Raw genomic sequence first — 72,089 nt, forward strand, 5'->3', positions numbered from 1 at the left:
CTGCTACTTCTTCAAAATCAAAAGTATCTCATATCATTAGGGTTGCAATCACTCTGGGTGGAGGAATCGTTTTGACCCTCAAATTCTTGGGTCGACTTGCTAGGCGTTGTGGGCTGCACGTGTCGATTCACCACCCTTGAATCAAATCCTTAAAGATCAAGTCACCAACTGGAAGAAGAGCCCATCAATCTTGAAGATCATACCGTTGACCAAACTGCTCAGGTGTGAATTAGAAGGATTGAACAAAGCAACAAGTCGTCACCTTCACCTCGTACCTGCTTACCATATGTTCGAGTCAACCTTCAAGAATCAAGCCTCAACGGCCCTTGAAGAAGCTTCCAGCCAAATTCAAGATCAAGCCTCGACGGCCCTTGAGGAAATCACAAGTCCGATTCAAGATCAAGTGTCTACCACCTTTGAATCAAATCCGGTTCAATAATAAGCTGTGGAAAGTCAACAATTGGAGGAAACCAGAAAATCCTCCAACCTAGTTCAAGAATAAGCCTATGGAAAGTCAACAATTGGAGGAATCCAGAAAATCCTCCAACCCAGTTCAAGATCAAAGCTGTGGAAAGTCAACAAGCGCAACAAAATAGGTGTCGATTCATCCACTACCAAAGACAAAGATCATCTACCACATGAAGCTCCTTGTGGTCCAATTTCAACCTTCAAGATCAAGCCTCAATAGCCCTTAAAGAAATTTCAAACAAAGTTCAAGAACAAGCCTCAATGGCCCTTGAAGAAACTTTCAGCCCAATTCAAGATCAAGCCTCAACGGCCCTTGAAGAAATCTCCAGCCTAATTCAAGATCAAGCCTCGATGACCCTTGGATCGACATCTACAGTAAGGGACTTCAAAACACATCTCCTACACGTGACAAGCACATGTATACGACGCGCCTTGAAGTGGGGGCATTTGTAGACATCGAAATTTCGGTAAATAAATGTTGATTGATAAATCAAAGTTTCAACGCTCGTGTATTACATAAATTTTACACGTAGTGTATGTCTAAACAAAAAATCAAAATAAGTTGGAAAAGTCATCAAACAAGACACATGTCAACACCTGGCAGAAACGACTTATTTCATCTGGAATATTATATTCAAAATTAGGCCGTGGAAAATTCTATAAATAGAAGCCAATTTCATTTATTTGAAGGAACCAAAATCATTAGGCAAAATTCTTGAAGCTCTGAAGCTTTGAAACTCCGAAGCTCTCAAGCATTCAGGTTCCCGAAGAATCAAGAAAGCTCTCTTCGTTCTTCGTTCTTCGTTCATCATTCATCCTAAGATCAAGCCCAAACGGGCCTTTGGATCAACAATCATCCACTAATTTAAGATCAAGCTCCGACGGCCCTTGAAGAAAGTGTTCTTCGTTCTTCGTTCATCGTTCTTCCAAGATCAAGCCCCAACGGCCCTTTGGATCAACAATCATCCACCAAGTCAAGATCAAGCCCCAACGACCCTTGAAGAAAGCGTTCTTCGTTCTTCGTTCTTCGTTCATCGTTCTTCCAAGATCAAGCCCCGACGACCCTTGGATCAACAAGCCACCGTTCTTCAAGATTAAGCCCAAAAGCCCTTGAAGATCCGTTCATCACTGTTCTTCAAGATCAAGCCCAAGGGAGTCCTTGAAGATCCGTTCATCACTGTTCTTCAAGATCAAGCCCAAAAGCCCTTAAAGATCCGCTCATCACCGTTATTCAAGATCAAGCCTCAATGGCCCTTGAAGAAACACTAATCCTCAAGATCAAGCCCCAACGGCTCCTTGAAGATCCGCTCAAATCCACCTTCAAAGATCAAGACCACGGCCCTTAAAGAACATTCATCCAAGATCAAGCCTCGACGGCCCTTGGATCAATCACACATCCACAAATACACACCTTATGGAGATCGAATCAGATGATCAAATTTGAGAGAGATTGTAACCCAAAATCATCAAATACAAATATTTATTTTGTGCACGTTGTTCTTGTCTCTTTCCTTTCAGGAAATTTTCGTGTTCACAATAATCATATACATAAATATATATGAAATCATATCAATTCAATTCATGCTTCACGTAATCATATTTATATATATGCCATGCCAAGATATAATAGAGTAAGCAATTCAGGTAAGAATAATTTCATAGAAATATAACATGTGAGCCGAAACCCCTATGGTAATCTGTACGACTGAATTCATAGCTCCAAAAGTCACTCAAGTCGGAGTCACTACCATGACCTATATGGCAATATACTGCACAAGAGTCGGAACCAAACAAAAAGGTCTATACGACAACAATGGGTGTAATACAATCATGCTCAATACTACTCTCACATAATAGTTGGGCGATAAATCGCTAGTCACCTATGAGTCGGAACCATAAATAAGGTATGTACGACAAGACTATGCACCTAAATTGGATCAAATATGAGCATATGATGCGGGAGGTGACATAATAAACAAGCTTGTGCCATATCTATGGTTAAATCACAATCACCCTAAGTGCAGTTTTATGAGCTCAACATTATTCAATCACATATCGCATCATCGATGATTCACATAACCAAACATAACTTACCTGAGCTTACCTGAGCATCCACAGCACCACATTTATATATATAAAGTACTACATACCAAATCATGTATGAATTATAAACTTATATGCATGGCATTTATGGCATATTATTATATAAACACATATTTCTGGGAAAATATCAAGTATATAATATATACTGAAAATCAAAAGCCCACTCACTGATAAGTCGAAGGGTCGTAGCCCCCGAGTCGCCCTTGGATATGCTCGTCCTCAGGATAAGTCTCACATATATGCGAATTAACTATAAAAACGCTATTTTAAAGCACATAGGCAAAACTAGCTAGTAACTTCTCATACATAGCTCAAAATGGGTATATGAATATACCACAGTGACCTACACAACCTTAGGATCATCCCCAAATTTTCAGATTAATTTTTGAACCCCTCACGCGCCGCCACGCGCCGGCGAGTGCACGGCAAGACGCGCCGCCACGTGTAGGGAATCCTGACAGATTCCCTAACTGCCATTAGGAATATTCCCCGAAATATTCTGTTAAAACCCAACGGTAACTGTCCAACTAATTAACGGCGTCGGAATATTCCGTCATCTTCTACCTCAGAACTCCGGCGACCGTCGTCGTCGCCGAAAACTGGGAAAACTTATAACCGTCTATTCTCACTCATCTTTCAACCATTTTCTTCGAAATTTGAACCAAATGAAAGCTTAGAGGAGAAGAATGGCGTTATACCTATTTGAAGCTTGAAATCTCACAAAATCATGTCGGAGCAAGCTCAAAAATCCGGTGACCTCTGCAACTCTTTGTATCTAAGCTTCCCGACGTCCAAATTTATCCAATGAACCACTTCGAGCCTCCTTAGGACCACTTAAAGCTCTCTATGAGCTTAAAAACTCCTAAAAACCATGCATTAATTAATGCATGAACAATACTCAAGATCGGGGTTATGGTTTCTCAGGTTCTCAACGTCCAAATCACCTCAAAACTTCTGAAAAACTTAAATAGAGTTATTTAGAACCTTTCTTAAGCATTAAAACACGTTAAAATAACCACGATCAAAATCAAGGTATTGTACCTCACACCGGAGCTTCTGGTTCCTCGAGTTCCCGTGAACTTCTCCTCGAACTAAAGGTACCATTCGACTCGTGGAGTCACCAGGAAGACGATAGTGACTTTAAATTCCTCGATCTGTGAATGGTAGATGGTGCTTGGGAGTTGTCCGTACAAGAGAGAAGAGAGAGAGAGAGAGAGCATGGGAAGGAGAGAGAAGGTAGGTGGGTGTGTGTGGTCCAAAAGCCACCAATCACAACTAAGAGAACACTTAGTTCTAATTGGGTCCAATAATAGAGGAATATAGCTAATTGGTCCACAATCTTAAGTCTAAACCACAATATCCCATAATAATTCTCAACTTCCAAGGGTATTTAGGTAATTTCACGCCGTCGTTAAATAAATAACACACATCTCTAGGACGGGCTGTGACACTAAGCATCATAAAAAAAAATTAAAAAAATTAAAATACATGTCCTCACAAGGATAGACTACAAACGCACTCAAAATACTTGTCCTCACAAGAAGAGACTACAATCTCATGCGACAAACATAAGTTGAGGTGAAGATAATCCCACATCTAAGGATAAGTGCTTAAAAGATTTTAAAGTATAGGGCTAGAACGTGAGGATCTTGAAACGCTGACACATTTTGAAATTAAACTTACTTTTTCTTATTTGTTAAATATTGACACTAAATCTTGCTGGTGTAAAGTTTACTCAGCCTTAACTTTTTACATTTTGACATTTTATCCCATTCAAGGAGCATAATTTCTTGATCACATTATTATGTAATTGTGCGTTAAGACGTGTCTAAAATATTTGTGATGATTATATTTTGTTAGCATAAATCACGATGCGTCGCATGATGTTACTCGAGTCTCCTCAATGTTCATATTTATTTTAAGAATAAGGTAATTTAGGATCTTTTGATATGGTGATTAGGGTAATTTTCATCAAAACCAGTTGTAATTTTCTTTGTATTTCGTGTTTTGGTACTTTTCCATTTCCAAACCATAAACTATATACGCCGTTGAAATTTGAACGTTACCCCGCTCATATTTCCCGTTTTACCAAAAAGCCCTCGCAATTCAAATCCGAAAACCGCGACCGTGCCCAATTTCAAACGAAGATCAAATCTCAGCCGTTCCCTCCAAACCTACGAATCCTTTCAGCTTTTTGAACTCGGCTAAAAAAATCTGAAAACACCTTTCAAACTATCACTGTAGAGATAGAGAGAAAAAGATGCTCGATTTCAAAACCAAATGAGCTATTGAATCAAGTTCCACTTGTTTTTCCCTCCAAAGATTCGTCAGTTTAATCAATTTTTACAATTCGGAAGCTTCAGATTTTGTTTTTCAATTCGTCTTTCAGGTAAATATTTGCATAATTTCAGCAATAAATTCAAATACATATATATATATATATATGTATGTATGTATAGATCTGTTTATCTTACGAAACCCATCTTGTATTTGTTGAATTTCTGGGCATTAGGATGTTAAGGGATTTCAAATTCCTGCGTTCGAATTCCGGGAAGAAAGAAGAGGCCGAGAACGTGCCGGTAAAACTGAAGGACTTATCGGCGATCCGAGTCCGCTCATAGTCTTCGAGAACTCCATTTAACCCGATTCAAGATCCGGCCCAGCTACCCAAGCCGGAACAAGAAGTGGGTATTCGGAGCAGGGTTGAAAAGACTCCGACCAAGGCTTCCAAGGCCAAAGTTTCCGATCCGGCGTTGCCTCTTCGAACCCCCGATAAGTATGGTACCCCGAAGCAATTTGGGTGGGCCCAAAAGACGGAACCCAGTAGTACGATCGCCGGTGATCGCATGAGGACGGGGCTAATTGTTCGACCCAAGTGAGCAGAGAAGGTGGCGGTGCTGGAAATGGAGGTTTGGAAAATGTGACTCCTCGGGTAATAAGGACAGTTGGTAGAGCTGCTTCGAGTTATTCGGGGAGTAATTCAACGCAGACAACACCGTCCAAGAGTGTGTCGAAGCCTCCGAATTTGGGTTTTCAGAATAAGGCTGATGGAAGTGTTGGTCCTCGAGTAGGGAACTTTGCTGCATTGTATAAAGGGATTCCCATTTCTTACAGTCCGTATACGGTGGTTAATACAGTGGAAGTGCCTCACTTTGATCTCAAGGAAGATCCATCTTTCTGGATAGATCACAATGTACAGGTAAAAAACTCAGTTTTTATCCAATTTTGACATATATTTAGCGGTTTTCGTTTAATGTTTCCACAGTTCAATGCTCATTTGGCTTTGATGATTGAAGGAAGTGAACTGGACATGTCGAGTTTGTGAATTTTTAGCCGTTTGCAAGTTATGCTAATGGTATTGTAAATTTGATTTAGGTTCTCATTCGTGTTCGTCCTCTCAATAGCATGGAGCGAAGTTTACATGGTAACAGCAGGTGTTTGAAGCAAGAAAGTACTCAGACAATTTCCTGGATTGGGCAACCAGAAAGTCGATTTACATTTGATCATGTAGCCTGTGAAACAGTTGACCAGGTGTGATTTGCGACCAAATTATAGTATTACATGGTATCTTCTTTTTCTTGCTCTTCTACTCATTCACTCTGGTTACCTGTGGTTTTAACTTTTTGAGTTCTGCAGCAGATGCTTTTCAGGATGGCTGGTCTACCCATGGTAGAGAATTGCTTGTCGGGATATAATAGTTGTATGTTTGCCTACGGTCAGGTAATCTCAAGGAGCTGTTTAATCATGAAAACTGTTAGCATTAGTAATGTGAAGTTAATGCAACCATGAAAACCACGCTTATAATCTGCTGAATTTGACTGTTATTATGTTCAATTTACATAAACACTGGCTGAACTATGCAAAATCCTGTATTAGTAAAATTAAGAAGGCTTAAAATTCTCACTTCAATGTTTGAACTTTTATTTGTCATGCTACTAGAGGGAGGTGGAGATATCTCTTTGATGCTTACCTAGTCCTATTTGTTTAATCCAATTTCTCTATTCAGTCATTCTGCCTTGTATATAATTCCTGTTCTTGCTTCAAATGGTCAAAATAGAATGAATTATATCATATGATAGAATTTTTCTGACCAAGAGGTCGCACTTGGTGCGATGGCAAGTGCCTTCGCCCATGAGCAGTAGGTCTCGGGTTCGAGACTTGGGAGCAGCCTCTCCATAAATGGGGGTAAGGCTAGCCGACATTCACCTCTCCCAGACCCTGCGTAAAGCGGGAGCCTTGTGCACTGGGTACGACCTTTTTTTATAGAATTTTTCTGACCATGATGACGTAGGAGGATTGAGTCTGCAATAGCATGTCATATAATTCTCATAACTTAATGATTGTTCTTATTCAGTTGAAACATGTTACGCCTATGATAATCAATTTCCTATTATTCCAGTGTTTTTTTTGTAATAATTGGGCTTTGATTTGCAGACAGGAAGTGGTAAAACACATACAATGCTTGGGGAGATTGACGATTTAGAAACGAAGCCCGGTCCAAATCGTGGAATGACACCCCAAATTTTCGAGTTTTTATTAGCAAGGATCCAAGCTGTAATATCATTTAATTGTTACTTTCTTATTTCTACTTTATCTTTTTGGTTATATGTGAGAAATGCTTAAATTTCTCACTATCAGCCTTTACTTCCATCATCAGGAAGAGGAAATCCGGAGGGATGAGAAACTAAAATACAATTGCAAGTGCTCTTTCTTAGAAATTTACAATGAACAAATTACGGATCTCCTTGATCCGTCATCTACCAATTTGCTTGTAAGCTGATTCTTTTAGAAGTGCATGGCCTATGGTTATCTTGAAGTATTTCTTATTATTTTATTATATTTATTTTTTGTTTTAAGCTGCGAGAAGATGTTAAGAAGGGTGTTTATGTAGAAAATCTCTCTGAATTTGAAGTCTATATTGTGAGCGATATCCTCAGGCTTCTCATTCAGGTTCCACTAATTGATCATTATCTTGCTAAGTTAGAGGCAGAGTTTTTTTTCTGCATAAATGCACAGATGCATGCACGTCTGAATTAAAATGTAATCTGTTCCACAGGGTTCTTCAAATAGGAAAGTTGCTGCAACAAATATGAATAGAGAAAGCAGTCGTTCGCACAGTGTCTTTACTTGTGTAATTGAGAGTAGGTGGGAAAAAGATTCCACAACTAACCTACGGTTTGCTAGACTAAACCTAGTTGATCTGGCTGGTTCAGAAAGGTGCGGTATCAGGCTCAAACTTGATATATGTGTTTCTGTGTGTATAAAATTACGTATTATATCCTTCCACCAACCCCTTTTTTCTTGAATTAATCCCAACCCAATAATATTTTGCAGGCAGAAAACTTCTGGTGCGGAGGGTGAGCGGTTGAAGGAAGCTGCTAACATTAATAAATCACTATCTACACTAGGGTAATTTTTTTCAGTTATTCCCTTGGTTCTATCTGTATTCATGTGTTTCTTGATCTCGCCTTCGCAATGATAATGGTAAATATGTCCTTTGTAGTCATGTTATAATGGTTCTAGTGGATATGGCACATGGGAAGCTGAAGCATGTACCTTACAGAGACTCTAGGCTAACCTTCCTACCACAGGTTGATTGTAATTCCATCTTCTCTGCCTCAATCAAGTGTTAAATTTCTTAGCATAATGTTACTCGTCATACCAAATAAATGCAGGACTCACTTGGGGGAAACTCAAAAACAATGATCATTGCAAATGTCAGCCCATCTATCTGGTTCGTTCTTACCTCAATTTTATTTTGGTTAGTGTTAAAATCATTTCAAGCCACAAAACTTAGAAGAAACATTTTTGTACATATTACCAATATTATGTTTTTTTTTTGTCACAGTTGTGCCGCTGAAACACTGAGTACCCTTAAGTTTGCTCAGAGAGCAAAACTTATTCAAAACAATGTAAGCTTCATACCGTAAGCAGTGCAGACTGAGTGGTATTATTTAATGGAATCATGCGTCAATTTGTTGACCAATATATTTCTTTCTGTTTCATTGTGCAGGCTGTGGTGAATGAGGATGCCACAGGCGACATCATGGCCCTACAACACCAAATACGGCTCCTCAAGGTGGTAATGATTTCTGTTTTCACTTATATCAAATAACTAATAGTTAAAATCATGACATGATTTCTGGAACAGGAGCAAATTTCCGTTCTTAAGCGTCATAATGTCTCCCGACCTTTGTCGTTTTGTTCTACCAATTTTGAAGACACACAAAGAGTCCGAAAAATTGATTGTGGTGAAAACGTGTGTGATATGGACCTAGAGTGTGATGATGATTTTCTTGAAAATCAATCAAAAGGAGCTGTGAGACTTTCCACCAAAAAGGTATGCTTCCTCTTAATTGTCTAGAATATGACCACGCTAGTTTGTTTGGGTATTGACTGGAAAAGTTGATTGGACCTATGTTTGTTGTACGGATGTTTCATCTCTAATATCATTTTAAGGTGCTGGTGCTTCAAATTAATGACATAACAGGGTGCTCATACTATACAAATACTTCATATACAAGCATCCCTGACAAAAAGAAAAACACTTAATCACCGTTAGATTCAATTTTTCCCATTTTAGTTGTGACTTCTGAGACTGGTGTACTACTGTTTCGTTTACCATGAGTTGTGCCACTAATTTTCTTTTGTATTGCAAATCATCACATTGGCTGAAAATTATGGTAAATCAGTTAAAATATTTGGAGACAACGCTTGCGGGTGCCTTGAGAAGACAGCAGATGGCAGAAGCTACCATCAAGCAACTTGAAGCTGAAAATGAGCAGCTGAACCATTTGGTATTTGAGGAGTCTTTTCTTAAGATTATTATTTTTTTCTTTATTTTTCACTCTTGTAAATTGTGGCGAACTCCTTAGCTTTCATTGCTCACAGGTTTGTCAAATTGAGGCAGACACCAGGGGCACTGAAATGATGCTAAGGTTTCGAGAAGACAAAATTCAGACAATGGAGTCACTTCTTAGTGGTTCTATTCCCGTTGAGTCTTATTTACTGGATGAGAACAGAGCACTCTCTGAAGAGATTCAGCTAATTCAAGCAAAACTTGATAAGAATCCTGAAGTCACTCGGTTTGCATTGGAGAACATAAGGCTTTTGGACCAACTTAGAAGGTAGTTTTTGTCATAATCAATCAATTTTTAACCATCCTATCAATTGAAATAACCTCTTCACTGTGGAATTCATAGATTTGAAGAATTTTATGAAGGAGAGAGAGAGATGCTTGTACGAGGTATCTAAACTGCGAGATCAGGTACTTATATCCAAGGAAGAAAATATCGGTAATATCGGAAATATCGGTAGTCCGAAAACACGGAAATATCGATAGAAATATCGGGATAATATCGATATCGATAAAAATTACATGGAAACCACAGAAATTGTAAGAAAAACTTGGAAATTTTTATTGAAACTTTGCAGGATGTTTATTTAGTCAATTATCTATTAGTTTATCACAAAAAATTGGAAGGAAATGCATTGCATGATGGATTTAACATTATCAAGTTGATTATATAGCGAGCTGACAAACATTGTGAGTGTAGAAAATATGTAGAAATTAATGAAAGAAGTCTAAACACATCATAATCATTTATATATAATGAATTAGTACAATATTTTACACTTTATACATTGTATGGTAAGATACATGAGTGACTTAGTACCACATAGAGTTCCTATGAGGTTCAAAATTTTCACTATCTTCATCATCTCTATGTGTAGAGTGAGTGTATTTTGAAGAGTAGTTAGCAACCATGACAATGGTTTTCAAGAACCAAAACCCAAAAGTCAATAGAAAACCGAATACTTCGGTATTTTTCAGGATTACCAAACAAATGGGATTTGGAAACCAATCCCATATCGAAAATTTCGGTATTTTTCGAGATGGGATTCTTGAACTTCAGGATGGTTTTGGTTTGGGATTTTTCGGTTTGGGTTTGAGACTTTTTCGGTTTGGTTTGGGATTTTCCGGAATTTTTTCCAGCCCTACCATGTAAGTGACCAAATAAAAAATAGAAAAATTAAAAACCACATGCCATTGACTAAGTAATTAATTGACACAATTTAAAATATAATACCACAAAAAATTTGGAAAATGTGCAAATTTGTTTCTTGTAAAAATAATTCAAAACAAAAGAATATATATAAATATTGTAGCATATTATCACAACAACATAAGTGGTATAGTGGTTAAGGCGTTAAGGAGTTAAGTGGGAGGGGTTCGAACCCCTCTATGCTCAAAATTGAGATTTTTCAAAATTTTCAGGAATTTTTGGACTAATATCGCGATATTAAGTTAATATCGCGATATTAGGCGATATTATAGCTAATATCGTGATATTACGATATTATCCATAATATCGCGATATTTTGACGAAAACTCATTGAATACTCATTAAAATATCGGTAACTCAAAAAAACGAAAATATCGCCGATATATCGGCGATATTTTGAATATTTTCTTCCATGCTTATATCCAACAAAGACTTGTTTTCCTCCCATTTGAGATGTTGCTTATAGCCAATATCACAAAATAAAACAATTTTTATTTTTCCGTTGCTTCAATTTCTTGATGGACACTCTAAGCAGCATGGCAACCCAAATTTTAGTATGAAAACTCAGGTTGGTTACTTTAATTCTATATTGTGGTTCCTTATGGTTCCAGTTTCATTCATTTTGGCATATACTGTAACATCCCACATCGTCCAGGGGTGTGGATCCTGTAAGCCTTATCTGTATATTCTCATCTCTACCTAGCACGAGACTTTTTGAGAGCTCACTGGTTTCGGGTTCCATCGGAACTCCGAAGTTAAGCGAGTTCGGACAAAAGCATTGAGTTCCCAGAAACAAAACCATGAGGGTGTGGTCGGGGCTCAAAGCAGACAATATCGTGCTACGGCGAAGTCAAGCCCGGGATGTGACATATATGGTGGCAATGTCTTTCCGTTTGTGGATTCGCCATGCATTCCTTAAGGAAGGGCTAGATATTAATATATGTATGTTTGGTTTATTATATCTTATTTCTAATTATGTATCCTTTATGAAACAGGAAATCGTATGCACCGACAGAGATAGTGATTCTCTCAATACGAAGGTTGAACTCAGTCGTGCCTTACTAGACATTCAAATAGCCCCTTCTTTATTTTACTCACACTTACATGTTCATTTTCCTGGTTTCAGTTGAAAAACTGTCCATGAGTTAGAGGAATGCAGGCGCAGCTTAAATACTTGTTTGAAGGAAAATGAAAAACTCAACAGGTTAGAAAAGTTGGCCTTCCTGTTTTCTCCTTTTATATTGGCATCCTTAACTATTAAAGTAATATCTTATTTCCAACGTGATTTTGTTCTTTTTCACATTTTGCAGGGAAATTGATGATCTGCAGACAATGCTTAACAAGCTTAAGTGTACACCCATTGACCAAAATGATTGTGTAGCTTTAAAGGTATTCCTTTTTTTTTTTTTTTTTTGAAATAATATTTGACTTGGGTTCCTTAACGGTATGGAAAAGAAAAGGGAAGCAGTAAATTTACTTTAAGGGTTCACTAATCCACCCTTTGATTTCAGGTGCATAATGCTGTTCCCATTGGGGAGATGGAACCGAAGCTTGACCCTCAAATAAAACATGCACAAGAAATTTTAAATTTACAGCTGGAACTGGATATAGTGAATATCATTTTGAAAGAAGAGAGGACTTCTCAAGAGGAGAGGGTACATTTCTTAAATAAGGATCTTCAGCTGGCAAATGAAGAACTTTTTGTGATAAGCAAACAGTGTAATGATGCAAGCAGCCAATTGGAGGAGGCTAAATCTGTTATTGAAGCTCTCGAGTCTCAGCAACTTCTGTCAATCAATGAGCTTGAGGACCTGAGCAAGCTTTTGAGTGAACGGGAGCTTGAATTGAGGGCTCTAAAGGAGCAACAGACGTTTAAGGAGTTTAGGGATTTATCACCTTTGAACTGCTCAAACAACCAAGACTTACCATTACAGGGAAATTTGAAGAGGATGCTTGATTCCCTTGAAAACGCCAAGAGACTGAATACGTCCCTAAGTGATCGTGCATTTCAAGTGTCAAATGAAGAAGAAATGGATGAAGTGCATAAGCAGGTTGAGATTGAAACTGCAGAGGTGATTGTCTGTATGCAGGAAGAACTTGGCATGCTTCAGCAGCAAGTTCAAAATGGCCATTTAAAAGAATTTGAGATGAACAAGAATGTAATGATCTTGGAAACAGAATTGAAGGAGGTGCAAGAAAAGTTTTACATGTTGAACGAAGATAATGAACGGTTAAGTAAAGAGCTTGAGGAGAAAGATGGGGAAGTAAGAATGTTGTCGCAAGAATGGACATTATTGTCCAGTGAGATTGAAGAGGTTCTGTCTGATGGGTGTGAGGAACTAGATGATGCCTCTGATCAACTTAACCTTATATCCGATTCCTTTCCACAGAAAAGGATTTGGATCTCCGAACAAGTTGGAAGAATCATGCGAATCATCTCTGAAAAGGAATTTTTGATTGATGAACTGAGGAAGTGTTTGGAGGATGCAACCAACAAGAAATGTGATGTGGAGTGCATGTTGAATTCTATGAGAGGAGCAACACTGGCTATAACTGAAGCACGTGAACAGGAGTGTTGTGAAAAGGAGAAAGAAATGATCATGTTGACAACGCAGTTGAATGCAGAGTCATCCAGAGTGGAAAAGCTTGAGAATCGAGTGAAGGTACTAGAAAAGCAGATCAGGAAAACATCAGTCTGTGCAACAGTTGCTTTCGTTGTTGTGGACAGATTAGCAAAGATGAATCTTAGTAATGAAGATGCATTAAAGTGTAAGAGTATTCAGCTTAGTGAATCAGAAGACTTGATCTCAACGAAGGTTGCCATTCTCAGTGATCGGGAGTCTGTGATAGCAGAAGCAGAGATAAAAGTTCAGTCTTTAAATGCGGAAGTTGAAGAGTTGAAGAGAACCTGTGCCAATCTAAGATGGGTGCTTTCTGAGGAGCGGGAACATGCATTCACTATAGAACAAAAGCTAGAAGATGTCGAAGAGAAAAACATTTTGATGACAAAGGAGAAACTAGCTGAGCTAAAAACTGGCTTATCCACATTTATGTCATGCATGAACACAAATGTGGAGCATCATACAAGCTCTGAAGGGAAGGATTCACAAGTAGCTTCTATGTCTCCAAAGGAGAGGGTGGTGGATGGGTAAGTTAACATTTAGCTTTCTGATAGCTTGATCTTGGGTTTTGGGTCTATGTTGTAAAGGAAGAGTGTTCTGTTTTGTAATTGCTATACCTAAATATTGTTGCAGATAGCAACGGAAAACATTCTAGGCCAGAACGGAAATGAACAGTTTGTTGAAGACCGGATAACTGATAAGCCTAATATGTCCGAGTGTTCTCTGGAAGTGGAGAAGAGTATTTGTGCCAATATTACTTGAGAAAATTTGAAGTCTGAAAGACCTTCCAAGGCTGTGAGTGGTAGAGATGTTATCATTTTACTTCTGAAAAAGGAAATAGTAACTACTTTTGATAGCTTAAAAGAGGTACACACTGAGATGGACAAACTACATGAAGAGAACAAACTGATGTGCAAGTCCAAGCAACAGAATCGCGAAAGCATGAAACATCTCAGAACTCAGGTCATTAATCTGCATTCAACTATGAACAACTTAGAGAAGCAATTGAAAGTGAAGTTGGAAGCTAAGATCATAAACTGGAGCCATGTTAACAGATTGTGCAAGAAGCTGGGTCTCATGGTGCCAAACAAAAGAGGTAATCCATTGGATTTCCAAATTCAAATAATTGTTGTTTCTTGGTTAAGCTTTACCCTATTATCTGACTAAGACTTATGTTTATCATGTGTACCAGAAAAGCAATAACAACCTTATGAGATAGTGAAAATGTTTGTTGATTCCTGAATCCAGTGTCCTTGTCCAACCTCTTTTGTTTTCACATGTTGTTCACAATCGTAAATTTATGGGTTTAACTCACTCGTATGTATATATTTCCATTCAAGGACTTTACCATCTTTTTTTTCCTGTCTCACAGATGATGGAAATAGAATTTGATGATGCCAAGTTAGTTGCAGCCCAGACAACTGCTCAGTCCTCTTGCATTCTTCTTAAGTTTGAGGAGATTGAACTGCTTGAAGATGGAAAATAAGTCCTTTAAAACTGAGATAGAGAAGTTAAATACAGAACACAACATGGCTCTTAGAAACTTGGAGAATAATTCTGAGTTTTCATCCTCATTAAGTGGTATAAATGTCTTTGATAAAGAAAACTGGCGGTTGCAAGATGAAATTTTGTCTTTAGAGACTCACATTGCTAGTCTGGAAACTCATTTAAGGGCAAAAAATGTTGAACTGGATGAACTCAAACAATCAGAGTCTTCTATTATGGAAGAACTCTGCTCAAAAAGCCAGGGATGCAAATATTTATTAGTAGTACTAACAAACTGAAGGAAGAGAATGTTCTCTTTGGGGAAAAAGTTGTCTCTCGAGAAAAGCAAGGAGGAACTCCTCACCATTTCGAGTGCGAAAGCTAAAAAGTGTATTGATTCAGTGGAAACTGTGAACTCAGCGAATAAAAGATTACAAAATATTTTAAAGGAAGAATGTTTCGTTATTGTTAACAAATTGTCTCAAGAACTATGTGAAGCTGGAGAGAGAATATCTGAGTTTATACAGCAGGTCGACTGCTTAGAGTGCCATGCTAAGGAAAATTTGTCTCTTCAGGCTGAGTTAGTGAGGAAGGAAGATGTTCTTAAAGGAATGTTATTTGATCTGAGTTTGTTGCAAGAATCAGCATCTAATAACAAGGATCACCAAGATAAAATTGTGGAAATGGAATATTCTTTGGAGACTTTAGAGGATAAGCTTTCAGCAAAATGAAAGAAAGCGAGTTTCTAAAATGTCTGTCTAGTGAAAACCCTTTTTGTCGATTTTGATCAGGAGCAACGATTGGATGCAAAACTAAAGGCTTTTGTGGGTGTGTGTGAGTGAGAGACAGAGAGAGGGTTGCAATCAAACTCGTAGTTTGATGCTTAACAATGCAATTGATTCTGCTACAGGAAACTGAGGAGGAGAAGTTGCAACTAGTACAGAAATTGTTTGGCCTCTGTACTTAGTGTTTTGAAGGTAATGTTAAAGGTCACTTAGTACTTAATAATCATTCACTCTCGAAAAATCACAAAATCAATCAGGATCGCTTCTTATATTTCCTTTTGAGCCAACTTTCAGGATGCTGGAGTAACAAAACCATCTACACAAATAAACCCGTCTGCTGCTGAAGAGGCACCCGAGCAACTCAAGAACAAGATTACTTTAATGGATAGAGAATTGCAGAATTTGAAGTTTACGGTATATAAAAATTTTATCTTTGAGCTTGTTTTTCATTGTGCTTCCAATGTTTTGGATCCACAAGAATTTTATGCATGATCCAATTTTTTATTTTCTGCAAAACAAAATAAGCAGTGAAAGAATTCGATTGTCGGAGCTCATGCCACAAACTTCACCATTAAGGTCAAGGAAGGATGAGAATTGTCAAACTCGGAAAAGAATGTCCCGATAAGCTCAATAAATTTCTGCTTTAGATCGATTATTTTGTTGTTCATGTAAAAAACCAGAGACTGGTTAGCTTTCTGGTAACAATTCTAGGACTAGAAAGTACAAAAAAGCAACCTTTTGTAAATAAAACAGCCGTGAATATATGAGTTAATACAAGTTCGGTTTTTCCCTTCGAAGCCGGATACAAATTCTCACTGAAATGTTGTGGAAGAAATCAAATTATCATCCTTGGGAATCACTCAACTGGTGAGGTAGGTGTTGCATGAGTTAAGATTAAGATAAGTTAAGCATTTTGAATTTTTTTAACTTTTAACAGAGAAACCAAACCTGTAATAAAAAACAAAAGACCAAACTTATCGTGAAAACCATTAAAAATATAGAAGAGAAATTGAGTCAAATTTAACTTTTGACTTCACTTAAAACCAAACCTTTTGAGTGGGTTGAAGGAGGGGTTACATTAAAATAGTATATGAAATTCGAACGAAAACAAAAATAATATAAACATAAAAACTAATATCACAATAATTATTTCCCTCCAATCTCCTCCTCCTTGTTGTATAACGCATGTGAGGGTTGTAGAACAAATTGATGATAACGATGACACAATTCAAGAATTTTCTCCTACTTTCCCGGCAACTTTGAGACCTTTGAGATAGATTACGATGTCAAGATCAACTTGAGAAGGCAACCATGGCTACGCGTAGAAGAATGAGGATAAATGTTGGCATGGACATGAGTAGAGAAGAGGAAGGATTGTTGAACAAAAGCAGTAAAAGAAATAAAATGAAGCTCATTAAATATGCGGTAGAACTTTAAGCCATCAAATTTCTTTTAAACGATTTAAATGAAAAGTTTGAGATGAGATATGAGAGAAATAAGAGGGAGATAATCCAAGTCCTTAAAAAAGAGGGTTTAAGGTTATCTCCAACCGAAGGGTCCAGAGGGCCAAAGGGTTGAAAATAGCCCGAAAACCGTCTCCAACCAAGGGTTAGGCCAGAGGGCTGTGGAATGTGAGAAGGCCCCACGGAATCGGAAAAGGCCAAAGGGCTAGAGGGTTGGCCACTTCCGGCCAGCCCCAGGTTGGCCAGAATTTTTTTAAATGTGTTTTATATTAAGTAATATAATGTATTCATGTCGCCTATAATCGACAGGAATTCTTAAGAATAAATTCAAATGCAACGGCTAGTTGACTTGCCGTTGCATTTGAATTTTTTTTATTTTTACAGTTTTATTATTATTTTTTATTTACAAAATTTTTCATATAACTTCTATTTTTTCCTGTAACTTTTATTTTACAAAATTTGTTTCATATTTGTTTTAATTTCATTTTTTCCTATAACTTCTATTTCACAAAATTTGTTTCATTTTATTTTAAATTCTTTTTTTTCCTATAACTTCTATTTCACAAAATTTGTTTCATTTTATTTTAAATTCTTTTTTTTTTCCTATAACTTCTATTTCACAAAATTTGTTTCATATTTTTTTCCTATAACTTCTTAAGCCATTATAGAACATTAAATTAAATTAAGTAACTGAAACAACATTAAACAATATGAAACAACATTAAATAACATTAACCAACATACAAATTATACAACATAAAAAAACATTTATCAACATGAAACTTAAACAACATTTTTAAAAACGTTAAATAACATAAAACTTAAACGCCTACTCCATGCTTCTTTTGGCCCAAAGATGTGCAAGGCATGAGAACGTATCATTCTATAGCGCCTCATGTACTCATTTATAGAGATACTACCAGTTCTTGAATTGAAAGGCAAAATAAGCCCATCATATATTTTTGCACGAGCCCTTCTTGACCTATTTGAATCTTCTTGGTCGTCATCGTACTCTCCATCAATATACCAATCTCACTCATACTCCACTATCATATTGTGTAATATGATGCAAGACGTCATGATGGAGTCCAAATTTTCTCGACTTCACCCTCTTGCCGGTTCGCTAATGATCTTCCACCGTGCTTGTAGAATACCGAAAGCTCTCTCAACATTTTTCCGGTATGCCTCTTGGTGTAAGGTAAACAACTTTTCTGCATCATTCCTAGGGTTTGGAATTGCTTGGACAAGTGTCGCCCACTTTGGGTAGATGTCATCTGCCAAGTAATACCCCATATTGTATTGACTGTCGTTGATGTAGTAGTCAAGTTAAGGTGCTTTACCTTCCGTCAAGTTATTGAAGAGGGGTGAGCGCCCAAGAACTGTAATGTCATTTTGGGATTCAGGGACTTCAAAGAAAGCATGTCAGATCCATGTGTCATATAAGGCAACTACCTCTAACACAACAGTTGGCTTTCTCGACCTTCCGCTAAAGCCTCATTGCCATCCAGTGGGACAGTTCTTCCAATCCCAATGCATGCAGTCTAATGACCCTATCATGCCCAGAAACCCACGGTCTTCAGCTTTGCGAATGAGCTGATTCAGATCTTCTTGATTTGGCTCACGGAGGTACTCGTCTTTGTAAACCTGAACAATTATGTCACAAAATTGTTCAAGAGTATCAAGGCATGTAGACTCAGACATACCATGGGTTTCATCATTCGAATCAGTTGGGGAGCCATAGGCCATCATTCGGAGTGCAACAGTAACCTTCTGATGAGGTGAGAAACCAAGGTGGCCTGCTCTGTCCCGCTTCTATCCAAAGTACGGATTGACCTGCTGGACATCACGAAGTAAACGCTCGAAGACATGACGCCTCATCCGGAAGCAATGTTTGAAATCCTCTTCTGTGTACACCGAGTTGGGTTGAAGTAGTTGTTCATCAGATTGGCATACGTCATCGCTCTGTTTCGTGGTTTGTAAAAACGACCAGCAATAGAGCCGCCCAATTAAGGTTGTTCCTTAATTGGCTGACACACCATGGCCGCAACTATGGCTGCTGCTATGTTTTGTTTGTTGCGCCTTACTTGAACTTCTTCATCAGACTCCTCATCTTCTCGTCTCATTTGTGCACATTTTGCTTCTCTTTTGGAATTGGATGAGGACCCCCAGTTGGAATCTGAAGAGGATCCAAAGTTGGAATTCATTGCAAACTTGAATTGAAAGAGATTGAATTGAAATATATTGAATTCAAAGTTGTGTGAATTATATCACAATATCCACCCTATTTATAGCAAAAAAAATTCAAATCCAACGGCTAGCTAATGTCACTTAGCCGTTGGATTTAAATTTAAGTTGTAGTTTTAAAATAATAAATTATGTTTGGCCTTATGGCCATTTGAGCCTCTGTTGGAGACGGTTTTTTGTGACAGGGTTAAAACGAGCCCTCTGGCCCTCTGGCCCTCGGTTAGAGACGAAGGCAAATATGGCCCTATACTGTTCATTAAAATATTAATATCTTGGAGGAGCTTGGAGGGCTAGAGGGCTAAAACGAGCCCTCTGGCCAGCCATCGATTAGAGATGGCTTAAGATTCATTTTCAGCTTTCTTTGGGCTCGTTTGGAAGTTTTTTTAAAATAACTGAAAATGCTTTTGATGAAAGTGTTTTTGAAATCAATGGTTAATAAAAATGCAAGTGAACCTTAAAAACACTTCGAAGTGCTTTTGAAACTTAAAAATAATTTAGGTATATTGCTAAAATGGTCCCTGAGATTTGCATAACTCATCACTTTGGTCCCTGAGATTCCAAATCGATAAAAGTGGTCCCTGAGATTGTCCACCATCCATCATTTTGGTCATTCCGTTAAAAACTCCGTTAAGTGTCCCAGAGCTCTTGGCCGAAAGTTTGGGTAATTTTCAAAGCTTCGTAACTCAATCGTTTCTTAACCAAATTCGACCCATAATATATTAAAATGAAAATAGGAAAGTGTAGAATACGATTATACCTATTTCAAAGCCCAATGGTTGCCGGAGATGGTCGGAAAATAGCCTCAAAGTTGACTGGTCTGAGTGAAAACTTGAAAACTCGCCGGAAACTAGGTAAACTTTAAACGTTCATAACTTCTTCAATACTTAACGAAATCAAGTGATTCAATAGTTCTCGACAAGACAAAGAGAATGGTATTTTTTTTTTACTGCTAACTCTCCGTGGTTTGGCCAGAAAACGGCTCGAAAGTGGTTGTCTTGGTCTTAAGTTAGCCACTTTCGAGCTGCTTTCCAGCCAAACCATGACGAGTTAGCCATAAAAAAAGGTACCATTATCTTCGCTTCGTTTTTGAATCACTTGATTTCGTTGAGTATTGAAGAAGTTATGAATGTTTAAAGTTTACCCAGTTTCCAGCGAGTTTTCAAGTTTTCACTCAGACCAGTCAACTTTGAGGCTATTTTCCGGATATCTTCAGCAACCATTGGGCTTTGAAATAGGTATAATCTTATTCTACACTTTTCTATCTTCATTTTGATATATTATGGGTCGAATTTGGTTAAGAAACGATTGAGTTACGAAGATTTGAAATTACCCAAACTTCCGGCCAAGAGCTTCGGGACACTTAACGGAGTTTTTAACGTAAGGACCAAAATGATGGATAGTGGACAATCTAAGGGACCACTTTTATTGATTTTGAATCTCAAGGACCAAAGTGATGAGTTATGCAAATCTCAGGAACAATTTTGACGAAAAAGAAAGGCTTTTAAGTTATTTAAAAGGAAACTTTAATGAAAAACTCCCGGTACTGTTCACTTTAACGAAAAACCACATTTTTACATTAAAAATTCAATCATAATACTATTTACTTTATCCTTTATTTTGTCTTGATCGTTAAAACTCAAAGTTTTCAAACACTTTCATTAGTTTTCCTTATTTTAAAACCCTTCCAAACTCACACCATCTTTGTGCTGGATGTTTGGGTACTTTTCTTTTGTCCTCCTTTTGTATAGTCACTGATAAAATAAATATATTAAAAAAAAAAAAAACTACTTTCTTTTGGCTGCCGATAAAAGAAAAGAGAAAGCCCCTTTTGGTGGTTTCGCATTCCTTTGATCATCTAATCCTTCAAGGCTGCTGCTTTTGCAAGTTTGTGATAGAAGAATGACCTCTGCGACTTTCAGCTCCATTTTTTCCCGAACCGGGTGCCTCCGCAAGGTCTGTACTCCTTATACTATTAGCTGTCTGTCTGTTTTCTCAGAAAATGCGGGAAAAAACCCATTTAAACCCTGCATTGTAAAATTTCAGTGAATTTAGAAACTTTGATTTGTTGGATTGAGTCTTCGAAGAAGTTGAAGTTTATTGATAAAGTTTCAAAATTGCAGGACGGGGTGAGCAGTTCGAAGGCCGATACGTGGAATGCGAAGAAGGTGTTTGTTAAATGTTCCGTGAGTACAAAGACCCAGAAAGCAGAAAAGGAAGTTCGCCTTGGTGTTCTTGGAGCCAGTGGTTACACTGGTTCTGAGGTATAAACCCTTTTCTTAATCAGTTCTTTCCTCTTCTTTTTTTTGAATAAATTCGATATTATCTACCTAAGGAGTGGAAAGTTGGCTAACCTCACAACATAAGAATACCACTAGATCGTAGTACTAACTTAATATATTGAATTGAACTGGGGAAGATAAGGAGATACTTTTTACTGCCCTGCAATGAACTGAGATTATCTTTCATTTTGGAAGATTGTTCGGCTCCTTGCAAACCATCCTCACTTTGGCATTACCTTGATGACCGCTGATAGAAAAGCTGGACAGTCAATAGGGTCGGTGTTTCCGCATCTAGTTTCTCAAGTAAGTTTTTGTTATGATTATTGTGTTTTCTCTTAGGACCAAAGACTTAAATTAAGATATGATTGGCATATTGAATGGAGCCTTAATGGCTGGGTCAATTCTTTAGTAGCTATCATTCTCTTTTTGTGTTTGCAGGATCTACCAAAAATGGTTGCTATCAAGGATGCTGATTTTTCTGATGTGGATGCTGTTTTTTGTTGTTTACCACACGGAACCACACAAGTTGTTTTTTCTCTCCTCTGTAGTGTCAATCCTTTCTCATTTTACTGCATCCGCTCCTCAATTCCTAACATGCACATGTTTATTGTTTCAATTGCAGGAAATTATCAAAGGCCTTCCCAGGAGTTTAAAGATTGTTGACCTGTCTGCTGTATGCATGGGATAACCTTGCATTGCTTTTGGAATTTGTTTGTTGGCATTCTACTGTACCTTAAAAGCTTCCAAACGTTCTCATTTTAATGTTTACGTGATGCTGTTTTCAGGACTTCCGTCTACGAGACATCTCGGAGTATGAAGAATGGTATGGTCAGGTACACAGAGCGCCAGAGTTGCAGGTAAGATAGTCTCCTCTTCATATCAAAACTTGTATGGAATTATTAAGTCCACCATCTTCTAAAAAAAAAAAAAATCTGATATGATTAATTTGTTGTCATAAAGTGCATTTTGGATTTGTAGAAACTGTATATACCTATAAAACGCAGGCACCATCTTGCTCTTATTTATTGGAACTTATTGCTCTGCTAATTTTAAAAAGTGGCTATCTTCTTGGATTCAGAAAGAAGTTGTCTATGGTTTGACAGAGATTTTGAGGGAGGAGATAAAAGGTGCACGCCTAGTTGCTAACCCTGGTTGTTATCCAACTTCTGTTCAACTTCCACTTGTTCCATTGATAAAGGTGTGTGTTATATATTTAAGTTCACAGAAAATTACATGTTCTTATGAAATATTTGCTCGAGGTCAATTCACTCCCTGTTTAAGATGTAACAACCTATATACAGACAGGAGAGTGTCACTCTCTGAAATAGAAACCATAATCAAGTATGCCTTATCATTCTCCTAATGCATTTTTCTCGCAGGCCAATCTCATTGAACCTAAAAATATTATTATTGACTCAAAGTCTGGTGTTAGCGGAGCAGGTTAGGATTTGATTGTAGTTTATAACATTTCCATGCAAAATTTTACCCTATATACTCTTAGTGCTCCATTGTTGACTTGTACAACCTGCTTAATCGTGCAGGGCGTGGTGCCAAGGAGGCAAACTTGTACACTGAAATAGCCGAGGGCATATATTCTTATGGTGTTACTCGTCACCGTCATGGTAAGATTTTGAATTTATACAAATTTTATATTTTAACTTGTCTGACAGAAGAAAAACAATCACGAGATATTCTTGGTACTTATATAAAGTTATTTATTTGTGGAAGGATTGCCATGAATTTATGAAGAGGTAGAAACTTTAAACACTAGAGGTCATATGTGTGTTTTTATTTAATTACTTACATTATGTAGTGACCTGGATCATCATTTTTGTGAAATTCAGTTCCGGAAATTGAGCAGGGACTATCTGATGCTGCAAGTTCAAAAGTAACCGTTAGTTTTACTCCACATCTAATGCCAATGGTAACTACTAGCCCCATATGCATTTAGAGAATCCATATTTTCCAATTCATTCTTTGCTAACAAAGGACTAAGCACTATTATATTTTGTCATTTAGAGTCGTGGTATGCAATCCACTATCTATGTGGAACTGTCTCCGGGGCTAAATTTCAAGGACTTGCACCAACACCTCAAGTTATCCTACGAGGTATACTGCTTTACTTTTTCTTTTGCTGCTTGGCTCCTTATCTCATCCATCTCTAATAATCAGTGTGAATAAAAGCGTTTGTATCGCATTTGGTCCCTGAAACTGAACTTTCAATTAAAATGGTCGTTGAAATTGAAAATCGATCAATTTGGTCCCTTAAAATGCATGTTGCACATCAATTTGGTCCTTCCGTTACGATTCTGTTATTTATTCTGTTAGTGTACTGGCGTGGCATACATGTGGGGCCCACAAGTCAACAAATTATTTAAAAAAAAAAGTGTTTCAAAAGTTAAAAAACAAAGCCGAAAGTTTGACCTCATCTTCTTCGTTCTCTGACTCTGCCATCATGTATCTTTCTAAGCTCTCCTCAATATGTGCCAGGAGCCAAAATGTGGTCTTGTTCTTCAAACACACAACCTTCATTCTCATTCCAAAAACTCTCTCGGCTTCCTCTCTTTCCCTAAAAGATTCATCACTTTCCAAAGAATCCCTACCATATCCCGATCACCACCATCTGCATCCTCATAAATTCCATGTTGATTGGCCCTGGGTAGGCCAGCCGATTGAGGTTTCGGCTGAGGCGGTGGTGGTGGTGAGCTGTCTTCTAATTCAGAGTTGATGACAACAGAAGACAATGAATCAAAGACTAGTGGTGTTGCACTGCTGCTTCTGCAACTTCTTGTTTATATTGAGATGCAGGTCAGATGGAGCAGTTCATGTTTATTATGTCAATTTGATTTGAATTTCATTGCACCTACATTGCTTCAGCAACCACTCATTTTTCTTTTTTCATTTTTTTCTCTGTTTTTATAGATTTAGAAGTTTAAAAAATACAAATGATTTATGATTATTTTTATATAATCTAGTTGGAATCATACTTTTAGACTTGTGGGCCCCACACGTATGACACATCAGAACACTAACATAATAAATAACAGAATGGTAAGGGAGGACCAAATTGATGTGCATGTGCAACACCCATTTTCAAGTACCAAATTGATCGATTTTCAGTTTCAGGTACCATTTTGATTGAAAAGTTCAATTTGAGGGACCAAATGTGATAAAACCCTTTAATAAAACATGTCATATATATCTTGTGGCCCTTAATCTCCCTGCAGTGTAGCATTGGCAGTGGGAAGCACATTATTCTTGCGTTCATATTGCTTAGATGCCTATATGATATGTGTTTTTCTCTACTCGTGTTGGTGCGATGGATGAAACTGTTGTTATCCTTAATCTTAACAAACCTATTTCCCTTTTTCAGGATGAAGAATTTGTAGTTGTGTTGGAGGAAGGAGCTGTTCCTCGCACTCATAATACTCGAGGATCCAACTATTGTTTCATCAATGTCTTTCCTGATAGAATTCCTGGGAGAGCAATAATAATTTCTGTTGTATGTTTTATGTTCCCTGTCTTTGTTTTGAAAATTTCTGCTTCCAAGTTCCATGTGAGTCTGTGGACATATTTTGTAATCGGTTGACATGACAGCCAAGCTTTTGAATTTGTTGTTGCAGATTGATAATCTTGTGAAGGGAGCTTCAGGTCAAGCCTTACAGAATCTTAATGTGATGATGGGATTTCCAGAAAACACAGGGCTTCTTTATCAGCCCTTGTTTCCTTAGCATATAAGTTCATCGCACATGAGTAAGCAGATGAGTCTAAACTAGGTACTTTAGCTCTTGTGCCATTTTGGTTGCTGTTATCATAGTAGCTTCTCTTTTGCATAAATACAATCGATCAACTTTATAATATGATCACCATTTTGCGCTTGCTCCCTCGTGACATCTTTATTGTATAAGACCATCACAACATCGTGCAGGCTCTGTTGTTTATCGTTCATTGTCAGTCCAAAAAAAAATACATCTCACTGAGAATATCTTGACCTTCATTTCCTCATTCATATAACCCGAGATGCAATGTTTATCTGTTTTTCTTAAGATTGTATTTGGGCTTCTACATTACCTTGGCTGATAAGTTGCATTCCATTGATTGTTGCAGGTAGAAAAGCTGTTTGCAGGAGCTGCATGACTATTTCTAGGGCTTTGCTTTGGTTACCTCTAGTTTACAGATTTCAATTTCAAATTTTATTTTTTCTGATTCAGTTTTTAATGCTGATTTTCATTTAATTCCTGGGTTGAATTAAAAAAGCGATTGGCTTGTAATCTAGAGCATCCTGTACTCCGAAGAACTATAGAGTTTTTCGTAAATGGTATGCTTTCGACAATGTGGTCCTTATGCTTTCTCCTGCTGTAGCCCTGGTGGGATTCTGATTTTAGGCTTATTTATCTAAGCACCTTATGTGCATTTTGTACCTATATTTTACCGTGTCTTACTTTCCTTACGCTTCATCTTTGTGTCTCACTCTCGCATTACCAATTTTAGTAATGAAAAATGAAAATAGTTAACGAAAAAGTAACTTTTATTTTTATTTTTAAATAAGAGTTATTCCCTTCATCCATTGATGACAGACTAATCTTTCTCTTCATGGATTCTCGGTATCACTTGAGACAGCGCCGTACTTCCCTAGTAATATGGTAGGTCAAAGAAAAGCTGGTTGGTGGCCCCAAGAAATGCGTTTGTAGAAGTTTGATTGGGTTTTCCAACCTTTGCTTGCTTTCCATTCGACCAACCCTTTAGTACAAAGAAGAAAAAGTATCAGCTACTTAGTACTATGGTATAATAGTATTCCTCTAATGGTAAGTGAGAGATCTTAGATTTGATTATCGTCGAAGACGAATTTAAATAACATTATTGCTAGTCCATTATAAGGTCTAATCTACTCCGCCAACTCCAACCCTTGGAGTAAGTCCTAAAATTTCCCTTCTATTCCCCCAAAACACTCCAACCCTTGTTCTAAAATGGGGTTCAGTGTTAGAACTCAAAAAAAACCCAAATTTCAGCCATGATTTAGCCCCAAATTAGTGGTGGAGCGCACATGTGAGAGTGAGAAGGGGCAATTAAAGCTCACCTACCAGGCAAGGACGCACGCATGTGCGACACGCGCCTCACCCACCAGGTCTCCTGACCCCACCCATGTGGCCATGTCGGCTACTTGTCTGCAAGAAGAAGGAGCCTAACGATTCTATTGCCTATTCCCATGGCTCTAATTCAAATGGACCAACGGTCTAGATTTATATTTGTTTTATATTTATAATTTCATTGAATCCAATGACTAATATTTAATATGATCAAATTCAACTGTATAAAAAAATATCTAACTACCCAAATTTAAATCAAAACAGCTAAAATAATTTTAAAAAATTATTTAACTCAAATTTCACCCAAAAACTCTATAAATACCTATGTATTTGTTCAAACATCCACACAAAACTCACTTTTCTCCTACAATTCTTCCAATTTTTCTTTTCTACCATCTTCCAAAATATTTCTTCCCATTTTTGTTTCATGTGTTTTGTGTTTATGCATCTCTATCATATGTTTCATATTCTTCCGTAGTGTTTCATGTGTCGATTTAGTGAGTTTTCAATATTTATTGGAATTTAAATATTTTTTAGGTTAAAATGTTCATAAAATTAATTTAGGATAGTCTACATTTTTTTAAAAAAAAAGTTAATTTTAAAAAAAAAAAGCCTAAATTCATTTTTTAATAATCTAGGGCTAAAATTTTAGGGCAGAAATGTTGGAGCAAAAAAACTGTTTCTGGGTTAAAACCTAAATTTTCAGGGCTAATAATTTTAGGTTTTTCTCCAAAGGTTAGAGATGGTCTTAGCGTGGATAATATCATTTTTTTTTTAACACACGATATTATCTACACTAAGGGGGATGGTGGGTTTAGTCTTATAATGAACTAGCAATAATGTGGTTTAAATTTACCTTTGGTGAGAATCAAACCTAAGACCTCTCAATTACAAGTGAAGAGGAATACCATTAGATCGTAGTACTACGTGGCAGATAATATCATTTGTTAAAAAAAAATATCAAAGACTTTGTAAAAGTCCATTTAAAGGGATATGGGTAAAAAGTCCATGATAAACTCACTCATAGCTTGCAAACTGGGCCCGTGAGAGGCCCATTAACTGCCGGCCTCGAACTCGAAGGCATAATAGGCGCCACGCTTATAATGTGGCGCCAGTACCGGATCCTGGCTTTATCCTTCTTAAACCCTTCCTCACCCAAGAGACTGTCTGCAAATCGCTCTAACATCGAAGCGTTTCTTCAGCATCTTATCCTCCTTCACCAAACCATCCATGGCGTTTCGAATCAAAGAAATTATCACCGAATTGTAATTTTATTTATGTTTTAGTTCTTCTGGAAGTTGCTCGAGCATTGGAAGCAGCAATGGCGACCCTTTATCCTTCTCACTTGTTATCTGCGTCCTCCCACCTCCAATCCTCCACTAAAATGGCGTTCAGGCCTCACCCTTCTCCTTCTTCCCATGGGCTCAAGGTAGGTTTTGTAATTTCTCTTCCCTTTCTGCCCCTTCTTAAAAATGAAATATTCTTGATTTTGAATATTAGGAAATGGGTTTCTAGAATTTGTATGCGATTTTTTTTTCATTCTCTTAGTTTGTGTTGATATAACCGAGTGCAATGACGTTCTAGGATTCATATAGCCGACTCCACTTAGTGGTATAAGGGCTTTGCTGTTGTTGTTGTTGTTGTTGTTAGTTTGTGTTGATATGTTTGGTCAATTGGGGTAAAGAATTGTATAAAATGGGTCTATTTTTCGCAAGGGGTTTGTAGCGCCGTTGGTTAAGAGCATTTATCCTTGCACATGAGTTCGAGCTTGCTTTTCCCCTCACCTAATATTGCTTGTATAAACAAACCCATAGCATTAACCCTCACACATGAGCTCCTGAGCTCGATTCCCTCCTCCTCTAGTATCGATTGTATACAAATCTGAAGCATTCACCCTTGCACATGAGGTCCTGAGCTCGATATCCTCCCCCCCCAGTATCACTTGTATAAAAAAAGCGAAGCATTCACCCTGGCACACGTGGTCCTGAGCTCGATTCCCTCCTCCATAGTATTGCTTGTATAAAGAAACCCGAAACATTCACCCTCGCACATGAGGTCCTGAGCTTGATTCCCTCCTTAGTCCTCAGCCCTCCCCTAATATTGCTTGTATAAAAAAATGTTTCCACTTTGTCAGCACAAGCATGTTATGATCTAAGAGAGACGTTTTGTGCTTGCTAATGGAATAAATTCAGAAACCTCCAAGCATCTGATGTATCAAAATTAGGAATTATTAAATTTGGCAATACATTGTTTCTAGTCATTATCCTTCCCTAATGAATGTTGAAACTAGTTTGGTGTATAGATTTTTGTTAGATGGAGTTTAGTTGGATTGGGTCGAGTAGCATTTTCAGTTAACAAGTTTCATTTCATTGTAGATGGGTGTGGCGCAGTGTAATGAAATACATGTCTTTGGTCAGAGTTTTAAGCCTTATGGGCTGCGTACAAATTCTCGGCACAATATCTTGCATGCGATAAATATGACTGCAGGACAGCCGGATGACTCGGGGAAGATGAAATTTGATCAGCTGATTGATAAAGCGAGACAAGTGTGGGAAAGTTCTCCACAGCCTGTCAAGAGCTTCCCTTGGAAAAGAGCAGCACAAAACTTTGTTCAACTCATCATTGACCTTATACTAGCAGTTGTCAAGTACTTGTGTGTACCTCTATTTGCAGTTTCCTTGCTTAGTGAAATGTCTTACTGTGCTCATGAAAGGAAGTTGTTTTTCATTCCTATTCCTGTCCTCTTTGGAATGACTATTGCCGAAGTCTTTAAACTGGCAGCACTGGATGCTTCTCCACGTCTTAAGGTAAAGTTACCTTGCTTAAATCTCCTACGCATGGTAGAAAGATTTGAACAAGTACAAAGTTGGGGTGGGTTTTTTCAGGAATGTGGTTTACTCTGTTGATTAAATCTTATTCAGAAGATCATTAGAAATTTTTTATATAAAGAAAAAAGGCGATCTTTAGAAATGATTGGTGACTACAACATACTTTTCCTGACTCGCACTTGGAGGGTTTCTTCATTTTTCAATATTAGTTGTCTTAGGCGTCCTGCAATTTTCTTCTGTGAGTTCATTCTATTGGAACAGTTCTTATTGTCTGGTTTTAATTGTCAGGATGCAGAAGTTCCCTGGCATCTGATTCTTATGGCAATTTTCTTCACACTGCTCAAATTGCCGGGTCCATATTACCCATTTTGGGGGAGAATATTAGTCCCACACTTTGCTAATGGGGGTTTGTTGAGGACATTATGGCTTGCGTTTTTGTGGTACAGAAGACCTCAAAAGGCATTGAGAATGGCACCATCACAACATGCTGAAAGTGACAGTCAGTCTGAAGTTGAGCCAAATAAGCTCTAGCTCGTGCGTCCAAAACTGCACCAGGTATTTGTTAACTTTTTCTCTGTTTTCTTTTTTGAGTCTTTACTCTGCTCACTGTTCATAATAGTCTATACCATACCATATAGAGTAGGTGTTCTCCTCCATATAATAGTTATACATCTCCCACATTTCCTCGAGGCTTTCTTCTTTTGTTTAGTTGGTAAAGTGATTTAACTCTTCATGTAATCATTAATTCACCACCTTCCAGTTAAATGTTTTTTTCACGTCACTGAGCCGTATGTGTTTGCTTCCTTGCTTTGTGACCCTTTAATTTTTTTTTCCAATATAATATAGATGAAATTTTCTCCGCAGAAAGAAATTACTCAAAGGGTGAAGCAGCATCGATTTGGAGATATAATGAGCGGTTCTTGGGATGCCTTTGGTGGTCTAGGTAACTGCTACACATTTTGCCTAGTTAGGAAACCTTTTTAACTCTCATTTCTATTTGTTTTGTTTGGTTGGGAGAGGAAGGCGTGCAGGTTTCGAGTAGCTAAGGAGAAATTTAATATTAAGTATGTCGGAAAATTATTGATACACGATATACAGATTCTTGAAGCTCTGTGTTGTGATTGTTTGTCTTCATACAAGTGTACCCTAGAGAAGGACATATTTAAACAGAAATCATCGACTTTACAATATACCATTGATTCCAAAATTATGGAAATTGTTAGAAGTTGGGTCGTAGTATAGGATCTTACACATGCTTCAGACCTATAGAAGTCATGCATGACCGAGTAAAAAGCAATTTATGCCCAACTATACTCCTTTAATTATACACGCAATGTATTGGGCAGGATATAGCAATTTTATACCACAATTCGATATGTGTTTAATGTATTCTTGGCTATACAAAAAACCGTAACTGGGTAAAAAACTAGAGGAACTCCAGAGAGCTCCATCCGCTGGCAGAGAAGCAATTTGTACCCCTTGTGCAACATGAAATTCTTCAAGGGGATCCATGTTGAGTCTTCACAGGAACGGCAACTCAAGGTTGAGTTTCTTCACTTGTGGCACTAACACAACAAATGTGACTCAAATGATATGTACCTTGAGGGTTCAATTATAGCACAAATATTCTCAATCACACTTTTACAGATTGAGAGACTCTGGGCTATAACCTCAGTTACTTTTCTAAAACCTTCTCAATTCTTTGAGCTGCAGAGTTTCTAGATTCTACTATGGCACATATCTTCTCAATCGAACATCAATAGCTTGAAAAGATTTGGAATGAATCGAAACCTCAACTCCTAGTAATGCAAGCTATATGTTTAGTTGCTGAATGAATGGATCAATGCAACTTTTCCAATATCTTCTAGTTCAATATAGGAGTCTCTGTTAAAGGATTTCCTCAACCTCTATTTCGCACCTCTACGGGCTCTACGTTTTGGCGACTTGGGTCTGTTAAACGCACCTATTTTTACTTCACAAAACCTAAAAATGATGAGCTTGTTGATATACAAAATTAGTGAGACTTTGGAACAACGTAAAGTGTTAAAGGTTTTTACCCTTGCACAGTTGCTCCGGTCACGAAGTGTAGGTGAATATGTAAAGAGAGAGGTAGGGAAGCAAACATAGGATGTACGTGATTCATTCTAAGTTGGGCTACATCCACGGGGTGAAAGAGTTCTCATTAATAGTGAATAGTTGACACAATACATAAATTCATGCATAATCACCATTCGTCAGTTCTAATGACGAGTTTAAGTACAATTATGACATTATGGATTAATTGTAAGAGAATGATCTTCTTTAGTAGTTAAGGAGAGTCTCCAACTTTCATCTGCGGTCGATGTGGGACTCTATGAGCTTTATTATGATGTTGATATGTGTCTTTGATGCGATGAAAGTTAAGCACTCAAATTAAACCCTCTTGTTGTCAAATTGTAGTATAAATGTAAGTAGGGATCGTTCTAAACCGGGGATTAGGAGGGCTTGCTAAAACCTCTAAACTTACTCAAAAACATAAAAACAAAGTTAAAAACGTTTGAATAGACTCAAGGGACTCAAAATAGATTCTAAAGACTCAAAACAACTTAAAAACACTCAAAACTGCCTAAAAACACAAACTGGGCAGATTTGACTCTAACACAACTTTGGACGAATTAGTGTTTTGACTTAAATCAAAACACTCTAAAACACAAACAGAATAGATTTTAAACACTTTGGAACAAGAAAGTAAAATGGGGGTTTTGATTTGGATGAATTTGAAATAAACAAGCAAGTTATAAAACTAGGCAGATTATAAAATGAATTTGAGAAATAAAATGATGGATGTATTAGTTAGAGGTCCGTTCTTCACACATGACACACTTGTACATGAATCGATTTCCAATTGCTTTTCAATAAACTATGATACTCAACACCCCAGATTAACCGTGATGCACAAATTAACCCTCAGATTTTCCTTTACTCATTGAATTGGATGAATGCATGCGACAACCCAAATCATTCTCTAAAAGTCCCCTATATGAATGCATAATAGAGATGCAATCAGAGATCATTACATTCAATGAAAATCATAAGTGTTGACGAGACAATTATAACTATGAATGCATGATACAATTGCCAAGAATTCAATTAACACGATTGTGATAGACAACCTTCACTACTCATGAATATAAGCTTGTAACGATTAGGTGAAACTCATTTATATTCTAGCATCTAATTCATGCATGAAAACTAAGTATGCATCCTTAATAAACATACAAGAATCAGTTATGAATAAAATAGATAATTGAATTGCAATCACAACTTATCAAATCACAATTGGAAGAAATCAATTCAAATCTCAAGCATGTTCATGGCTTCAAACTTCCCCCTAACTAAATAGGGGTTTAGCCACTCATAATTGCAACAAAATTAGAAAATAACAAAGTAGACATTGAAAGCAAGAACGGAGTACACCTAAAATGAAGGGAAATCTATGAGATTCATATGGGATTTCTAGTGACTAGCATGCATATACAATTCAAAATTTATATACGAAAGCAACGGAAGCATGTTATCATATAATATCAAAGCAATAGTCACATAAATCCCCTTCAAGATTCATAGGTTTATGTAAGATGCATAAAAAACAAATTAGTGAAGAACAAAGTTTAGGAATAGTTTTATACCTCTTGATCTAGATCTTAGACCAAGGATGGACCACCTCCAAGCCCTTTGCTCCTTGAACTCCTTGAGCCTAGCCTCCTTCCTTGCCTCCTCCACTTTGTTTACAAATGAGTGCTCCTAGGTTCTCTTCAAGTCTCCAAAGTTGAAGACCTCTAAAGATCCTCACCCACTAGTGTAGTGAAAAGGATGAAGGAATAACCAAAGGGAGAAAAAGATGATAAGCTAAAATCTCCCTATGGTGGCCGGCCTTTGGTGTTGAAGAGAGAGTTATTTTCTTTTTCTCTTTTGTTGTTTTGAACACCCAAAAACCCTAACGAAAAATATCTCTATAAAGTTCCTTTTATAGAACAAAGAAACCTAGTCAACCACTTGACTTCCTCTCTCTCCTTTTATGTGGCCGGCCTCCTTAGTGTTGTTTGGGCTTTTATCATTTCAAGTCATCTTATGCTTGAATAAAAGCCCAATGGGTTTAGGCCCAATGGGCCCAATTAAACTCGAACGTTTCTTTAAGCCCAAAACGATCTTATATCGTTTTTATGATTTCTTTAGACTTTCTAATTAATCACAACACTTAATTAATCCAATTAATTATTTCCATCATCCATTAATTACTCACTACAATAGTGTATTGGTGAACAATCGTTTTAGGTTCTAATTAGCAAGGCAGTGAGGTACCAATCCAATTGATTATATTTAATCCAATCACTTAGTGAATTAAAACTTACTTTTAATTCACCTTCTTCTTTGACGATTACATTTAATCATCTAGAAGAACTCACAAGCCATGAGTGACATCTAATCATATATCATGGCTACCCAAGCTAATGTAGAAGTTGTTCGGAGAACCTATTCAATTGGAATTACAATGTAATTCGATCCTTCTCTAAAACAATACTCTCAATCACATTACTAGGGTATGGATTTATTATGTCAAACCCCTAATGTGATTATTCCTTCTTATATGATTCTATTGAGTCGTATAGGAACGCTTTCCTTTATTACGCTCGATACTTCGGCCGAAGATTCCCGAATCATATCTTAGAGTATTCATCCTCTCTTAACGAGGATTAGAGATTCCTTGTTGCGCATTCACTTGCCTTCATGACTAAGTGGCTTAACCCCGACTATGCCGTGGACACCCGCGGATGGAGTGACTTTGACATAATCAAAGATCAAGTATTTAACCACAAGACAACGATGATGCCTCAGGTCAAAGGACTACTTACATTATTCCAACCATTAGAGTTACTTGCTTGACATGTGAGTAGACCTCCATGCAAGTACTCTCATTCGATTGTGTTCAGTGAACTCATTCCCTTAATGAGCACCTACATACTTGTCTTAGTGTCATTACACGAATGGGATGAGACTTTCCATCCTTCTTATTGAAGCGGACATAGTATGTACCGGTCTATGCATTGTCAATATCCCTCCGACAATCCTATGACCAGGAACCTTTTGGACATGATGGTTATGTGAAGAAGGTCTCTGTAGTCTAACTTTATTAGATTACTTCTTCAATCGATCCATTGTCCATGGATTCACTATTTAGGACATATATCGTTTATAGAGATAGTCCTAATTAGTATCTTTGCCATTTGATGTATAAGAGTCATCTATAAATCCATTCATTGTCCTGAAAGGTTTCTTCCAAAGATTGACTTTCAGGGCATATTTCCAACATAAAACGCTCCAAAGTTCCAAGCTTGAAACGCCAAGGACCTTTGTTTTCACCACCTTGTTGTAGCACAAGTGTCTAGGATATGTATGGATATATGGATGGAATGGATTTGCACGGCTGAGAGATGAAAGTGTATGGATTGGTGAGATGTAGTATGGCTAGATGAATGGATGGAGGTCACGGCAAGGAAATTGTGTTTGTGAATGAAGTTGTGAGATGTGAAATGTAGTGTCTTTGGATGATGGCCCCCCAAATTATGGTGAAGGGTGGATGTATTTATAGGCTAGGGAGATGAGTGTATGGAGTTGTAATGAGTAGATGTAATGGGTGTAGTGGGTGAATTTGTGGTAATGAGTGGATGTAATGAGTGTAGTGGGTGGATGTTTGGTAATGAGTGGATGTAATGGGTGTAGTGGGTTGTGGTAATGAGTGGATGTAATGGGTGTAGTGGGTGGATGTTTGGTAATGAGTGGATGTAATGGGTGTAGTGGATGAGTGTTTGGTAATGAGTGGATGTAATGGGTGTAGTGGGTGGATGTTTGGTAATGAGTGGATGTAATGGGTGTAGTGGATGAATGTTTGGTAATGAGTAGTGTTTGGTAATGAGTGGATGTAATGGGTGTAGTGGGTGGATGTTTGGTAATGAGTGGATGTAATGGGTGTAGTGGGTTGTGGTAATGAGTGGATGTAATGGGTGTAGTGGTAGGTGAATGTGTTGGGTGAAATGAGTGGATGTAGTGGTAGGTGAATTGATGTGTTGGGTGAAATGAGTGTGCTAAAATGGTTATTTATAGGGAGAGGATGATGCACAAACTTCAAATTTCGTCCATTCCTTTTGCTCCAAGCATATGTCATCCATTCTATGCCAAAAAATGCTCAAAAATGCACTTCTTTGCCACATTAACCTTTTGGACCTACAAACACACGAAAATAGCTTAAAATACTAAAATAACTACGAACTAACAACATAAATGCCAAGAAACAAGCTAACTAAGTCGCATAAATATGCTCATATCAGTCTTGTTGTGATTGGCCTCCTGGTTGAAGATAAACTTTTGTGCTTCGACAGGGGTGCCTTAACACGAATCCTTCTATGGGTCCCTGAAGGTATGAAGCGGGGTGCTCGCAGTGGTGAAGCCAGGAATTGTTGAGGGGAGTGGTGAACTTAAAAGATTGCAATGTTCAAAAGAATGGCAACAACCAAATCCTTTTATGTAGTAATGTCTTCCATAATTTATCAATACAAACCAATTACAATTGTCCTCGGTTGGAGATGGTTTTTAGTGACAAGGCTAAAATGAGCCCTATGACCCTTTAGCCCTCAGTTGGAGATGGTAAGAAATATGGTCATGCACTGTTCATTAAAATATTAATTTTTTGGAGGGCCAGAGGGCTAAAACGAGCCCTCTGGCCAACCTTCGATTGGAGATAGCCTAAGAAATATGATTATGCACTATTCATTAAAATATTAATTTCTTGGAGGACCAGAGGGCTAAAACGAGTCATCTGGCTCTTCTTCGGTTGGAGATGGCATGAGCTACCTGGGGCCTTTATAACTTCAACCCCTTCTTTTGACTTTTTTGTATTTGAAACAGAGCATTAATAACGTTTACTAACCTAAGTCTGTTATGAATTGTGCAAGGGTTGTTAGATCAAAGGGTTAAGATTGTGCAGGGTTGTTAGATCGAAAGGATAAGATTGTGTAAGGGAGTTGGAAAAAATAAATAGTATCTTTCTTTGGTTTCTCTCTTCTTCCTCTCACTCTCTATTCGTTAGAGTCGACATCGCCATTGCAGGTTGAGACCTTGTTGGTCTGGTTTATATCATTCATCAAGCTTTGAAAAGTAGCAGGAGCATTGGTAAGACCAAAAGGCATCACCAAGAACTCGTAGTGTCCTTCATGAGTTCTAAATGCTATTTTTTCCACATCACTAGCACTCATCAGAATCTGGTGGTATCCAGATCGTAAATCAAGTTTAGTGAAATACCATGCCCCATACAATTTGTCCAATAGATCATCAATAAGTGGAATAGGGTATTTGTCCTTGATGGTCAAAGCATTAAGCTCTCTATAGTCGATACACATTCGCCAGCTGCCATCCTTCTTTTCACTAAAAGTACCGGAAATGAGAAGAGACTATGACTCTGGCGAATGAAACCTGTAGCCAATAACTCCTGAACATCATTCTCAATTTCAGCTTTCTGTAAAGGACCATAGTGATAAGGCCTAATATTTGGTGGTTTAGCTCCTTGTACTAAAGGAATGTAGTGATCATGGGCTCGACGAGGTGGCAGCTTGGTAGGAATCTGAAAAATATCTTCAAATTGTCCCAATAGTTGCTGAAGTTCATGTAATTGCTCCTTACTTAAGTCACAAGATTCTAATGTCTTCTTCTCCATAGAATATAGAAAAATGCCCAAGTTAGAGTTACACAACTCTTTATCAATGTGCTAAAGAGAAATCTCTCGGACTAACGGAGGTAGAGACACAGTGTGAGACAATTTGTATCAGTGGTTATCCTTCGTGAACTCCATTGTCAATAATTGAAAGTCCCACAGAATTGGACTCACAGTTGATAGCCACTGTACACCTAAAACAACATCACAACCTCCCAATGGCAACGAGAATAGATCAACCTTACAACCATTGTATCAATTGACTCGAAAAGATAGGTTTCATTGGAATCAGGAAGCTACACAAGCTTTTGCAAACTTGAAAGCAATCATGGTATCTCCACAAGTCCTGGCTCTTCCTAATTTTCTCAACCTTTCGAATTAGAGTGTGATGCATCCGGTAGTGGTATCGGGGTTGTTCTTCAACAAGGGGAGAGACCAATAGCATTCACTAGCAAAGCACTTGGTCCTCGAAATCAAGCACTCTTCACTTATGAAAGAGAGTTAATTGCTATAGTGTATGCAATCAAGAAGTGGCAGAATTACTTGCAAGGGAGACATTTTGTCATTCGCACGGACCACAACAGCCTCAAATATTTTTTAAGTCAGAGAACAAGCACTCCATTCCAACAGAAATGGGTATCGAAACTTATGGGGTACGACTATGAGATTCAATATAAGCAAGGGTCTCAAAATGTAGTAGCTGATGCATTGTCCAGGTTACAGGAAACACCTTTATTACAAGAACAAGGCAGGGAGACTCCTATAAGCAGTGAATGTGTTGCTATCTCTTATCCTTATGCGGGGTGGATGGATGAGTTGAGAAGAAGTAGTGAAAAAGATGGATGGATTATGGACAAGAAGAACGAGTGGATACAAGCTCAGCAGGAAGAGTCTAGTAATTCGAAGATGAATCGGTATTCTTTTGACAATGGATTCCTCTGTTACAAGAAAAGAATATTGATAGGACCGGATTCAGAATGAAGGGTCAAGATTATTGAAGAGTATCATTCAACCCCTTCTGCCGGGCACCAAGGAGTACTCAAAACCTATCATAGAATTAAGAAAAGATTTTATTGGAAGGGAATTAAAAATGATATTCAAAAGTTCATAGCTGAATGTCCTATTTGCCAACGAAGTAAGGTTGATAACATTTCACCTCCGGGATTACTTCGACCACTTCCCATACCTCAAAGAGTTTGGAGTGATATCAGTATGGATTTTATTGTGGGTCTACCAAACTGTAAGGGCAAAACTGTGATTTGGGTGGTAGTAGACAGAGTTTCCAAGTATGCTCATTTCGTTCCAATGTCACATCCATATACTGCATCTACTGTAGCATAGCTTTTTATAGAACATATATTCAAGCTTCATGGAATGCCCAATTCTATTGTGAGTGATTGAGATCCGGTTTTTATAAGTGCCTTCTGGAGAGAACTTTTCAAGTTACAGAATTCAAAGTTGTGTATGAGTTCAGGGTATCACCCCGAGAGTGATGGGCAATCAGAAGTAATGAACAGGTGTTTAGAGACTTATCTACGGTGTTTTGTAGGGAGACAACCTAAAAAATGGTGTCAGTGGTTACCATGGGCTGAGTGGTGTTTTAATACCTCATTTCACACTTCCACCAAGCATACTCCCTTTGAAATAGTATACAGATACTCTCCACCTCAAATAATTCCTTATGAGTCAGGGACTGCAAAAGTAGCACATGTGGAACATGAATTAATGGACAGGGACAAAGTGTTATCAGTGTTGAAGAGTAATTTAGAAGTAGCACAGAATTGAATGAAGCAGTACAGTGATAGGAAACGAACTGAAAGGCATTTCGAAGTGGGTGAGTTTGTGTACTTGAAATTGGTGCCTTATCAGTTGCAAGCTTTAGCACCACATAGCTACCACAAGTTGCAGCTAAGATACTATGGACCCTATGAAATCGTGGCGAAGGTAGGATTGGTTGCCTACAAGTTAAAGTTACCTCTTGAAACCAAAAGACACAGACCTCCCTTTCCAAAAGACACAGACCTCCCCACCCTCAGATCCTCACAAACCCTCAAAACACCAATACGATTGTGGAGTTGCAAGCTCTGAAAAATCCAGAAATACAACTATTTAGCAGGCCCGGCCCAGGCCCAGTGCCACAGGGGCAACTGTATAGGGCCCAAAACTGAAGGGGGTACCAAAAAAATATAACCCAAATAACTAGGTATAAAAAAATTGAAAAAATAAAAAAAAGTCCAGAGCCCAAATAGGGCAAGAGCCTAGGAAAGATGAAAAAAAGGTCCAGGTTTTGGGCGTTACAAAAAAAAATGACATTAGAGGGACCACTCGATGGTCCAGGTTTTGGGCATTATAATCAACCAAAAAAAAAAAAAGAACAAAACAACATTAAAGGGACCACTCGGTCCCCACTAACCCTAACTCCCATAAATCCCCATTTCCCCAACTTCTCCCTGCCGTCCTGACCCCCTGACTCCCTTTCACCAGCAAGCTGTTGCAGCACACGAGGTCCCTGTCCGGCTGTCCTCAGCTTAGCGCCAAGCCCATTGGTTACTGCAAGTGCAAGAGCACTCACTCACCACTAACCCTTCCTTTTGAGTTTTGAGGTAAATTAATTTTTAAAATTTGAGTTATCAATTCATAATTTCATATAAAATTTTGCAAGTGACATATAATTATATGATAATTGATGTATAGAATTGTTGTTGTTGATAAATTGAATTCTTGACTAATTGAATTATTTGATTTCATTTCAAACCCAATTTTTAGGTTCAATTTTTATAATATGTTAAACTATGTGTTAGTGTTTTTATAATATATAATATGTGTTAGAATGATAATTTTGATAGGAAATTTTTGTTATATCATGTGTAGGTAATTTTTGTAAACAAATTATCGAAGCCATGTCTTTTAGGAAACAATTATGTAGTAATATGAAAAGGAAAAAAAAACAAAGGATAACGAAATTTCAAGGAGCTTCACTAGGAATGGTTGTATATGATTGTATTTTTTATTGTCGGGGTTTAAGTACTATGTCCCTTCCCGTTATATATTTTCTCAAGTAATATAATTTGGACGTGAGGGCCAAGCCCCAGCTTTGACTGGTTCCAGTCCTCGTTAAATAATTTTTTTTTAAACATATGTTTTCGTATTGAAAAATGGCACATTTTGAACTTTCGCACTGGGCACCAAAAAACCCAGAACATGCCCTGCTATTTAGTGTTCAAGGAAGTTGGGTTTTGCTGGGCTCCTTCGACTTGGTGTTGAAGTTCTAAAATTGCACAGGTTGCAGACTGAAGGTAGAAGCTTCAACGGTGAGAGCTAGTGAAGGTTGTGGCGTGTTAACTCGGCGTTTTTGTTGAAGACAGATCGGTCAATTTTTGGGACGACAAAGTCTTGGGCATGGCCTGAGCATGAAAGAGTGAAGCGTATACCCTTGTGGGTGTGTAAGCTCGTGGTTTTTTACTGTGTGAGTGGATAAATGAAGAAAGTGGGCTGCGGTTGAAGCTGCGTGTTTGAAGGTCTGCGAGTTGCATGTTGCGATTGGGTTGTGCTTTGCGGGTTGCAGAAGCTAAATAAGGTCTTCATGTGTGTCTGAAGGAGGCAAAAGCTAGAGTAATTAGCTTCATTGGTGGCACAAGGAGAAACATTGGACTAGACTTGAAGCTTATGTTGCAGTTGCGGAGGGAGAGCCACTAATCGTGGGCTCAGGGCGCAGGCTGCAGAAGTGGGTCTGCAAAGTGCTGCTGCGGGTTGAAGAAATAAAGAGAGACAGAGTACCGATCTTCAATTTATGTAACAGAAACTCCTTTTTTTTTTTCAATAGGGAAATTAATCTTCCGCCATTTTTGGTGGCGGGTAGGAGCTTCATCCTAACTTAGAGGTAAGGTTGACGCCTCATCTGTGACTTCACTAGAAAATCCTACAAGCAGGCTGGTTCAGAGCATCTGCCCATGCCTATCCCACTTCAAATCAACAAACCACCACACCTGTGAGGCATCAGTGAGATCAAGCGCTTGCAGAAACACGACGAGTTGTTGCACAGACCAGTCGTGAATTTGTTGTTGTCTGATTTTGATTTTGATGAGAGCAGTAGCAGAGGGATTATGCCGAGATGGAGACGAAGCTCCCATTACTATTTTTGTTTGATGAGGACTGTAGCTGAATAATAAAAACTGAAAATTTGATATTACCCTTGAAACTATATTTTTCTCTACTAAAACCCATCTATTTTTTTGTTTTCTTGAATAAAACTCATTGACTAGCCTTCAACTAAACAAATTCTTTAATTAAATTTGACTTTTCAAATTGTGTATTTTCCGAATGCCTAAACTACCCCTATTAATACTTGGATGGGTTTTTGGATCAGTTACTTGTTATATCCATTTAATTAATTTTATATATTTTACAAAATAATTCATGTCATTCATTGTATATTCAATGTATTAACTTTCAAATTGTTATAACGTGCCAATTGAAAAATAATAATACTAATTTCATAATTTTGTGCATTAAGGGTGCGTTTGTTGCACCGGACTATCTCGGACTAGACTAGCTTAAGGGACTAAGCTGGACTGGCTTAGACTAGACTAATCTGGACTAACTTAATAAAACGTTTGGTGCAATGTCAGACTAAGAAGTTGGACTAACAATAAATTATTATTGTCACAGCCCGTTCCGAAATACTTTTATCGAAGGTGTGAAAAGACTAGAATGCCATTGGGCGTTGAGATGAGTCGTATGTGACATGGTTTTAGAAGTGGACCAATATAATTATTTTCCTAAGTTTTTGGGGCCAATGAGAACTAAACATTGGTTAGTTGTGATTCGTGTGTAGATTGGACCACACACACACATCCACATTACTTTATCTCTCTCTTCCCTCCCGTGTTCTCTCTCTATCTCTCGGACTCTCTCTCTCCTTCGAAATGGTATGGACAAGCACCCAAGACCCTTGAAACTTCACGGATCGTGGCCAAAATTAGTACCATTGTGCTCGTGAGGACCATACGAGTTCAAAGGTACCCATTTCAAGACAATCCAAGCTTGTAGGAAGCTTAGTGAGGTCCTGAGGAAGCTCGGAGTGCTTCGTTTGAAGGTTTTGGACGTCGGGATCGTGTGGACGAAGTTTGGCCGGTTTTCTTGGAATTCTCCGGTGAGATTCCGTGACTTTTATAACTTTAAATTAGTATGATCGTGTTCTACAAGTTAAGAGCTTCATTTTGGTATAAAATACGTGAAAAATGGTGCAAAAACGAGTGAGAAATGGGCAGTTGCAGGTCTGCCCAGAATCTGGCGCCAGTGACACAGTTCAGGCGTCTGGAGGTTGAAGACGATGCGCGTGGGCCGCGCGTGAGGCCGTGCCCTCCCTGGCGCGTGGGTGCGCGTGAGCCACCTAAAAATTTATCTAAACATATCACGATGTTCTTGAGATTGTGTAGGTCACGTTGGTATATTTAAATACCAAAATTGAGCAATGTATGAGAAGTTATTAGCTAGTTTTGTATATGTGCTTTAAAATAACGTTTTTATAGTTAATTCGCATATAGGTGAGACTTATCCCGAGGACGAGCGTATCCATTGGCGACTCGAGGGCTATGACCCTTCGACATACCAATGAGTGTGCTTTTGTTTTCAGTATATACTTATATACTTGATATATTTCCCAGAAATGCATTTTTAAGGAAAGTATGCTTAGAAATAATATGCCAAATGCTTCTATATTTTGAATATGCATTGCATGGTTGCATATATATATAAATGTGGTGTTGTGGAGGCACATGTGAGTTCAGGTAAGTTATGTTTAGTTGTGTGAATCATCGATGATGTGATATGTGATATGTGATTAAGTAATGTTGAGCTCATAAAGTTGCACCTAGGGTGATTGTGAATTAGCCAGAGATATGAAGTACATGCCTGTTTATTTACGTCACCTCCCACACTATATGCTCATATTGGATCCAACTTAAGTGCACAGTCTTGTTGTACAGACCTTATTCATGGTTCCGACTCGTAGGTGACTAGTGATTTATCGTTTGGCTATTATGAGAGAATAGAGTTGAGCATAATTATATTACACCCAATCTTGTTGTACAGGCCCTGTCTAGGGGTTCCGATTTATGTGCAGTATATTGCCGTATAGGTCATAGTAGTGACTCCGGCTAGATTGAGTTTGAGCTATGAATTCAGCTGTACAGATTACCACAGAAATTCCGGCTAACATGTTATATTTCTATGAAATTATTCTTACCTGAATGGCTTATTCTATTATATCTTGGCATGGCATATATATGAAAATGATTATATGAATTGAATTGAATTGAATTGAATTGTTATGATTTCATATATATTTATGTATATGCTTATATCTTGATTCTAGGAAAAATTATACATGTTTTACAGAGAGGGGTTAGATATGTTGATAAATGAAATTATTTTGTAAAACATTTGTTTTTACCCACTCACGTTTTATGTTTTGCGCCCCTCCAGGTTCTAAGTAAGCTTGTTGTTGGTCCCTCGGGATCGTCGGCAGTTTTGACCTATTTGATTAATAGTAGGACATTCCTGGTACTGTGTAACTAGTACTTGTCCTACTGGACTGCACCTAGACTTTTTATGCTCTGATTATGAGTGTTTACGGTTGTAACTAACTCCTATCACTCCCTGCTAGTAGTGCACTTTATTAATGTGGTTTTTTTTTAATTATTCGTATATTTGCTATCTTTATTGCTTCCGCATTGTGCACATGGCTACGTCACTCTCACGTGACGGCCAGCATACCTTGACCTCGGTCAGGGTGTGTCAATTATTATTATATTTTAATTTCTTTTCTATTAAAAATATCAATATGTAAAAAATGGCATCTTCTTCGCAAATTGTTGGTGCTCCTCTGCACCTTGTAAATTGCAGAACTTCCAATAACAAATGCTTAACCTAAACTCCTGATAAGTCAGAAATCGTTCAATTTGATATCCTAGAAAAATTAGAACTAATTGAAATCATTCAAAACTTGATCAACCAGTCCATTCGTAGAATCCAGAAATTGTTCAATTTGATCAGAACGAAATGGTATCCCAAAAAACTCACAAATCCAACCTCCCTTTACAAACCAAAAGCAACGAATTCACAGAATCCATCAAATGTTCCGAAACTTTAAAGAACAGAACAAATAAAAAATAAAAAAATAAAAGAGAGGAAGAAAGCAAAGCACCCAGCCCAGAACCCAATCAACTTCTGCAAACCCTCCATAGTTATAATCCTTCGTAAGGAAAATTAAATCCTAGAAAAATTAAATCATTCAAGCTCACTTGTTTATGCAGGACTAGAAATTCGATCTAAAACCTTAAATTGACGGAGTTCTCTTGAATTGGAAATGGAGCTTGTGGGTTCTCTGATTAAAGGTCGAATATGAGGCCTCGTTCGTGATTTTGGGCTCAGGGTGAGGAGAGAGAGAGAGAGAGATTGGTGGTGGTTTGGACATGCGGTGTGATCTTGCCATAGTTTGGTGAGTGTAGGACGCGACACGAAGAAGAAAGCAGAGAAGGACGCGACGCGAAGAAGAAGAATGCATCGAGGGTCTTAGCTATCCCATGGTATTTAGGGGGTCTCGCTAAGACCCTTTAGTGAGAGAGTTAGTGAATACGAGTCCCCTTTAATCCCATTAAACTTAGTCCCCACTATGTAACAAATACAGGACTGCACTGATGAGTAATCCAGTGAAGGCTAATGAAGCCAAACAAACGCCCCCTAAATATATAAGTTAATTTACCTACCCACACAACAATAAACCTAAAACAGCTTTGGCTAATACTCCAATCCCTAATACACAAAACAAAAGTTATATGTTCCGCGCAATTTTTACCTACAAAATAGTCTAATTTACCTATTCCATCAAACCAAAATTTAAAGGGTCTAATTTACTTCCAAAATGGTCTAATTTACCTACATGATTTATGTGCATTAGATTAAAAGTTTATTTAATTGCCTACAAGCACAAACCCACAACATTCGAACATTATCTAATATCACTAATTTTTTGAAGCTAACCATAGGACCTCATAAATTGATTTTGCTTAAACACTCTTGAGCAAGAATGTGGGAGGCAATTTACGTGTTGTAGTTGTTGAAGGTTTGTAAAATCATATAATATGATTTTGTTTTCCCACACTTGTCAGACCCAAGAATTTATTAGCAAAGAAGAGAAGTATTTGGAAACATTTATCGAAAAGGTCTTTGTATGAAGGAACCAAAAATTATTATGAGCTCGTAGCATTTTTGAAATACATTTCGGAGTTCACATGAATTTAGAATTTACAGCTGGACCAATGAATTGATGACACATGGCAGCAATTGAGAGGCTAAGTTTGCCACGTGGGATTAGCCAACATGCCAGTACAAAGACATTCGTCATGTTAGTAGTATACTGGGTGGCAAGTGATTAGATAAGGTAGCCAAATTCCAAACAAATATAAGCTGGAGGTGGCATTGAAATTGCATACAAATGGACACGGGTGTATGACTCATGAAATTTTAGCTAGAGCTGTTGATATAAGGACTTTGGTTATCCAATTAGAGCCAAAGCTGTCATGGGCCACCCATTTGAACCAATCAGAGTACTCTTTTGGCCGCCATATTACTAGCATAAGTAGGAGCAGCTCCTCTTGTTTTAGGGAGAACCGCAGCATGCAATGTATACAAGGATAGATACAGAATGAAATGGAAAATATGAGGAGTATGTTGTGCATGCAATAAGAGTTAATGTAGAGATTATATATATAGGGAGATTAGGAAAGAAAAGAGAGTGGAAGAAATATATGGTGATTTAGGCTTGATCAAGGAGCTTGCTCAAGTATGTGAAATTCAGCTATTTTGGTAGTGACGTGAATAAGTACGTGGAGCTTAGCTATTCCGGTAGTGACGTAGATATTTGTTTTATCTTTGGAATCCAGGTAGGAGAAATACGGCAGACCTTTACGGAATTTTATTTTATTAAATTTCGTGAAGTGTTATAATATTTTTGATCTTTTTGGTTAATTAATGTGGTTGGATTTTAATTGGCTAATTGTTTTAGTTAAGTGTTTACTTGTTATTGGTTATGGAATTATTACTGGAATGCTATTCACTGAGAATATACTGTGATATATGTGAAAGATGAAATGACATTATTTGTGCATCACTCATGTTGTGAGACGTGGTTGGAATTTTCTTTTTATTTATTGAGCTTTTAACTCACGTTTCGGATTTGGGTTTGAGTTTTTATTGTTGACCCGGGTCTGGGGCGTGACAACTCTTGAGGAAGAGTGTGGAAGACAATGTACATGTTGTAGTTGTATCTGACATATCGAAGGTCTTATTGACTTCTTCCACATGCTGAAATTAATACTTGATTAATTAATAATTAGCAATTAATAAAATTAAAATTTTTCGCTGCTCTTTTATTTTAACTAGTAACAAAAATGTGGGAGAGATCACATAAATAAATTTTACTTCTACACTCTTAAGTAAGAGCGTGAAACACAATCTTTTGTTGGGTTATTCTCGAGTTGTTGAAGAGTTGGAGAATAGGCACAATATGATTTTCTTTCGGATACTAGTGTGTATCACCACCCACCAAAGCTTCCAATTTATTATCATTGGTAAGTGAAGCTAAGATGTAATACTTGCATGTTGTCAAGTGTAGCTTCATAGGCTATCAAAGCTTGTGACTTCAGAGTTGTTGTAAATGTTGGAGTAAAATGCCTAGGTTTTTGAATAACACAAAATTAACTTCATTCAACCCATACCCTTGGGAGTCCAAATAGTTTGTTGAAACTACGATGTTTGACCTTCTAGTATAGTTGAAGGAAATGTCTAATAATGCTCCATACAGTCAAGCATGGTTATCTGAATACAAATTGATTTTTTTTTATTTTTTTAAAGAGAATGTTTGTGGTCTATCATGCTATGTGACGGCTTTCATTAGGAATGGTAACCTCAATTCAAAATTCAAACAAAGGACTAATTTTTCATACATGCTGGGAAATTGCATGAACTAATTTTTCATATAGCACATATTTAAAGACTTGCCTGTGATGACCTGTACTTCATTGGGAAATATTGCACAACCTAAATCTGAAATCAACACAACATGGAGTCATCTACATAGCTCAAATTGAAAATCAACACTTATAAAAACAACATGCAGTCATCTACAAAGGTTTCAGAGCTTACCTAAGATGTTGTGGTGGAAGTGGAGGGGAAGGGCATGTGGTCAGATTGAAGTAATGGTCACGGTGAAGAGGAAGCCGACGGTGAACCCGCGCCTTTCCTTCGACTCACAGCTTCAATAAGATTGAGTCAATTGTTCGTTCGGATTTAATGAGATCGTTCGTTGGTTCATATTCAATGACAGAAAATAGAAAGATTATGATTATAAGTATCTAAAACAAAAAATTAAGGGTAAATTGTATAAAATTGCCTCAACTATTAGGTCATTAACAATTTCATACATCGTCTTTAAAAAGTTTCAATATCATACCTTATCTTCGAATTTGTTGCAATGTCATACATTCCGTCAGTTGTTCGTTAATTCATCTGTTAAATGCTGACGTGGCTTAAGGCGGGACCCACTTTTTATTAAAAAATTAATTAAATATTATTAAAAACTAAAAAAAATCATTTAATAATTTTTAAATATTAAAATAATAATTAATCAAAGAAAAGTTAAAAAGAAAAAAAGAAAAAACCCCATTTTGTCTCCCCCCATCACCTTCTCCCCCCCACTCAAGCCCACTCTCTCTCTCTCTAATCCCGCTTACAAACCCCTCTCACCTTCTTCCCCAGCCTACCGGTCCCCCCACCTCCCTCCTTCACCACAAAAACCAGAACCACTCACCCACCGCCGTCCTCTCCTCCTCCATCTTTGATTTGAGCTCCATTTTCAAAAATTCCTCCCCGAATCAACCCAAACAACCACAAAAAGCACCCACTTTGCCCAAGTAGGTAAGAAATTAGGGATTTAGAAAATGGTGATCTCCAAATATGGGGTGATTTCTACAGCAACATCACCATTATTCTGAAACAAAAAATTAAGGTGTGATGGGATAACATAGCCTAAACCCTCACTTTCTCAAATTGGCGTATCTGAAATAATACAAATTAAGCGGGGACAAAATAGGAAGCACAATGCTTATGAACATTATTTTGAGTTGTAGTATAGAGTAATGCTAGAGAGACCAAACTTCTAAATTTTGAAAACCGAATGATGTAATTGTTAATGTTTGAATTATTAGTTAAGTGTTGATTAACATGCTTATTTTTATAAAAGAAAACTAATAAAAAAGGCTTCAAAACTTTGCTTTTTAACAAAAAACTATTTAATAACTTTATTTAATGATAAGAACTAGAGAATAAAAAAATAAAAGACATTGGCTTAGCACCTCAGATATTATAGGATACAACCTTCCTCGGTAGGCAAGCTTTTGTTCCAACATCACGCGCGCTTGACCATCCAATATCCTTCAACAATAGTTGAAATTAACCTTAATCTTGCATTACAAAACATGTCACTTCCATTCACAAACTTAGCAAACAAAGAATTTGGATTTGGAGATCTGCCAGCGGGACATAGTAAAGCACCAAACTATAATTTGATTTAGATGGAACCTAGAGATTGAAGACTAGTACAACTTACAAATGGAAGCTTCCTTCCGGTTTCAACTGGACAAGGCACCTATTTATGAGTGCGAACCTATTTATGATTTTATCAAAACTTTGAACCCATCTACAACTATGAGCTTGAGAAGGGGATCTCCTCCCATTACCTTAGAATTGTGAATGTCTTTTGATAAAATGAAAAATTAATGAAAAAGGTTTTAAAATTTTGTTTTTAACCAAAAAATTATCTAATAATTTTATTTAATAAATAATAAAGACAATATATATATATATATATATATATAAACATGTGTGCCCAGTGCGTGTACTAAATAAGAAAAAGTACATGAAAATACACATACGTATTATATTATGTAAGAATTAGCTAACTGTAACAACGACATTTGACAAAGTAAGATAACACAAACACACGTCTGGTACTATAATCTCGTAAGGTGTACTTTCATGTGTATAATAAATAATATATATATATATATAAGTGATATATGTAGATTTCACTCATAGCTACTTAAGGCAAAAGAAATAATACACGTATATACACAGTGTAGTACCGTTAAGTTTCATAAATAATGTAGTACCGTTAAGGTTCATAAATAATGTAGTACCGTTAAGTTTCATAAACAATATAGTAAGTTTCATAAACAGTGCAGTACCGTTAAATTTCATGAACAGTGTAGCAAGTTTCATAAGTATGTGTGAGGATGCACATGTGCATCCATTTTTTTTTATTCTTTTATGGCGTGTTTACGTGTTCGTAATCGGAATCAAAAGTCGGAGTGTGATTCCGATTACAGGTTATTCTTGTGTTTACTAAAATTTAGAGGAATCAAAATGAGTGGGGCCCACACGAAAAATGGAATTGGATTCCTGTTTTTGGAAGAATTGTATTTCGGAGGTGGGAGGTGTCATTTGAATTCCGGGAGACAAGCAGAATCCGGAATACAACTTTTCTACCTATTATAACCCCAACTAATTCCTAAAACTCCAATCTGCCAGTGAAACCAACAAGCCTAGACCTCTCCGCTGCCTCCCTTTCACCTCCCTCTGCATTTACACCCTAATCAACCATTCCGAACCGTCTTCAGATATTGTAAAGCTGGTTCTTCTATAGTTGTGGCGTCGTGGTCGTGTGGGGATGGAGGAGCAGGAGACAGACGGAGCCGCAGGAAATGATAATGAAGGATGCACAGAAAATAAAATGTAGGGGATGGAGGGAGAGGGTGGTGGCGATGGCGGTGCTGGCTGGGGAGGACTAACGAATGATACTGGGAGCAGAGTAAAAGACGTGAAGGTTTGAAAAGGTCGAAAAATTGGGCTGCTTGGGAAGTTATGGGGGGTGGGTATAAAAATTAGGTTTAAAAAGGGTTAACAATTTAGTTTAGAAAGATCAGAGAGAAAATTTAATTATTTATGGGTTAATGTTGTTATGAAAATTAAATTTTATTAATTATCACATAAAATCACTCATTTAGACCAAGGGCAGTTTAGTAATCAAATGGTTTCGATTCTGATTCAGAAGTGAATTGGTAAACAATTTATATGGAATTGACATCATTCCTACTCCGTTTCCCGACAGTTTAGTAAACACCTTTCATAGGAATCTATTTCTGATTCCTCATCAGTTCAATTCCTCCTCAGTTCAATTCCTCCTCAATTCAATTCCACCCGTTTTGATTACAGATTAGTAAACGAGCCATTAATATTACAATTATGTATTTTTTCATTAAAATTTAAGTTCTTTTGTCATTTTTTATTAAAATTTAAGAATTTTTCATTAAAATTTAAGTATTTTTCATTAAATAACTTTGACTTTACAAGAGAAAGCCCGAAAGAGAAAAAAAGTCTTTCCCATCCCAAACTTGTGATCATAAAGGCTGAAATGCCTATGTGAGTTTTCCCGATCTCCAAAGAGTTGGATAACCTTGACTTACCACAAGTTGTCCTCCTTAATTAAAAAAAAAAAAAAAAAAAAAAAAAACTTAGCCCAAGCCATTCTCATGAAAGTTTCATCATTGGTAACACATCATTTGATTTAAAATTTGCGCCTCACTAGCATTATCCTTTAGTATAAGATTGAACTTGAAAACCTGTGAAGCGGTGCGTTTTACCTGGAGAGGCAACAGTGGTGATCGCGAGGTGAACCGTGAACCAAACGACATCGTGCAGATTGATTTCATTACAATCAACCAGAGCCCTATGTAATCTGCTCTCCCAATTCCTTTCCTCCTTTCGTCGCTGCCCCCTCTCTCTCTCTAATTGGTCGACGAGTCACTCACTGAGTCACAGAGCGATTCCGCCATGAAAGAAGACCAAGACCAATACCAAGAAGCTGCCACCGGTGAGAAGCGGAAGCTGGAAGACAGCAGCATCAGCATCCTACTAGCCAAGCAGAAAGCTCAGGAAATCGCCGCCCGACTCGTAAGCGACGCCGAGTCAAAGCGTCCTCGACTCGAGGAGGAGCAGCCCTACCGCCAACCCAGCCCCGTCTACAACCCTCCTCCTTACCCTGGTACTGCTGCTTTTTCCCTTTGCTTTCTTCTTTCTAGGGTTTTAGAATTCTATTTTTTTTTATTCTATTTTTTAATTAATCTAGTATTTGTATTTGCTTCCTTTGTTAATTGAAAATTACAAAAAATTGGAAGGAAGATAATTGTAATCCCTAGCTTAAGATTTTTGGGGATTTTAGGATCGAATTAAGCGTGAATGTGAATTAGTATTATTTTGAATCTAGTTATAGGCTCAAAAACTTATTTTGATACAACCATATATTTCCCTAAGGGCGTGAAGTGGGGAAATAAATTGGTATAGAATTCGTTATCCACGAGATTTGAACATTAAGTACTCTCACTTACAATTGAAAAGGATTACCACTAGAATGTAGTACTAAGTGGCAGGGTCGTTGAAACTTTAGGTTTGGGGAATTTCAGTGATAGTTGGCACTTTGGGTTCGGTTTTCGGGCTGCTTTCTGTGTCCCCTGTTATGAACCGAAAGCTTAAGTAGTTAACTACTCTGCTCCTTGAATGCTTGAGATTTTGAGGAGTATTGCTTGCTTCTCAATAATTCGCATTGGTTTCCACAAGTGCTCAATGTCCACTTGTTTACTTCTAGGATAAAAAAGGGACCGTTGTGCGTGAATCTGAATTGTTGTATTATTCTGTGTAAGGATATGCTTAGAGTTTTTATTTTTTATATTAAGAATAAGGTGTCTGGCTGTATTTCTTGTAATTCAAATGCATGTTTTTATCCAGGATCCCTTTCCGTTGGATTTGGAATTTGTGGTGTTATATTTTTATACAATTATCCCTTTTAAAGCACTGCATGAGACCTTTTCTCGTCTTCGGTTTTCTAACTAAAAGGTTGGTTCAGTTTTTACCCCGCAATCAGGACAGTCTTATGGTTCTCCAAGCACAAGCAAGAAAATAACTATACCAAATGGGAAGGTACTTTGTTGATTTCTTGCTGCTCGGAATTATTTCATGGCCTAACACTGATGATTTGTCATTTGTTTTGGTAATTCTGCCTTTAGGTTGGGGTAATCATTGGAAAACAAGGAGAAACGATAAAAAGTCTACAACTTCAGTCAGGGGCCAAAATTCAGATAACCCGGGATTCGGAAGCTGATCCTACTTCTCTTACGAGGGATGTGGACTTGACCGGTACACCTGAGCAGATCAGTAGGGCAGAACAACTTATCAGTGATGTCCTAGCAGAGGTAAAGCCTATGTTTATATTGGTTTTGCATTGATGTTATCGCTGTTTCATGAATCCGAAAGGTATCAGTCTCTAAAAGGATGTTCTGATATTTTTGTTGTACAGGCAGATGCAGGGGTCTCTGCTCCGTCTACAAATCAGGGATTCAACTCAATGCAACCTGGATCAGAACAGTTTATCATGAAAGTACCCACTAATAAGGTTAGATCATTTAGTGGTTATTTTTTCTATATTTGAAGCAAATGGTAATGTAGTAATGTATAATGTTCATATTTGCATTCATGATTGTTGTAGGTTGCTTTGATCATTGGCAAGGGAGGTGAGACGATCAGGACTATGCAAAGCAAGTCAGGAGCTCGTATTCAGGTGTGCACTTTCACTTTAAAGGAGGAGAGGGGGGAAGAAGTCATTGAATGTGATATTAATATGAACTTCCACTTATACTATCTCTGAAATCCATTGGCTTTGGCTTATATTGGTCACATTATATTTTCAAATTGAAACAACATCAGCATTCTTGAAATAGAAAATGCAATTATGAAACTTGGTTCATATTTGCATTCTTTCCTGTGTTAAGGCCCATTCGATTGGTTTGATGGTTTCGGAAAATTGAGGCTTTTTGGCCCCAATTCTATAAATTTGACACAGGGCCCAAAATTGCTGTTTTTCTGGGTGTGATATATTAGATTGCAGCACTCATTTCTTTTGTTATAATAACTTCTCTATTTGAACCAATCCTGGAAAAGGTCGTATGTTGTTTTTAGAATGAACCTCCAACTATTTAGGGACAAGGTCCACTAAAGAAAAGCATGAAAACCATAATAAGAAATGTATCTTCTTTATCCGTGCGCACACACATATAACCTCTATGCAGAAACAGCTAAACCTAATGAACAAGAAATATGCAATACAAAAATGTGGATTGGATGTATACATAGTGATATTTTATACTCGAAAAGAAATACAAACTAGTTGAGTTAATTTACCCCAAATAACATATTCTCTTCAAAATCTTAATTTTTTAGAATTACAAAATATCTAATTTCATAAATTTTATCTTTAATATTGATGAGATAATTAAATAAAAAAAAAATGTAATTGTTATGTTATTATAGCCACTGTATGACTGTGGTTGAACCTTTAACCTTGACCCTCTTTCTATCTTTGTTCAATGATTGGTCTATCTTTTCTAGCATTGCTTCTTTTAGTTGTGGTTTTTTCATCTAGATTAAATGTTTATCTGCTATTTTTATTCCTAAAGTTGTCAAATGACTCGAACCTTTCTGCATCATATTTGAGATTATGGCCCTGAATAAAAATAGCATAGGCATTTTTGTAGGATGACAATCATCTCATACATGGAACAAGTCTTGCATGCTATTTGTCTCATGCATTCTTATATCTTATCTCCATTATATTTAAGACATAATTTTGGTTCAGGTAGTACCATTGCACCCTCCTCCTGGTGATATGTCAACTGAGAGATCAGTACATATAAATGGAACGACAGAGCAAATTGAGGCAGCCAAAGAATTGGTCAATGAAGTAATCAGCGGGGTGAGTCATCAGTGCTTGTTGGTACCTCTTTCATTATTCGACCTTTTCCTTTCCTGAGTTAAGTGAAAATGAAAATGTGCAAATTCTATAAAGAATTGGCATTTCTTTCTTTTCCAAACCTTTTAGTCTGATGAACAAAGTTTTGTTCGGGTTAGCATGGTTGGATTTCCAGGAGTCGTATGGTCTTCATTAATCTTGGTTTTATGCATTCTTGTCATGTTTGAAATGAGATTTGAATCTCTGTACTTAATCTAGCAACTTTTGCCAATGTTGTGGGAAAGAAGAAACATAGGGTTTCATAAGAGATGGATAATTGCACAGCTTGTCAAATAGGTTTAGGTGTGGCGAAAGATTGCGAACTAAATTATTATTGTGGGTGAACCCTAGAACTGATTTGGTTTGAGGTTTTTGAGTGATTGAGAGCTGATAAATTTTGTTGAAAGCATTCCTACGTATTGTCTGTCTTTGTTTCAAATACCAAAGAAAGTGGTGGTTAGAATTGAAATAATTGCAAGAAATATCCTTTGGGAGGGAATGGGGAAGCCAAAAGGAACACTTGATAATTCGATGATTGTTTCTCAGGCCATACTGGGGTTATCTTTGGTTGGGCTACTCGTCATCTTTCCTCGCTTTGTACTTTCTTTTATTTTTTGGGAACTGTTAGTGTATGCTTTTAGCAGGTGATATAGTGCTGATAGATGCGAAGCTTAACCTCTAGTGGGAAGTGTTGAAAGCTAAAGGTCTTCGTGTAGGTAGGTCAAAGACAGAGTATATGGAGTGCAAGTTCAGTAGGAATGGGGGCCTAAATGAGATAAGGGTAAGGATTGGAGATCAAGAAGTACCAAAGAGGGAATGTTTTCATTATCTAGGATTTATCTTGCAAAATAACGTAGAATTAGAGGGAGATCTCAATCATAAAATACAAGCTAGATGGATGAAGTGAAAGAGTGCATTAGGTGTGTTGTGCGATCTTTGTATGCCACTAAAGCTCGGGATAATTATGTAGGAGCCGATAAGCCTAATGATGCTTTATGGCACGAAATGTTGGGGTGGTCAAAAAGCAACACGTGCAAAAAATGAGTGTAGCGGATATGAGAATGCTTCGTTGGATGTGTGGGCACACGATAAATGATAGGATTAAGAACGAGGATATCGAGGTAAAATAGGAGTGGCTGCAATTGAAGATAAGATGAGAGAAAATCGATTAAGCGCTTTTGATGAAAATGTTTTTAGAACCAATATTTTGTAAAGATGCAAGTAAATCCTGGAAAAACACTTAAAGTGCTTCCTGGAAGAAGCACATAACTGGTGCTTTTTGCAGAAAGCACTTTAACTGGTGCTTCTTGCAAAAAGCACTTTAACTGGTGCTTCTTGCATTTGGAACCTAAAAACATTTTCTCTAAAAACGCTTTCTGTCATTTTAAAAGCATATCTAAACGAGCCCTTATTTTGTACTCCTCACAATTGTAATTTTCTTTGTAAATATAGAAAGTTTGGAGTGCTAAATGAGAATTTTGGAGTGCTAAATGAGAATTTTGGAGTGCTAATAACAATTCTTTATTTTTTCACTAATTTTTCTTTTATATACGTGAACATATAATAATGTTAGTTATCATGGCCTAAGTTCGGACTTGGGTTTCTGGTCAAATTCTGCTCATGCTTGTCTAGTACTCAGAAACATTCAGTTCCCATTACTGGATTCTTGCCTCTGCTCATCTTATATATATTTTCTTTCAAAACTATATCAAAGTAATATGTTTATTTCAACACCTTTGTTTCACTTCTGCAGAAGCGTATAGTAAATCCCTCTGGAACCAATAGCTATATGCAGCAGTCTTACCCCCCTCCTGGTAGTTGGGCCCCACCAGGACAAGCTCCAATTCAGCAACAGCAGCCCCCTTATGGGTATGCACAACCAGGAAGTTATGCCCCTCCTGCCTCATACTACGGCAACTATCCTACACAGGTAGCAGGTTGGGATCATTCAAACCAAGTAGCCACGTCTCAGCCGCCTCAAGACAGTAGTGGATACAATTACTATGGACAACCACCTCAGCTGGGGTCAGCTCCCCAAAATCCTAACTACAACTACAATCAGACACCTCCCGTCGCCATCCATGGTTATGATCAGGGATATGTTCAGCAGCCAGCAAGTTATGGAGGCCAAGCTCCAGTATCTGATTACCAGCAACAGTACGCAACTACAGGATATGGACCACCTGCGGTGCCATCCAGTGCGGATGCAACTGCTTCTCAAAGTACCCAGCCTTCAGCTGCTTATCCAGTTCCATACAGCCAGCCAACAGCCAACCCTCAGGCTGGGTATTGGACTCATCCAAGCAGCACAGGTCAAGCACATCCTGGTTATTACCAAACAGGTTATGGAGGGCAGCAGGGGGTTGAAGACCCTTCTGCAGCATCTCAGCCCGCAGCATATGGACACAGTGAGTACCATCAGCCAGAGCCTTCCCATTATGCCCCAGCAGTGAATCCGCCTACAAACAGCGAGTCACAGCAGCAGCAGCAAGACCACTCACAGCTTCCAAGCAATGGATACGAAGAGCCATCAGGTTATGGTGGGGAAAGAACCGGCGACAAGAATTCAGATGGAGATGCGTCGGCCCCTGCAACAGAGACTGTTGGTTCTGAAAGCTGATATCGTAGCTGGTTAAGGATGTCGTCTCTTACATATTTCCTTCTGTTCTTTCTCTTTTCTTTCTTGAAATGATTTTTGATATTGCTCTCACATACCATCTGTGTGGCTGCAGGACATTATATTTCTAGTCTTAACATGTAGGAATATCTTGCTAGACAGCCGTTTATTGTGTTCATATGTGATGATTAGCCGTCAACCGGCTGTCCAGGAGTCGCTGTTTTGGGGATCTCTAGTTGTATGTTAATTTAATTTCGTAATACTTTCAGTCCCAAGGTCCATGAAATATTTGTAATCGAATGGCGCCATATGAGCACGAAGGTAATTTTTGTTGTTTGGTGAATGCATAAGACGGTTTGCCCGCGTTTGATGTATCGGTTACTGTTAAGCACTAGAGTCTTAAGCTACGAAATGCCCGGCTGTCTTCTGAAATATTTGAGCGTGTTGCCTTGGAAGAACAATACAGATGAACAGTAGCATGCCACTATAAAAGGAGAGACAGAAACACAGGCGGAGGGGGAACCCTCCAATGCGCCGTTGCCCCAATTTCACATCCGTACATTTGTGACTGAAGATAATGTCGAATTTCCTCGGTGGTGTTCTGAACTCCCGCTTGCACGCGAACCCCCACCGAAACAAAGCATTGTACCAACTAAATTGCATAGACTATCTCTTCCGCTGCTGTCGATGTCAATGTTGGGACCAGACGCCTTCTCGGGCTCAGCTACGAGAATCCTTGATATTAGACGGCAGCACTCTGGAGATATTCGAGTGCTGGACATTCGTTATCCGCTGCAAAAGAGGAAAAACCTTCTACTTGAGTTAAGTATCGGTAGAAACAATAAGTTTTTAGGCTCCCCGGGATCTTCAAACGGGTACGCACCCACCAACATGACGTACAAGGTCACCCCGCAAGACCATACGTCCGCAATCTGGAAAAGTAGATCAAAACGGAGATTAGTAGCACGATTTAATCGGTTTTATGAAAGCAGAAACACGGGGAAGAGTATCCTTCAGTGCAAAATATTGGATCAGTTATGCAGGGAATGCGAGTTCCAACACTGAAACTTCATAAGCAACCCTTTCTTCTTAAAGGAAGGTAAGCAATCACATTGCCAGCATTAACTATTTTAATTTTTGCTTCCCTGAAATTGGAGTTCCCTCATTTACCCCCTGAACTTTATTAAAGCACTCGAAATGCAAAACTAATTCTCGTCGGTTTGGTAAATTGGGTACAAAGCCAATATTTTGCAGTTGCTAATTAGACTTTTATGGCTAATTCAAACAAAAAGTGTACAGAGTGAACTAGCTCAAAAAGTGTACAGAGTGAACTAGCAAAGAGAAAAGGAAGGGATAAAATTACTTGTTTGCCCTCAAACAATTTGCATGTGCTGTGCATGTGTCTGAGTTGAACGGAAAATTGGATGGAAAATCGGCAACTCCTTACAAGTTCAAGAGGGAAATCGACAAATACCCCTAAGGAGCTGCCGATGGGGGGAAATCGGCATGCTCGCTTGGTTACTATTGACAGAGAAATAGAACAGCCTTATCATACTCAACTAAGCGATGAGGGGAGTATATAGTCAGACAAATCGATTAAAAAGTTATAAGCTAGATATTTTTCCAGAAAGTCATAAGCTAAGTTAAATAAATACAAATACAAACAAGTAACACGGTGACAAATGATTTTGTAAAGAATATAATCCAGAAATAACTTAAAGTGGAACAAATATAACCTAATAATCAAAGATTATTTAACATGTTAGTTTAACAAATAATCCTACCCGACTTTAAACGAATTACCTTTCCATCATATTCTTTCTTAAGTAACACTTCAGGTGCAATATATGCAGGGGTGCCGACGGTCGATTTTGGTTGTGAATGCATCATGTGAAATTTGGAAAAATAATCAAAATTTGAATACTATATAGAATTATAACCACATTTTTAAATTTATGATATGTATAACCAAAAGTTGATATAAAAGTACTAATGTACACTTAATGATTAAGACTTTTTACAAAACAAATTCAAGGCCTCACCTCAGCAACCTGACAATTCTAGCCCTCTCAAAAAACTTAACCAATTTCTAATTATCAACCTCAAAAGCTAAATTTCCAACAAATACCTTGACCTCTTCCTGTGGCTCGATATTCGAATCCTCCTCTCTCTCTCTCCTCAAAGACCCGGTTTCCTCGTTGCCGTCGCTCCGTCAATGGTGAGCATGTTGTCCTCTCCACCCCAGTCCAAGGTTTGGGCTACGAAGGCGACGGAGGAGAAACGGGTTTTGCTCCTGAGGGACAGCTAAATTTCACTCCTTTTTCTTCTTAAGAGATTATATTCACACAACCCAAACTACTTGTCCCACACTTATTTTTTAAATATTTTTAGATATTGTACACATTACTAACACTTGATAAAAAAATATTAAAAAATTAAAAGGGTGTGAGAGAAGTAATTTAAGGTGTGTGAATATAATCTATATTGTTCTTTCCCTTTGATACACCAGAAAATCACTCAAATCCCACGCTTTTTCCGAACTCAGCAACCAAGATTCAAATATTCATAAGGAGTTTCAGTCAAATGAGGAAACCTTCAGTCAATTGAACCACATTCGCTTCACCCAAGAACCCACATTTACAAAACTCCAACTCTTTCCTTCTATTTTTTGGACTAAATTATATGCTGAAAAACAAGAACAATCAGGTGTGAAGGAAAACATTGAAGATCGAGAAGCTTAGAGCAGCAAAATCATTTGGGTTTTGAGAGTTGGATTTATTTTGTAAAAAGTTATAGTCATGAAGGGAATATTAGTACTTTCATATCAACTTTTGATTATAATTATCATAAATTTTAAAGATTTGCTATAATTGTATATGGAGTTCAAATTTTAGTTATTTTTCCAAATTTCCCATGCAGCACCGAGGACTGAGAAAAGAGACCGAGCCTAATTAGATGGATATGATAAATATAGACAGTACGAAATAGCAAGGTAGTAATACAGATAAGCAATGAAAGAATAGCTGACACTTATCTGTATTACTTCCTTATTAGTAAGTACCATCTTATTAAAAACACATTTATGTTTGAGTTTAATCACCAGAGATCTTTCATAATTTAGCACCGGACTCCAGCAAAATGAAGCCCGTCGTGCATGCCGAGAGAGAGAGAGTAGGAGTAGTACCTTTGAGTGGCCAAAGTCACATATTTTTAAACGAGGAGCTGGACTTCCATCTAACAATGTGTTCTCCAACTTCAAGTCCCGGTGGCACACTTGCTTCAGATATGAATACAAAACAATGTATCCACTCAGAAATCTAGTATTAGTTATCAGGAAAAAACAGAAGAAGCAAAGATAGACAATGTATTCACACCTTGCGTGACAGTAACTGACTCCTGATATAAGTTGTTGGAACAAGAAGCGGGACTGTAAAACAAGTACATTAGAAATAGGTAGGACTCATTATTAGAAACAAAATCAATTTGGTGGATAAGAACCTCATCCTCACTGAAACGCCCGGCGTTGCATATCCGCTCAAATAGCTCTCCTCCAAATGCATATTCCATAACTATAGCCAGGTGAGCGGGTGTTAGCGTAGTACGAAACTGAGTTCCGCAGTGAATTTAGTTTGTGTTTAGATGTTAATATTTAACAGACCTCTTTGAATCGGACAATGTTCGGATCTCTCAATGACCTGTGGTTTATAATTTCTCTTTGTACATTTTCATCTATCTGTTAGAAGAAAAAAAAAATACAGAAGTAGAGTAAATCAACAATAAAAGGAGAATATTAGAAGTGGAATCACCAAGCACAACACTGGCACGAAAGTAAAATCTTATGTTGCATGGATAAAAACCGATCAAACAGGAAACATGTCCTGCCTACATTACTATGTACAAATTCAAATTCAAGCTTCATTCACACTATTGATACTAAGATAAAATAAAATGGTTAATCGAGTGGTTTACAACAGAATGCACGCATTGTTAAAACCCATCAAGCCAATGTCTTTCCGCTTCTGATTTACTAGTGAGAACCATTAGTCCACAGTCCTCCAATGCCACGAATGCCAACATGATAGAATTCTGCGGAAATCTAACTAACTGTTCGCAGTTGTGTACTTATTGTTGGTTGCAAAGATTTCCGTGGGGAAGGGTCCTCGGCACCTCAGCACAGCTCCCCAAGGGATTGGCACTTTGGATGTGTAGTCAGGCTCTTGCTAGCTGATGTGCTACAAGAATAGGACAAAGTTAGTCTTGAAAGGTGCCTTTGTGGGGACAAAGGTGCCTTTGTGGGGACTTAGGTGTAGGCCTTGAGACTTGCAATCAAAACTAACTAAGCGCTAGGCGTGGCACTGTTATCTCAGTATAGCAAATGTAGAACAAGAGTGTATTTAGTCAATTACTTGCGCTCCAAGTTACTCAGACTTCTTGTTATCAAAGGATTGTCGTGGATGGGTTAAGTCCACATTAAGTTCTTTTTCTTGCATTGTGAACAAAGACTTTTAGTTCATAGTCTTGTATGTTCGAATGAAGGGAGTCCAGATCCCCTTTAAGCCATTTAGTCGTTTGCTTGGTTCTTGATTAATTTTAATGATAACATATCCATTAAACTAACCAGATCCATATGCAAATGAGACTCTTAAAGTATGAAAACAAGTGAATATGACTTGAATACATACTGGAGAATGCATTACGTAATAGATCTACAAATTTAGAGAACAAACAAAGAGCTTCGGGCAAGATTTCACTTTGTCTGTCAAGGTTGAACCTCTTGCAGCCACTTCTCTTTGTGATTCTAGGGGTTTGTATGCTAGAAAAGGGATGGATGGTAAACAAGTTTACACAAAGGAATCGATACTATGCCACTGAGGGGGATATCAGAGCTTTAAACTAGAGAAAGAGATAGTTTGTAGCTAAAAAGGACTGAATCTGGGTTGATTTCAGCTTTTGGATGCAAATCTGGCTTGAGAGCAGAGTTTGTATGTTTGTTTGTATGATTGGTTGAGTGTCCTTGTCCCTAGGGCCTCTTCTTCCTTTTATAGACCAATTGGCCTAACTGTTGTGACCTTGCTCTTGCCCGAAAGCATTTGAAGGGAAGTGAATCATCAGCTTTTTACTTGGAATGCCACTAGAAAGTGTTATTTGGCTGATAGTAGGTTAGTCTCCATCACTTGTCACTTCAACAGTAAGTACGTGGCTTATATTAGGCTGAGAAGGCTTTTGGGCTTGGCGCTGGGCTTTGGGCAAATCCCCTTTTAGTTGGCACCATTGGGCTTTCCTTCTTCTAAATCCAATGTTCAAATATTAACCCAAACACTTATTCTCCAAGTCAGTTGGCAGAATGGGGAACTCAGATTTAGCTGCCAATTCTTTACAAGTTTCTACTATTCATGGTTTACCACATACATGGCCAAAGAATCGAAAAGCATGCTCATTTAATCCAATCACACCTAACTGAGGAGAAATTCATTCGAAAGAGAGATGACAAACCAACAAACTAGGAAAATGGAAGAAAATAAGGGCCTTGTTTGATATAGAGGATTGGACTGGAATGGATAAGCAACTATTTCAAGGTATGTTAAAAGGACGAAATGAAAAATTTGTAGCCAACTTGGAGGTAGAAGATGGATTACTCAACTAGAAAAGTTATCTTTCCATTCCTCTCCAAAATGGGAGGTTTAGAAAGGAGAAATTTTCTTCATGTCTAATCTTCTTCTAATCGTCACTTAGTACTACGGTTTAGTGTTATTTTTCTTCACTTGTATATAAGAGGTCTTAGGTTCGAATCTCGTCATACGTGAATTCGAATCACATTATTGCTAGCCCTCATTGTAAGGCTAAGTTCACCTCCCTCATCTTTAGTGTAGATAATATCATTTGTTCAAAAAAAAAAAAAAAAAAAAAAAAAAAAAAAAAAAAAAAAAAAAAACCTCTTCTAATCCCCTCACAATGAAAAACCATTCCCTCTACCTTCAAAATACATAAACACTGAATTTAGAGAATTTTCCACATTCCAATCTAATCGTCCATACCAAACGAGCCTTAATATGTGTAAACTTTTCAATTGATCATGGCCCGAACAGCTAAGTCCTCCCAGTCCCACTCACCAGATGCTCTCCATAAAAAAAGTGAACTGCCTGGTCAATTTAAGGTAAACGTTGCAGTTCAAAATTCATTGGTTATTCATTTTCCTTAGCTTATTCAATAGTTTAGCAGAAGACGTGCTTTCTTTTCTTCTATCCTCCATTCAGCTTTCACCATACAAAATCCTCAGCACTTGGAATTTGAAACAAACGAAAAACAATTCGAAACAGGGACAAAGGGCAACTAAACAATCTACCATAAACTAAAAACACCTATCAATCTTCACATATAAAGAAATCAAATAGAGAAAAAAAATCCCTGAAAAAAAAAAAGAAAAAAAAAAGGATTTTATCACAAATGATCAGTGAAATTGACCATCACTATCATGATGGTCTTTAAAATTGAAAATCAATCAATGTAGTCCCTAAAAATAGGTGTCGCAAATCAATGTGGTCATTCCGTCACAATTCTGTTAAAAATTCTGTTAAGTGTTGATGCGGCACATAAATAGGCCCAACAGGATTTACGGGTTTTTATCATAAATGGTCTCTGGAATTGACCTACACTATCAAGATGATCCCTGAAATTGACCCACACTGACACACCTCGTCCCGAAGGAGGGCATGCTGGCCGTCACGTGAGAGTGACGTAACCATTTACACAATTCGGAAGCTTTAAAAATACAATTACTAAGATGAAACACCCGAGGGTGAGTCCTACTTTTGTGAATTCTGTCATAACACCGTTGGATTCCTCGTGGCCACCAAAGCTCTGCTATCTAGAACTTGGAGGGGCGTAAAACAAAATTGAGTGGGTCAGTAAAACAAAGTTTTTCGAAAACATTTCATTTAAAATATTTCTAACCCCTCACTGTAAAACCTGTATACTTTCCCAGAAAATAACATAATAGCATATACCTTCAAATATCTCAAATCATCAATCGTTATCAAAACCAAAAAGTATGCCATGTCATAATGTCAAAAACAGAATATGGATGCATCAATATAACAGGTGAAATAAGGAATCAACCGGAGACCCTGCAATTGGTCCTGTACGGTTAATTCTATAGCTCAAAATCCAATCCAACCGGAGTCACCACGGTGACCTGTACGGCGCTACTCTGCACATAAATCGGAAGTACCTGAAGTAGTCTGTACGACAAGAATGGTGTAATAATGCGCTTTAGTGCTTCTCTCATCAATCATCTGTGCATATAATCTAAGGTCACCTACCAGTCGGAACCACCTCTAGTGGTCTGTACGACTAGCATGTCGGAACCCTCTATCGGTCTGTACGACATGCACCTACTTGGATCCAAGGTGAGCGTGCGGTGCGGTGAATAATATAAGCACTAACACCATGGTGCAGGTTATGAGCTCTCAACACAATTCACATCATCAATGATTCACATGAATAACATAAAACTCACCTGATACTCACATGTGCGTCCACAACACCAATTCACATATATATATATATATATATGCATCAATTATCAATTCATATATCTCATAATATGCATGCATGGCATTTTAAAACGTACTTTCATTTAAACTCAATTTCTGGGAAAAATATCAATAGTATATAGGTATAAACAGAAATACTGCCCACTCACCTGGAGTTCACCCAACAACTCCCTAGCACAACACATCAAGGCGTCATGACGATCGGCGCCTAGAACAATAATCAAATCCAACCTCAGAAATCATATCGATAGAATATATAACTTATATAAAACACTTCACTACGTAGTTCGATCCGGAAGATCTGCAACTCAGATTTCAAATCCATAATTTCCAGAGGTCCAAAATATACCTCTAGGACAACATCCTAAAATTTCATTACCATCCAACAGTCGGATCTACGTCAATTTCCAAAACCAAGTGACAGTTAACATTCTATTTTATGAACTTACAACTCCAATTCCGAAAGATCCGTAAATTGGATTCCCGATCCGCAAGTTCCTATAATCCTCAAATATTACGTATTACAACGTATCAAAGTTTGGTGACGATCCGACGGTTGGATCGTTGATTCACCTTTTGGCCTAACCACGAATCGTAACGAACTTAGGTTCAATTACTCAATTTACGTCCATCAATTATCAAAACTGAACCTAGAACCTTAAACACATGCTAAGAATGACATTGGCGGGCCAATGGCCACGCGCCGCCGCACGGGCCGCCCCGGCTCGCCGGAAAATCCAACTATTTCCAAAAATTCTCAAAAAATACAGAATTGAAGATCTCAATGAGTAGAGTAAACATTATACCTAAGGCCAAGGCCAATTTGGCCTGAAAACACTTCAATTTCACCAAAATCCGTGCGGAGCCCTAGAATTGGGTGAGTTCCAATTCGTCTTCAAATCAACTCCGTCGTCCCAACCAATGCTTGAACTTTGTTCTAGGTCCTAAGGGAATGCTAAAGGTGTTAGTAATTGAAAGAAAACATTTCAAGATTTGAAGAATTTGAACAAGAAAGTCGCGGCACCCACGGGTGCGTTCTTCACAATTCACCATCAAATTTCATGATTTTTTGGGTGAAACATGAAGAAGGAAGGCCTAGGTGTTGATTGGAAGTGGTACCTTGATCCAATTTGTGAGAATTCCGGTGAAAATCGTCGGAATTTGGGTGTGGGTGTTGCGGGTCGAAACGGGTCGCGGGTGAAGACCCATTTTTCTTCCTTCTCTCCTTCGCTTCTCGCCCTCTCTCCTTTCCTCCTTTCTCTGTTCCGATTGGCCGGCCTCCTCTCTCTCTTCTCCCTATTCGCCAGCACTCTTTCCTTTCTCTCCCGGAGCTCCTGCTCTCTCTTCCTCTGGTTGGGCAGTTTTGCCCAATCTCTTCTTCTTCTTCTTCTTCTTCTTACGCACACACACACACAAACCTTCTTTCTTCTCATCCCAGCCATCCATTTATTTCTTCATTAAATCTGGGCCGTCCACTTTCATAAAAGAAATTCCAGATTTAACTAAATTATAATTCCTAAAATGCCCAAATTTCAAACGTTAATAAATTCTTCGATATAACTCCAAATCACGCACCGTCTGCGCCCACGCATCCGTAGCGATGAGTACTACGAGAATATGTCAAGAAAACAAATCTTAGATGGCACGACACAATGATTAACCTCGAATAATGCGCGTGCCTCAAAGGGCATTTTTTTGTAAAATCCTTTATTAAAACTTTAAAACTCTTAAAATCAAAGACGGGCTGTCACACACACCATTAAGATAGTCATTGAAATAGAAATTGAAAATCAATCAATGTAGTCATTGAAAATAGGTATCGCAAATCCATATGTTCCTTTTGCCACAATTCTATAAAATAATTTCTTATGTAGTGATGTGATTTTAATAATTAATTAAAAAAGTTGTCTAAATACCTTTTGCACTATGATTTTTTTTTTCTTTTAGCAGGGCCTACTCCGAAGAGGGACTCCTTCCATAAATTCTCAAAGGCACAAGGCTTAACCAATCCGTAAGAGGGGGTGTGGAAATAGTTTTCAACCAACAATAGACGCACCTTAGTTATAACCTCATTATCTCAAGGCAGACCTCACCGTTCTTTGCATCACCAGACCACCAGGGAAGCGTCGAACAAGTTCTTCAAGATTAAAGTTGTGAGGATGTTGATCGCCTAAATGCTAACGACGATGTCCAAGAAATCATTTTCAATTGGCCAAGCCGTCATCAAATGTGATATCGATCTAGGTTCAATTCAGTGAAGGGTATCAAAGTGTGTAAAGATGGGTGTATTGAGATTCTTTTTCTTAGAGGATAGAGAGTGAAGAAGGTAGAAAAATGTGGACTGGGATCAGAGGTGATTGTAGGACTGGATTTTTTTTGTTGAGAACTTTTTTATTAACTATTAAATTATTAAGCCTATTTGTAATTTCTTTAATTTAATTAGACTTGTATGACTCATTCATGTGTCACATCAGAACATAACATAATTTTTGACAAAATTGTGACGGAATGACTACATTGATTTAAGACACTTACTTGAGGGGCTATATTGATCAATTTTCAATTTCAATGACTATTTTGATATCGCGGGTCAATTTTAAGGACCATTTGTGAGAAAAATTATTTATGAGGTCCATTTATATGCTACATCAACACTTAACATAATTTTTAACAAAATTATGAAGAAAGTACTACATTGATTTGCGACACTTATTTTCAAGAACTGCATTGATTGATTTTTAATTTTAGATACCATTTTGATGGAGAATGTCAATTTCAAGGATCATTTGTGATAAAAATTCAATAAAAAAAAATTCTCAAAAACCACATTAAAAAAAACCAAAAAGAATAAAAGAGTAGAATTCAGAGACTAACCTTCTCACCTCTTCTCTATGTATTTAACAGCAACAAGCTCACCATTCTGCTTATCCCTCATAAGCCTTGAAACCCCAAAATTTCCCGACCCAATATCCCGAACCAGCTCGTATCGATCGCTATCGTGCATGATCGGCAAGTCCATGCCTGGCCCAACTGTGAGCACAGACCGATTCATCTCTCTCCTCTCTCCCTCCCTCTATATACACCAACACCCTCTGAAAAAAAAACCCACTTAAGTCCCTCCACAGGCTAAGCTTTCTCTGATTCTCTCTCTAATGTTAAGAGAGAGAGAAAGAAAGAGAGAAATGGCAAGGGGAAAGCAATGATCAAACCAACCGAAGGGGTGGTGGTGGAGGTGGGGTGGCAGCGCCTGGACCACTGGATTGATGGGAAAAGCTGGTGAGTGAGGAAATTGACAGCGATGGGTTCGTCCCCGTGAAGCTCCCACCCATCTCAGGAATGGGGGTTCCTCTGATTTTTGTCGGAAAATCAAAGCTTTAATCTTTTTATAAATTTCTGGATTGTTTAGCACACTGATGACTGATTAGTGTTGCAGTGGCGTTAGGTGATACAGCTCGTGAACTACCATCCACCCCCTCTCTCCTCCATCCTCTCTCCTCTCTCCCTCCTCTCTGAGTCTCTGTGTGTGTTTCTTTCAGCTCTGTTCGTGATGTGTGTGAGGGTGAGATTGTTTTTGTAATTGTGTTGAATCAATGGTTACTCAACTAAAAATCATTACAATTGGTCATTCAACTTATCAAAATGTGTAGTTATAGTTATTTTTATCAATTTCGTCTAAATTTTGTCAAAATAAATTAGGTTGAAATAATTATTTATATAATTAGGATCTCTCAACTCATCAAAATGTGTAATTATGGTCATCTTCATCAATTACGTCAAAATTTTTGTCAAAACAAGTTATATTAGAAGGATCATTACTACAATTGGATTAAAGTTAAGGGATCATTTCTCTAGTTGAATTAAAGTTGAGAAACCAATGGTAATGAATTTTTAGTTGAGGGGTCATAGTTGCATGTTTTGATGAGTTGAGAGACCAATAATAATAGATTTTTAGTTGATAGATCATTGCTAAAGTTAAAGGATCATAACTACAATTTACTCTTGTGTTGGTGTGTATTTTAATGATTCTATTTTGGGAAAACTTATTTTCTAATTTTGTGATATTTTTTTGTTTATGATTTTATCCACTCCAAAGCCCAAGACTAATAAAAAACTTGTGTAAAGCTTTATTTGTCATTGAGCTTTACTGCGTGATACTATAATTTAATCAAAACTTGTCAAGTGAGAAATCTTAAATATTATCTGTTATTATTTCTTTATATTTAAAACTCTCATAATTATTTTTTCTGCTAATTGATAAACACTAAAAGATTAATTTAAGATTTCATTTTTCCCCTGGTTTCCTCTGTCTCTGCCTTTTTTTTCCCAAATATTCTCCGGCTTCTTCCCCACTATGTGCCCTTCTTTCCTTCATAATAATAATGGGAAAAAAAATTAAACCATTTTCTCCATCTATCATGAAATGACAAAATATGAGATATATGTATTCCAACAGACTTCATGTTTAACAAAATTTGTCTGTTCCTTTTTTCATTTTTTTCCCTCCCATCTCTCTCTCATTTTTCTTCCCTAGTTTTCTCTGCCATATGCAGTCTTCTTCCCCCTCTTTGTTTCCCTTCTTCATAAGAATATGGGGCAAAATCAATTAAGTCATCTTCTTCAACTATCATGAATCTCATTTTCACATATTGCATAAATCCAAACTCATACTTCATTTTTATATATTGCATAAATCTCATTTTCACAAGTTCAACCTATTTGCATTTGACAGCTTGATTATCCATCTTTTGTTGGAATATATTAGTATTTTAGGTATTATTTTGTTTGAGTTTTCTTATAAATTTAGTTTGGGCCTAGCCTGTTAACATTAGGGTTAGAGTTAGTTTATTATAAATAGAGTACTTTGTTATTCATTAGAAATAAAGTTAGTCATAATGTAGCCTCTTAGGGTTTTGTAGTCGTTTCGTCATTCTCAGTTTGTTTAATAATATTTCTATTATTTTGTTAGTCTCGTTCGTTGCGCACTCTGATATTCAACTTGGTATCAGAGCAGGTTTCGTCCTTCGGGATTTAATCTGTTTTGGGTTGGTATCCGTTTGCTTGTAACTGTTGTCGTTCATGTTCAGATTGTCTAGTTGTTGTTGACAGTTTGCAAGGAAAAAAAGTGTGTTAATTTTTTCAGTTTGTGTTTAGGCCACACGAGTTGTTGGCTTGTTTGAGATTGTTTTGTGACCGTCATTCGAGTGCTTGGAATTGTGACCACTTGAGTGATAGTATTTGTGTTTGTTTGTTCGTTGCTACAATTGAGATATGGAAATCTCGTCCGTTTAGTGACGGGTTCTTTCCATACTCTCAAGTTTGCCAGCCAAAATCAAGAATCAAATCAAGTCAAGAATCAAGAATCAAGAACCAGTTTGCTAGTTTGCCAATTTGTTAGTCAAGTCAAGAATCAAGTCAAGTTTGCCAGTCAAAGTCAAGTTTGCATATCTGCCAGTCCGCCTAACGGAGCCAGTCCGCATCTGCTTGTTTGCAAACCCATGTTGTATACCGTCATGAGTTTGACAGGGGGTGTTGGAATATATTAGAATATATTAGTATTTTAGGTATTATTTTGTTTGAGTTTTCTTATAAGTTTAGTTTGGGCCTAGCCTGTTAGCATTAGGGTTAGAGTTAATTTATTATAAATAGAGTGTTTTGTTATTCATTAGAAATCAAGTTAGTCACAATGTAGCCTCTTAGGGTTTTGTAGCCATTTCGGCATTCTCAGTTTGTTTAATAATATTTCTATTATTTTGTTAGTCTCGTTCGTTGCGCACTTTGATATTCAACTTTTTAAACATGATTGCAAGTGGGAGAGAGTAGAAACTAAAGACTCCTACAGCAAAAAATAAACATACCAAAGGAAAAATTAGCGAAGAAAAAACAAAGGGAAAAAAGAAAAAAAAAACCTTAAATTAATCTCATGGTGTATATCAATTAGTAGAAAAAATAATTATGAGAATTTTAAATATAAAAAAATAATATTTAAGACTTGCCACGTAACAAGTTTTGATTGGATTGTAATGCCACTCAGCAAGATCCAGTGGCAAGCAAAGCTCCACACAATTTTTTCTCCAAGACTACATTACGAGACAGACTTGTTTGGATATGCTTTTCAAATGACTGAAACCGTTTTTAGAGAAAATATTTTTAGATTTCAAAAACACATCCAAACAAGCTCATATCTAATTTGGTCTTAAATTTAGTGAACTAAGAGCTGGTGAAATTACTGTTTTGTCCCTAACACCCTCTAGGTACCAGATTTGTACGAATTGGGAGGATATTTGCAAATATATTTAGTCACTAATCATAATTTTCCATAAAAAATTAAAATTTTTTCATATAATTTTTATTGATTTTTTAATATAGCCCATCATATATTTAGTCACTAATCATAATTTTCTTGGTTTAAGTATATAAAATTATATAATACAGTTTACAAACCATCTCTTTTTGTTTCGTCATTTTTCTAATTGCTTCTTGTACATGTACAAGTTTGGACTAGTGACTTTTATTACTTTTGAATATAAGTTCATAACGATTATGTGAAATTCCCTTATATCCTAGCATCAAAGTAGGCCTCCTTAATCAACACACAAGAACAAGTTATCAATGAAATAGATAAGTAAATTGCATTCATGATTTACGAAACAATAAATGGATGTAATCAATTCATTTTACATATATGTTCATGGCTTTGAATTCACTTCTAACTAAAACGAAATTAGTTCCACATGTTCATCATAATTGAAAACCAAATTAAACTAAACATTTGACTAAAACTAAGGATAGAAAGAATCCAGAAATGCTCCAGCACTCCAATGGCAGATTTGGCACAATCCTTGGCTGCAGGGCATAACACAAGTCCTCATTCTCCTTGCAAGCACGTCACAAATCTCTAAAAACCCTCATAAACCTACATCACTCTTGTATATTTCTGATTTTTAGGCTCTTATGTGTGTGTTGCAAAATTATGGTCAGAGATATGTATTTATAGGCTAGGGTTTAGGCACAAAGGTTGTGGAGGAGAAGGATTACACAATCCTCGGGGAAAAGGACCAGGGAATTCGGCACAAAGCTTCTAGAAAGGGGTGTTCTGGCAGATTTCTAGAAGAAAATGAATAAAAGGGTGCGGCACCAATTTAGGCAGAGGATAAGGCTTCTAGAACCAGGTATTTAGGTGATTTAACGTGAAATTGATTCTCCCTTGCAGCTGGAATTAAGGTATAATAAGATTAGCATAAGATAAGATAAGGTTAGTTTGGATAATGTTGGATAAGATAAGGTTTTGGATAATGTTCCTTCATTTTAGCTGATTCCTTATCTTCTTTGTCTTGACTTTATTTTCTTCATCTCATCAGCATATTCCTAGCTTCTTGAACTTCAAAAACGTCCCTCCACCCTGCTCCATGCATGTGTTATCCATTCTTGGCCCAAAATTGCTCCAAAACGCTCCAAATTGCACTTTCTTTCCAACTTTGTCATTTGAACCTAAAAACACACGAAAATAGCTTAAAACACTCTAATACGTAGAAACTAGCTATGTAAATGCAAGAAAACAAGCTAACTAAGCCGCATAAATATGCTCCTATCATCTCCCTAGGACAAGTGTTTAATTTGTCTTTGCTCTTTCTCCCCTCCTTTAATTCTCCTTCCTTCTTCAAATTTTGCATGACTACTTTTCTTTCCAAATTCCTCTCTATTTTCTGCGCTGAGTTGTGCCATCTCGTCCATGATTCTCCGTGCTTACAACAAGGTTTATCTTAGGTGAGGAAGTTCTTCCCTTGACCCT

General features: G+C 37.5%; 3 protein-coding genes and 2 pseudogenes across 6 annotated transcripts; 4 read left to right on the top strand and 1 right to left on the bottom strand.

The window, feature by feature from the left end:
• Positions 1 to 5,084: 5,084 nt before the first annotated feature.
• Positions 5,085 to 15,942, top strand: LOC126622576 (kinesin-like protein KIN-12D; annotated as a pseudogene).
• A 5,075-nt stretch (positions 15,943 to 21,017) lies between these two features.
• Positions 21,018 to 25,938, top strand: LOC126620687 (probable N-acetyl-gamma-glutamyl-phosphate reductase, chloroplastic). Of its 2 annotated transcripts, none has more exons than XM_050288912.1 (14): positions 21,018 to 21,188; positions 21,356 to 21,496; positions 21,710 to 21,817; positions 21,953 to 22,039; positions 22,137 to 22,187; positions 22,300 to 22,371; positions 22,593 to 22,712; positions 22,894 to 22,954; positions 23,056 to 23,136; positions 23,359 to 23,438; positions 23,534 to 23,623; positions 24,888 to 25,016; positions 25,138 to 25,267; positions 25,622 to 25,938. In XM_050288912.1, the coding sequence occupies exons 1-13, from the start codon at positions 21,135 to 21,137 to the stop codon at positions 25,243 to 25,245; spliced, it is 1,182 nt and encodes a 393-aa protein (XP_050144869.1). In that variant the 5' UTR covers positions 21,018 to 21,134; the 3' UTR covers positions 25,246 to 25,267; positions 25,622 to 25,938. The 2 variants fall into 2 exon arrangements, with proteins under 2 accessions (XP_050144869.1, XP_050144868.1); XM_050288911.1 differs by having other exon boundaries at positions 21,019 to 21,188; positions 25,138 to 25,290.
• A 1,771-nt stretch (positions 25,939 to 27,709) lies between these two features.
• LOC126624669 (uncharacterized) lies at positions 27,710 to 30,636 on the top strand. Of its 3 annotated transcripts, none has more exons than XM_050293756.1 (4): positions 27,710 to 28,030; positions 29,019 to 29,408; positions 29,718 to 29,984; positions 30,294 to 30,636. In XM_050293756.1, the coding sequence occupies exons 1-3, from the start codon at positions 27,923 to 27,925 to the stop codon at positions 29,958 to 29,960; spliced, it is 741 nt and encodes a 246-aa protein (XP_050149713.1). In that variant the 5' UTR covers positions 27,710 to 27,922; the 3' UTR covers positions 29,961 to 29,984; positions 30,294 to 30,636. The 3 variants fall into 3 exon arrangements, with proteins under 3 accessions (XP_050149713.1, XP_050149712.1, XP_050149711.1); XM_050293755.1 differs by having other exon boundaries at positions 27,712 to 28,030; positions 28,977 to 29,408; positions 30,276 to 30,636; XM_050293754.1 differs by having other exon boundaries at positions 27,712 to 28,030; positions 28,977 to 29,408.
• Positions 30,637 to 50,982: 20,346 nt separating this feature from the next.
• LOC126623007 (uncharacterized) lies at positions 50,983 to 57,121 on the top strand. Its single transcript, XM_050291682.1, has 7 exons — positions 50,983 to 51,334; positions 52,193 to 52,266; positions 52,353 to 52,538; positions 52,643 to 52,738; positions 52,832 to 52,903; positions 53,978 to 54,094; positions 55,884 to 57,121. The coding sequence occupies exons 1-7, from the start codon at positions 51,124 to 51,126 to the stop codon at positions 56,748 to 56,750; spliced, it is 1,623 nt and encodes a 540-aa protein (XP_050147639.1). The 5' UTR covers positions 50,983 to 51,123; the 3' UTR covers positions 56,751 to 57,121.
• A 174-nt stretch (positions 57,122 to 57,295) lies between these two features.
• Positions 57,296 to 67,352, bottom strand: LOC126622577 (serine/threonine-protein kinase SAPK10-like; annotated as a pseudogene).
• Positions 67,353 to 72,089: the final 4,737 nt, after the last annotated feature.

The sequence above is a fragment of the Malus sylvestris genome, chromosome 5 (assembly GCF_916048215.2).
Source record: "Malus sylvestris chromosome 5, drMalSylv7.2, whole genome shotgun sequence".
Lineage (NCBI taxonomy): Eukaryota > Viridiplantae > Streptophyta > Magnoliopsida > Rosales > Rosaceae > Malus > Malus sylvestris.

Bases quoted from the DNA above. Each gene is read 5' to 3' on its own strand.
- LOC126620687 (XM_050288912.1), top strand. From the start codon at position 21,135: ATGACCTCTGCGACTTTCAGCTCCATTTTTTCCCGAACCGGGTGCCTC. The intron at 22,372-22,592 runs GTAAGATAGTCT...TCTTGGATTCAG, and splicing joins ACAGAGCGCCAGAGTTGCAG to AAAGAAGTTGTCTATGGTTT. The intron at 25,017-25,137 runs GTATGTTTTATG...TTGTTGTTGCAG, and splicing joins GAGCAATAATAATTTCTGTT to ATTGATAATCTTGTGAAGGG.
- LOC126624669 (XM_050293755.1), top strand. From the start codon at position 27,923: ATGGCGACCCTTTATCCTTCTCACTTGTTATCTGCGTCCTCCCACCTC. The intron at 28,031-28,976 runs GTAGGTTTTGTA...ATTTCATTGTAG, and splicing joins CTTCTTCCCATGGGCTCAAG to ATGGGTGTGGCGCAGTGTAA. The intron at 29,409-29,717 runs GTAAAGTTACCT...TTTAATTGTCAG, and splicing joins ATGCTTCTCCACGTCTTAAG to GATGCAGAAGTTCCCTGGCA.
- LOC126623007 (XM_050291682.1), top strand. From the start codon at position 51,124: ATGAAAGAAGACCAAGACCAATACCAAGAAGCTGCCACCGGTGAGAAG. The intron at 51,335-52,192 runs GTACTGCTGCTT...AGGTTGGTTCAG, and splicing joins CAACCCTCCTCCTTACCCTG to TTTTTACCCCGCAATCAGGA. The intron at 52,539-52,642 runs GTAAAGCCTATG...TTTGTTGTACAG, and splicing joins TCAGTGATGTCCTAGCAGAG to GCAGATGCAGGGGTCTCTGC.